At 48.7% G+C, this 67,127-nt stretch overlaps 4 protein-coding genes across 4 annotated transcripts in view; 1 reads left to right on the top strand and 3 right to left on the bottom strand.

Moving 5' to 3' along the window:
* Window positions 1-4,058: 4,058 nt before the first annotated feature.
* On the bottom strand, window positions 4,059-8,712 carry LOC111139565 (T-cell-interacting, activating receptor on myeloid cells protein 1-like). Its single transcript, XM_022491881.1, has 5 exons — window positions 8,679-8,712; window positions 6,747-6,782; window positions 6,326-6,616; window positions 5,756-6,052; window positions 4,059-4,473 (listed from the first exon to the last, which is right to left on the bottom strand). The coding sequence occupies exons 1-5, from the start codon at window positions 8,710-8,712 to the stop codon at window positions 4,331-4,333; spliced, it is 801 nt and encodes a 266-aa protein (XP_022347589.1). The 3' UTR covers window positions 4,059-4,330.
* A 5,770-nt stretch (window positions 8,713-14,482) lies between these two features.
* LOC111139569 (V-set and transmembrane domain-containing protein 1-like) lies at window positions 14,483-28,837 on the top strand. The gene is made up of 6 exons (XM_022491886.1): window positions 14,483-14,516; window positions 19,687-19,722; window positions 19,842-20,126; window positions 28,285-28,377; window positions 28,623-28,650; window positions 28,789-28,837. Exons 1-6 carry the CDS (start codon window positions 14,483-14,485, stop codon window positions 28,835-28,837), a joined length of 525 nt encoding a protein of 174 aa, XP_022347594.1.
* Window positions 28,838-46,729: 17,892 nt separating this feature from the next.
* Window positions 46,730-60,237, bottom strand: LOC111139628 (calcium voltage-gated channel auxiliary subunit gamma 6). The gene is made up of 4 exons (XM_022491958.1): window positions 59,907-60,237; window positions 55,912-55,986; window positions 53,789-53,926; window positions 46,730-47,045 (listed from the first exon to the last, which is right to left on the bottom strand). Exons 1-4 carry the CDS (start codon window positions 60,235-60,237, stop codon window positions 46,807-46,809), a joined length of 783 nt encoding a protein of 260 aa, XP_022347666.1. The 3' UTR covers window positions 46,730-46,806.
* A 6,664-nt stretch (window positions 60,238-66,901) lies between these two features.
* Window positions 66,902-67,127, bottom strand: part of LOC111139592 (calcium voltage-gated channel auxiliary subunit gamma 8) — a 20,251-nt gene continuing 20,025 nt past the window's right edge. The window contains exon 6 of the mRNA XM_022491919.1: window positions 66,902-67,127. This exon is cut by the window's right edge and continues 42 nt beyond it. Within this exon, the coding sequence (XP_022347627.1) occupies window positions 66,902-67,127 (226 nt within the window).

Below are 67,127 nucleotides of genomic sequence, written 5' to 3' on the forward strand. Positions count from 1 at the left end.
AAAAAAAAAAAAGTCACCAATTCAGTAATGAAATCACGGCATAAAAAGAAATCATTTGTGGTATCAAAAATGTACAAGAGGAGGAGGAAAAGGATGAGACTTTGAACAGGTAAATAAAGATAAACTGCTATCAGCAGAAAGGGAACTGTGTTATCTAGGAGATGTTTCATGTAAACCTCACAGTAACCATAAAGCAAAAATCTAGAGCAAAGACATGAAACACGGAAAAATGCACAGACTCAGCAAATCACAACGGAAAACCGCCAACTTACAAAGGTGGACAGAAACAAGGATACCAGATAAGGGGTTAATACCCAAAATACATAAAGAACTCAGACAACTTAGTAACAACAACAGCAGCAACAACAACAATCCAATTAAAATATGGCCAGAAGTAAGCAGACATTTTTCCAAAGAAGACATCCAGATGGCCAACAGACACATGAAAACCTCTCAACATCCCTCATCATCAGGGAAATGCCAATGCAAACCGCAACGACACGTCACCTCATCCTGTCAGAACTGACTAGCATCCAAAAGACAAGAGATAAAAATGCTGGCAAGGATGTGGTGAAAAAAACAAACCCAAACTCAAACCCAAACCCTTGTTCCCTGTAGTGGGAATGAGAATTGGTCCAACCACTATGGAAAACAATATAGAGCATGTTCAAAAAATTTAAAATAGAACTATGAAATGAACGAATAATTCCACGTCTGGGAATATACCCAATTGAAACAAAAACAGGATTTCAACGAGATCTCTGCACACCCTCGCTTATCGAAGCATTATTCACGAGAGCCAAGATACAGAAACAACCGCGATGCCCACCAGCTGATGAATGGGTAAAAAGATACAGTCCCGGGGTGCCCGGCTGCCTCAGTCCCTGCGGCGTGCGACTCCTGACCTCGGGGTTATGGGTTCCAGTCCCAGGCTGGGGATTACTTGAAAATAAAATCTTAAAAAAAAAAAATGGTAATACATATACACAACGTAATATTACAGGTAAATATCCCGCCACTCACAACAACGTGGACGGACCCTGAGCGCCCTGTGCTAAGCTGGGTAAGTCGGACGGAAAGACAGGTGCTGTGTGCTATCGTTCCCATGTGGAATCTGAGGAAGTCAAACCCGTAAAACGACAGAGGAAAGGGTGATGAGCAGGGCATGGAGGGATTAGATAACGTTTTTCAGGGCACAAAACTGTAACGAGTAGTAAAGAAACCACGGAGACCCAAGGCACGGCATAATGAATACAGACGATGATATTACACTGTAATCACACGGCGGGACCATGTCGCTGCCGCAGTCGTGTTGCATCAAAACAACAGGTGCACACCGTAACCCAACACAGCGTTACACACGAAACTCACGCAGGAATGCGAAATGTCCGGCGCGCCCTCCCTGAAGACTGGAAGGCATTAAACTGGTTACACTAAGGGAAAGCTCTGGGGAGAAAAGACCCCCTTGCGTATTCGGGGCGCCCTGTGAGATGCCACACCCAAAGCACCTGAACCTCAGGAACGCCCCGCCCCCCCCCCCCCGCTTTCCTCGGCGAGGCGGAGGCGGGGGTCCAGCGCAGGCGGGTCTACCGGGCGCACCCCAGGGCGCGGGGAGCGCTCCCCAGGGCCGGCTGAGCGGCGTCCTCCCGGGAACGCCCGCGCACCTGGCCACGCCGGGGAGCTCGCGGCCGCTACTCACCTGCCCGGGACGCCGCTCCCCCACGCGGGACGCGACAGGCCGGGTTCCCGCCGCCCGGGAGCGCGCTCTCAGGCCGCCGCCAGCGCAGACGCGCAGGACGCCGGGGCGCACGCGGCGCGCACGCTGGAACGACCGGCGGAGGGGCGGAGGGCCGAGCCCCACCCTCTGCGGCCCGGGGCGCAGGTTGGGAGCGCGCGGGGCGCAGGTGCCCTTTCCCGGTCCCGCGACCGGTGCCTGGACTGAGCAACGGTGCCCTGTGCATCCGCGGGGATGCCGAACTGCCACAGACTCTGCCCTGTGAGAGTCCCCAGCACGTCCTCCGGCGGGAGCCCCGCTCGGAGGGACAAATCTGCGTCTCTCCCCAGCCCACCTCGGGAACAGGGTTGGGCCCGCACGGGCCGCTGGGACTTGTAGTCCCCAGGACGCGGCCGACAAGGGCGGTAGTCCCCAGGACGCGGGCCTACAAGGCCGACCGCCCTTCAGGCGGACAGTAGGGCTGGGGACCGCTCCGTTTTACAGTGTGGGAGAGCGCGGTGCTTCCCTTGCGTCAGGTCCGGGTCTGTATTACTGACTGAGTGCCTGCTGTATGCTGAACGCCTTAGCTGGACTTGCGGGAGGGTCGGTGAGCTCGTGGGCACTTTAGTTTAAGCAGGAAGATGAACTTGCAAGGAAGAAGGTCAGGAACAAAAATGACAAATTCCAAGTGCTGTTGGAAATCACGCAAGGGCCAGAGACGGGGTAAAAAAAAACTTCCCGGAGGTTGTGCGGTTCCAATCAGGTTTTGAAATGTTGGATGATTGGGCACCTGGGTGGGTCCGTTGGTTAAGCCTCTGCCTTTGGCCCAGGTCATGATCCCTGGGTCCTGGGATGGAGCGCAGTGTCAGGCTCCCTGCTCAGCAGGGGAGTCGCTTTGTCCCTCCCCCTCTGATCTCTCTCAAATAAATAAAATCTTTAAAAAAAAATGCGGAATGTTCTAGATGAAGGGAGGGTGGCAAGGAGTAGAAAGGAGCGTGGCCTGGCTGTAATGAGAGGTTCATGACAGACAATGCTGAGCAAGGCTTAGGTGGGGATGTGGTCACCAGTGTCTTTGGCTCTCTCTTTCAGAAAGGCCCTCCGAGGGACACCTGCGTGGCTCAGTCAGTTAAGCGTCTGCCTTCAGCTCAGGTCATGGTCCTAGGGTCCCGGGATCGAGTCCCACATTGGGCTCCTTGCTCAGCAGAGAGTCTGATTCTCCCTCTGTCCCTGCTCTGCTTGTGCTCTCTCTCTCTAACAAATAAGTAAAAATCCTTTAAAAAGGTAAGAAAAGAAAAAGAAAGAATATCAGTTTTGAGTTTCCCTCCAAGGGAGACTATTAGTACAGACAGGGAGATGCATCTTCAGGCTTAAATGAAAGAGAACATCTCACTGCTAGTTTCCAGTTTCTGGACCTTGAGTTGCTCTAAGACTCGATACATGTATACAAATCGATCATTAACTTGTAAGTAGCAAAATAGGATTGAGTTGTGTCTGTGCTAGATATAAGCCTTCAAAAGATGCTTCCATTTTTGTAACTGTTTTGGCATTTATTCAGTTTTCATATACCAGAAGTCTCAAGGGAAGAGAACCCCAATCTTTCTTGACCTAAAGGAGCGTGTGTGCTTTGGGGCTTGGTCCTGGGAGCAAGGGATGATTTATGAGAGCAGTTTTGATGTCCTGCAATGTCTTAGACATAAACCCACGGTTCAGAAAATCCTTTTCGAGGCCACTTGTTTTTATCTTCTGATTTCCGAAACCAAGATCACACTTAAGTAAAAGATATTTATTCTCAGGTTTCTCTGATAATGGAACACCAAGAAATCATGATGCTTTTACTTTTACTAAAACACCGTGGAATGCTGTATCGCAGTTAATTAGTGTGGATGGAGTTTTTTTGGTTAAAGTCCACATTTTCCATATCCTGGTTCCAGGAAAAGTGAGCTGGTGCCATATACTTTATTAATTTTGATTTTGATACATGAACAACTTTACAACCAAGTGATTCTGTCTTAATCTCTGTTGTCCTGAGCACCAAGAAGCCTTCAATATGGGGGACAGTTCCTGGCCACTCGATCCTAGATGACACTCTCAGGGGCCACTTTGGGTCTTCCATAATGTCAGGAAATAAGTGAGGTCACATTTCATCTGCAAGCTTCCCAAACCTCCCCCAAAGATCTCACATAGGCTGTTAACTTGACGAAGGATGCCTCACTCCCCAGACAGCTGTGGAGCCTATGCATAGAAGGACAGACCTGAGATCAGGAGAGGGAGGAAGAGAAGAAATATTTCTCCTGGTCCTCAAACACAGGCTGTCCGCCAGGGGAACACCACTCACTCCCGTCCTCCACATCTAGGGGTGTTGGGAAAAGCACAATAGAACTTGTTTGCTATCTTCTTCCACGATGACTGGGGCTTCAACTGCTCTTTAATGGGAATGAGAAGTGGTGCTAAGTGTTCCCACAACAAACAGGACAGTCCCCTGTGATGAAGAACTGTCCCACCCAAAATGCCATCTGTGTCTACGTTGAGAACCACAAGAAGTCCCATGGTGGAGTCTGGTGTTGAGAGAGCCCCGTGTCGCGACACCAGCCCAAAGAAGAGACGCGCTCAGCTGTTTTATGTGGATGCACGTGGAGACTCCTTCTGGCCGCACCAGGCTTCCGCCACGAGAGCCCCCATAATCACCACAGTCACGGCAGCCAGACCCAGTCGGATGAGGTTGCCCGAGGTGTAATCCCGGGACGCGGCCCCTGGGGGAGCTGGGAGAGAGGAGAGGATGAGCAGCAGCTGGAAAGGAGCAACCCTCCTCGCGAGGACCTGCCCGGTGTGACTGTCCTGCACCCGCTGGCGCTTCCTGGTCAGTGCTCAGCTCTACCTCCCCTGACGCTGTCGTCACTCAACACAACGTGGGATTTCCAGAGAGTTGTAGTGGCCCTTCCCTGGTCTCCTTCCCAGTCTCTCTGCCTTACCGCTCCCCCTTCCTGTCCTTGATCGTCATCTCATTTCCACCCTCCTGCACTGCCCTTTCCCCTTCTCCCTCCTCCTAGTAGGAACCAGGCTTAGCAGCAACCCCAAAACCCACCGTTGCTGCACAGAGAATGGAGGTCGTTCAGGGGCTGCGTCTGCTCCCCTCCTTATTGCTCTCATAGCAAAGACTTATTCTGTGCAGCCAGTGAGCCCAAGAAAATTCCAGCTTAGTAGCTGGGCGTCGGGACCACTGTGCGTTTCATTTCAGCTTCACCCAGGAAGAGCTCGGGCTCGCCATTGGCCCTGGTTCCCAGAGGGAACCGGCATCTGACTCCTCCAGCTCACACACGCCAGGAGCGCAGAGTTCGCGTCTGAACCCATCAGCAGCAACGCTCCCCGGAGACAGAGTCCGTGGGGAGAGGCCCGTGAGGACACCGCTAGGCCCAGGATGCCCTCTGCACCTCTCGGCACTGCCCGCCCTGACCTTGCGTCCTAACTACAGAAGGTTCGCCGACCACAGTGCACACGCAAACATGCACAAGGCCGAGGACGTGGGCTCAGCCTCCCCTGAAGCAGCAAGTTTAGAAGATTCTGCAGCTGTGTCACGACAGCAGGCGGCCGGGGAGCAGCGTGTTCCAAGACTGAGAGAGGTACTGCCATGAAGTTGCCGTCAGCAGGATGGACCACAGCTCTCGGGGATGCCCGGGGTGGCAGAAGGGGCTCTGGTGGGGGCGGGATGGGTCGTTTGGAAGAACAAGCTGAGAAAGTCTCCAAGAAGGCCAAGCAACAAAGGCCAAAGACTAGAAAGTAGGAAAGGAGAGGTTTAAAAAGGAGATGACCAGGAAGGCGAAGGAGAAACAGGAATCCGAAAGTAACAGAAGAAATGCTTTCCGGTTAAAAAAAAAGAAAGAAAAAAGAAAAAAAGGATGCACACCTTAAACTAACAGTGTTATAAGTCAGTTATAGGTCAACAAAACTGGAGAAAGCCAGTAAAATAGCCCAAATAAAAACAACATAATTAAGAAATAAGTTAAATTTTTAAAAGTCCTAAGAGTCATGCACCTGTCGCCTCACCTGTCACCCGGATCTCGAGATGACTGCTAGGCTGTGAGGTCAAGAAAGGAGCCTTCATCAGAAAGTACACACAGCTGTAGTTCCCGGCGTCATTGACTGTCACAGTCCGGAGGGAAAAGTCTGTCTCCTTCCCTGCTGGACTCTGGACCCGTATGGGCCCTGCCGTTCCCGCCTTCAGTAGAGCGAACATTACAGGCACAAAAATATTGTCTGGCCTCTGGCACTGCAGGGTCACGGTGTCTCCTGCAGTCACCTCACCCCTTTGGTGGGCTTGCAGGGAAGGTTTAGGTAAATCTCCTGAAAGAGAAGTAGGGTTCCAAGGTCATGGGGAGAAGCCCTGCATCCCCCACCCATCCTTGTTTTCCTGGCAGGGGTTCCCGCCACGTGGGGGAAATGACGGATCCCTGGTCTAACCCTCTTTTCACTCTGACTGCGGGAAGGCGTTTTCCCCTTCAAGCCCTGGCTCTTTCTGTTCTGTGTCTCTCCGTCTCCCCTTGTCCCCTCCCTCCTTCGGTCCTCCCCACACCTGTCCCCGGAAGACCCTGTGTCCCTTCGAGGCACCCTCCTTACCTGTCACCAGTAGTAGGAGGATGTCACTAGGCTGTGAACGTGTGTATGGGGGCCCCCGTCTGTAGTAGTCACAGGTGTACTCTCCAGCGCTGTTGGTTTTTAGGTCAGTGAGGTGAAATTCAGCCGGCCCACCTGTGGAAATCCATGATTGCACAGACTCCAAAGGAACTTTTCCCTTTCTGAGAACAAAGTTGACATTCTTGGTAGAAGTCTGGCATTGCAGCGTCACGTTACTCCAGCGAGGCATCACCGAGCTGGGCCAGGCCCTGAGGGAGGGCTTGGGAAGGGACTCTGGAAGGAAGCAGAGATCAGGATGGGGTTTGGTGCCCTTGTCTGCTCCCGAGAAACCCCTTGAAGGAAAGAGAAGTGATACAGGGAGCTTGGAGTGAAGGAGAAGGAGGGTCTGACTGAAGGAACTCACCGTCAGTCCCCCTGCTTCCTTGGCCAGCACTCAGCCCTGCAAGAGAACCGTCCATGAGACACGAGCACCCGCCCGGAGCCCGTCCCCCGGGGCCTCCCTGGAGGTCAGGCCTCTGGGGCTTCTCATTTCCCCCACACTGGCCTGTGGCTCCAGCTCTGCTCCCGGCTCCTTCCTCACTTCTCCCAGAAGGTCTCCTGTATAGCTCGCTCCTCCCACGGCCCCAGGACCTGTCCTGGTTCCACAGATGCCCACAAACCCCTGAATTCTTAAGAGAGTTTATGTACTCATGCCCTGAGAGACACAAGGCTTTACTGTCCCGTCAATACCTGGAAGGAAGCTACTCTATTCTGTTCTCCTTAGCATCCCCCGTGTCTAAACAATCCTGGAACACAGTAAGAATCAAGAAAGCACATTGGACAATTGAAGAGATGTCCCAATTTAAGCAGGACTCAGATTTTTCAAGGCTGGTAGAAAGATTCAAACTTATAATACCGTCCTTTCTTCATTTCACCAGATAGACCAGCCTGAAGGCAACTAAAGCCCCATGGATTATCCTAGAATCTAGGGGTCAGCGATTATTGTGAAAATCAATCACATCGCTGGGACCCAACCAAGCTAAGACAATGCTGTCCCTATTTGTGGGAAGCAGGTCTTCTTAGCACCAGCTGATCGACCTCCGGAGATGCCGCCAGCTCTACTGTGCCCCTGAACATTTTGAAGCACTCATCTTTCATCTCCTTATACTTTTCCCAGCTGACATTTGCTGACTCACCCCGGGGACTTTCCCATTCTGAAGACCCACCATGCCTCATTCTTAATATCCCATTATGACCAAGTGAAAACAGCAGTGACTTTGGATCCAGACAGGCCTGGGTTTGAACTTTGAGGTTTCTGCTCATTCACTGCACAGCCCTGAGCAGGAACCCTGAACTGTCAGTCTCAGGGTCCTCGTTTATCAACATGGGTCTGATTCCCATCACGCAGGACTGTTTGCAAGGGTCAGAGTGGTATTTCCCTCGGGGTGGGATACAAACCACGGGGCCCTACAGATGGTTTCACGGGATGCAATGACACAGTATTTTATAGCATTGATCAAAGCATCAGAAAGCTGAAACCCTTTCCAGTCACTTCTACTCCTTTGATCACAACAAAGAATTCCTTAGGCTAGAGATCAGCCTTCTCACACATCTGTCTCTGGCCAACTGCCCTTTGTGACAGGAAAGTAGCTGGGCATGGGCTCAGAAATGTGATGGCCAAAAGCCCATGGCTAGACTGTCCTAACGCCTTCCTCCTTTAATTTGCATATATGTTTACACCAACCTATTTTTTGCTAAGTGACCCTGGCTTTTCATTTGAATTTTATTTTTTTAAATTTAAGCTATTGGCATTAAATTCCCATCTTCAGATGAATGTGCTTGTTCAAAGACATTGAAAAAATAAATAAAAAGAAATAAAATTAAGATATTGAGTCAATAACATTTTTTTTAAAGATTTTTTTAATTTATTTATTTGACAGACAGAGATCACAAGTAGGCAGAGAGGCAGGCAGAGGGAGAGAGAGGAGGAAGCAGGCTCCCCTGCTGAGAAGAGAGCCCGATGCGGGGCTCGATCCCAGGACTGTGGGATCATGACTTGAGCCGAAGGCAGAGGCTTTAACCCACTGAGCCACCCAGGCGCCCCTTGAGTCAATAACATTTTAAGTAAGTAGGGATGACAGAGGCAGAGGACAGGTTATGGCGTGAAATGTATTTGCCTACCGGCGAACATCTGACCGATAAGATGTGTCTCAAGACTTCCCCTGGGTTTCTGACACACCCAAAGCAATCAGTGGAGACAAGCAGACCTTACTGTTGCTCTTCCCATTTCCAGTGGTCCCATCTTTCTCCACCCACCTTCACCTCTAATCCCAGTAGACGGGCCCAAGAGACTTACCAAAGCAGAGGAGGCAGAGGAATTCAGGGATCATACTGCCCTGCAGGCTGCTCTGGGGGCCCCTCTCCGGTCTCATCCACTACAGGGAGGGAAGCTGGATGTGGTGTGGTGGCATCTTTGGCCAACCCTTCCCTTCCTTCCTCTCATGTGACCTACAGGTTTTGTTCCAACCACGTCCAGGAAACAAGAAGGAATAAAAATGCTCCGTGAGGTCATAATTTATGCAAACCCTTTATATGAACACAGTGAATTCAGGGCTCAAATTCTAACCCAGCCAGGGGCGCTGGACACCTGGGTCGAAATGATTCCACTGAGGAGATGGAAACAGGTTGGTGCAGACACCGCTGGAGATTCCCGGTCTATAGGACCCTGAATAGCTAAAGCAATTCTGAAGAAGAAAAATGAAACTGGAGACAACACTTCAAGCTGTGTTGCAAAGCTGTGATCATCAAGACAGTATGGCACTGGCACAAAAACAGGCACATACATCAATGGAACAGAACAGAGGGCCAGAAATGGACCCTCAACTCTATGGTCAACTAATCTTCAAGAAAGCAGGAAAGAATGTCCAATGGAAAAAAGACAGTGTCTTCAACAAATGGTGTTGGGAAAACTGGATGGCAACATGCAGAAGACTGAAACTGGACCACTTTCTTACACCACACACAAAAATAGACCCAAAATGGATGAAAGACCTAAATGTAAGATAATAAACTATCAAAATTCTAGAGGAGAACACAGGCAGCAACCTCTTTGACCTTAGCCACAGCAACTTCTTATTAGACATGTCACCGGAGGCAAAGAAAACAAAAGCAAAAATGAACTATTGGGACCTCATCAAGATTAAAAGCTTCTGCACAGTGAAGGAAATGAGCAACCAAACTAAAAGGCAATCTACAGGGCGCCTGGTTGGCTCAGTGGGTTAAAGCCTCTGCCTTCGGCTCAGGTCATGGTCCCGGGATCCTGGGATCGAGGCCCGCATCGGGCTCTCTGCTCGGTGGGGAGCCTGCTTCCTCCTCTCTCTGCCTGCCTCTCTGCCTACTTGTGATCTCTCTCTCTGTCAAATAAATAAATAAAATCTTTAAAATAAAATAAATAAAAGGCAATCTACAGAATGGGAGAAGATATTTTCAAATGATATATCTGATAAAGGCATAGTATTCAAAATCTATAAAGAACTGGGACACCTGGGTAGCTCAATCAATAAGTGTCTGCCTTCAGCTCACATCATGATCCCAGGGTCCCAGGGTCAAGTCCTGTGATGGGGTCCTTGCTCAGTGGGGAGTCTGCTTCTCCCTCTGCCTGCTGCTCCCCCTGCTTTTGCTCGCTCTCTGACAAATAAATAAATAAATAAAATCTTTTTTAAAAACCCAAACTCTAGGGGCACCTGGGTGGTTCAGTGGGTTAAAGCCTCTGCCTTTGGCTCAGGTCATGATTCCAGGGTCCTGGGATCGAGCCCCACGTCAGGCTCTCTGCTCAGCGGGGAGCCTGCTTCCCCCTCTCTCTCTGCCTGCCTCTCTGCCTGCTTGTGATCTCTGTCTGTCAAATAAATAAATAAAATCTTAAAAAAAAAGAAGACACACAAATGACCAACAGACACATGAAAAGATGCTCTACATCACTAACCTCAGGGAACTATAAATCAAAACCAGGAGAAGATACCACCTCGCACCTGTCAGAATGGCTAAAATTAACAACACAAGAAACAATAGGTATTGATCAAGATGTAGGGAAAAGGGAACCCTCTTACACTGTTGGTGGGAGTGCACACTGGTGCAGTCACTTGGAAAACAGTTTGGAGGTTCTTCAAAAAGTTAAAGATAGGGACACCTGAGAGGCTCAGTGGATTAATGGTCTGCCTTCAGCTCAGGTCATGATCCCAGGATCTTGGGATTGAGCCCAGCAGGGAATCTGCTTCTCCCCCTCCCTTTCGCCCTCCACCCACTCAAGCTCTCTCTCTCTCTCTCTCTCTCAAATAAATAAATAAAATCTAAAATAAAAAAGTTAAAAATAGAACTATCCAAGGATCCAACAACTGCACTACTAGGTATTTAACACAAAATTTACAAAAACACAGATTTGAAGGGGCACATTCACCTCGCTGTTTATAGCAGCAATGTTCCCAATAGCCAAACTATGGAGAGAGCCCAAATGTCCATCAAAAAGATGTGGCATATATATATATATATATATATATATATATATATATGCATGCAATGGAATATTACTCAGCCATCAAAAAAATGAAATCTTGCCATTTGTAATGGATGGAGCTAGAGCGCTAAGCGAAATAAGTCAGTCAGAGGAAGGCAAATACCATATGATCTCACTCATATGTGGAATTTAAGAAACAAAACAGGTGAACATATGGGAAGGGGAAAAAGAAAAAAGAGAGAGTGAAGGAAAGCATAAGAGACTCTTAATGATACAGAACAAATTGAGGGTTGCTGGAGGGAAGTGGTGAGGGATGGCCAGATGGGTGATGGGGATTAAGGAGGGAATTTGTTGTGATGAACACTAGGTCTTGTAGGTAAGCGATCACTGAATTCTGCTCCAGAAACCCTGAGATCATGACCTGAGCCAAAATCAAGAGTCCGAGGCATAACCAACTGAGCCACCCAGGTACCCTGAAAGCCACAATGGTTTTGAAAGCCAAGCTGGCAAAACTTTTGTCAATCTAAGCTTCAAAAAATTATACAACGACTTGAAGTTTCAACTTCCTGTGTGCAGAAAGCATGCTGAGAAAATGGGCCATCCATCAAGCGGGTCATATTCTCCAAGGTCGTCTTCAGAAGTGGACAGGAAGGTTAATAAAAGAAAGACATCTCAGAAGGAGGAACCAAGACCTCACAGGACAGTGGGCTGAGAAGCTCCTCATGAAGAACAGAAATGAAACTTTGTGAAGGAACATTTCCACCCCCAGAATTGTGGCATCTAGCAACATTTCCCAGAGTGATTTTTGAAGCTACTGCAAACCAGTGACTGCTTTATGTCACCTACACACATAAGGAGGAAGCTTTCTCAAGTGGGAGTATTGTGGTTTTCCCACTTCTGTTTTGTCATCATATGGCAGATGTATGGGGCAGCTAATTTGTGCTTTAGTTCAAGAGTCCTGGATCCAGAGGAGCCACTGATAGACTTGATAATGATCACTAGATCCTGGATTTAAAGCCTGATGCCATTACTGGATGGAAATTTGGGGGACCATGTCCTGGGGTGGGAACGAGCATATTTTGTATGTGGGATGGATATGAATAACTGCGGCCAAGAAGTCAAAGTGAAATAGATCACATCAATAGCCCTTCGACTGTGGATTCAGCCACGTTTTTTGCTTTGGTCAGCAGGATAAGGTGCAAGTAGCAACAGTTTCTCTCCAGCCCAGGTCTTCAGGGGTACTGCATATTTTGATTTGGTGCCTGTGCATCTTCCCTTTCCACGAGAAGAACACGTGACAGCTAGCACATTGTTCTCGGGGGAAGATGAAGGACATGTGAACTGGAGCCAAGTCACCCCATCTGATGGCAGAAAGAGATGGACCAGAAATAAGTGGATCTGGGAGACACGGAGGGAAAGTGTGCACAAGTGCATTCACACATACATTCCTCTTACTAGTTAGTGTGGAACGTCGGTGACTTCAAATCTTAATAAAAATCAGGACTCACTTTCCATTGGTGTTTTTTGTCGGAAACTTAACTTCTGAAGAATTGTACTGAAAAAATAATTGTAGGACAAGGTTGAGGTTGAGTCAGAAGGTGAGGAGCCTGTATGAGCTTCAAACAAGGTGTCTTTGATAGACATATAGTGGTCCAGAGTTGTAGTGGCCCAGAGTTGGGGGGTCTTCTCTTCTTGCTCTATCTTCTCTTCCAGTCTTAGTCCCTCCAATAATTTCAATCTAACCTAATAATTTCAATCTAACCTCTCTGCCCTCTCAGAGAGTGTATGAGAATCTACTTTTCGCTTTTGGCTCAGGTGTGTGTAACCTCTGCTAGGGTATTGTGTATCAGAAGTGCTGACATCTGCTTTGAGATGTAGTATAGGATTTTTCAACACTTGTAACATTGTGTATCAGTAGATGCACCTCTCATACCTCCAGGAAGGGGACCTAATAATTCTAGAAAACAGATGTATAGTGATAACATTGTGGCATCTGCATATGCTTTCAGCAATCTCATGGTTAAAGACCCATGGCTAAGGGAGAGAAGAATCATAGATTAGTCCTTGGAAGGAGAAAAGGTCTTGCCTGGGCACAGCCTGAGATGGGCAGATAAACGCACATAGTAGACAGTACTGAATTTTTGCATGTCTACCTATTCATATCCAGTGTATCCTGGAATAACTGTCTTCACTGGGACATTGACCACTTGTCACTTACTCTCTGTGTTTAAATGAAACTGATCCAGGGGCGCCTGGGTGACTCATTGGGTTAAAGCCTCTGCCTTAGGCTCAGGTAGTGATCCCAGGATCCTGGGATCGAGCCCCGCATCGGGCTCTCTGCTCAGCAGGGAGCCTGCTTCCTCCTCTCTCTCTCTGCCTGCCTCCCTGCCTACTTGTGATCTCTGTCTGTCAAATAAATAAATAAAATCTTAAAAAAAAAAAAAAGAAAGAAACTGATCCAGACTCATGGCTGCAGGTGTGCTCATACGTACCCAAAAGGCCAATTAGTGTGATCCATCTCTTTGGCTACATTTATCGATTTAGGAATGGACATATAAACCAGGATCAAAACAACATTGAGTCTGCCTTATGAGTTTCACTGCAAGTGTTAGTGCTAACACACTATTTCTCCCTGGAGATGCCATTGGATATCTTCCCACCACATGAAGAAAACCAACCTGAGTGTGAAGTCTACACAGTGGAAAGAGGCACCTAGACATGGAGAAAGACAGATTCCCAGTACCATTATTTGAGGCTTTGGATCTACCCATGCTTGAACACTGCCTTCGTGTTTTCAGTTATGTGAGGCAATCATTAACCAACAAAAGTTCTTAATGGACCCGGGAAGCAAAGCGCAGCTGGGAAGGAAAGATGAGTGTTGTACTACTAGAGAGGAATTTGCTTCCTTAATTCACCAATATTTCCTCCTTTGTTCCTGGAAAATGGGATTACCCTCTTCCCATTTGAGAAAAAAGTTGAATAGAAGCTTTTCAATTTCCCTTGATTTACTTTCTCTTCTATAACAGAAAGCACAGGAAAACTCTGATGTTGTGGGACCCATTTGTCAAGGTTTACTGAAAGATAAGTGGCTCAGCCTCAAAATTTCTGTTTTCTTGTTGACCACCCTGCTCTCAGGAGCAGTGGTTCCCATCTTTTACCAAAGACTCCTGCAGGATGTTCTGGATGTTACCACGTGCTTGCCCAGGCATCGTATTGTGCCCATGCCAACTTCCTGGCTTTCATAATATACAGCAGTTCTATTACCAATGAGAAAGCTGATTGATGGTTATGTGGGAGCTCTGTAATATTTTTTTTATTTGTAACTTTAAAATATTTTCCAAAACAAATTTTTTTAAAGAAAATGTCTTGGTCAGGACTTCAGATGAGATAGGACAGATCTCAGAGTGGGTGGAGCTGGAGGCACACACACCACATTTATGAGGGAGATGTTGTCACTGATGGTTTCCTGGCTTAGTTGTGAGGAGGAAACTGTACACCAGGCAGTGGAGAACCAACATGTCGGGGTAAGACCTCTACCCACACAACGTGGAGACAAAGTGGGCAGGAGGGACCCGCGATGGCCCAGTTCCCCTTCTTCCTTTGAACTGTAAAACTGAAGACGGGATCTCAGTCTGAGTCAAAGGGACAGTATGCTCACAGAATTCCTGTCCGTGCTTTGCCTTGGTGAGTCTCCAGGACTAGGACAGATGGGTTTGGGTGGGTGAGAAAATTCACGGTGAAGCGGGGGTTGATGTGAAATGATATCTTCTGTGTACTGGACACATGCTACCTGTCAGAGTTTCGTGGGCTGTGGTATGACACTCCTCTGTTCTGGGGACCTGAGGAAGTGAGGTTCAGAGCCATGGGGTGATACCCTCATTTACTCAGCTAAGCAATGCAGAGCTCCCATGAGGTCTGCAAACCTGCTTGGTCCAAATACCACTCTTGCCATGAATGCTTGTTGGCATAGAGGAGGGTGGGATACATAGGGTGTGGAACTATGGGTTTGGGCACAGACCAAGATTATAAAGAAGGGCTACATCTGGGGACAATGGATGAAAAGAAAAATTTCTGACCAACCCCATTCTCTACTGATTTTAACTGTCCTCAACTTGAATGTGATGTAATCTAAGGGACCTCAGCCTGTTAATAGGAAGACCTGTGATTATGACCTTGGCTTGGTCTCGTAGGAGCTCTAGACTGTGAGCCAGCAGTTCCACTGACCAAGATCCCAGTTCCTCTTTTGTGAGGTGGAGCTGAGGGGTGTGTGGAGAGGATATCAGGACTTGTCATCTGCTCCAGTTCCTTCCTCCTTCATTTGAGATACAGCCCTTCCTTTAGGTAATGCTTTGAGCCCCTGGTGTGGCTATATCCTGAGCCCCTACTGCAGGGCATAATAAGTTGGGCAGTCGAGAGACTCACCTCATCCTGCCCGTAGTCATTTCTGGAAGTGCCAAACACCAAATGGCTTAAAACAACAGAAATCTATTCTCTCACAGTTCTGGAGGCGAGATGTCCAAGGTCAAGGTGCCAGCAGGGCTGGTTCCTTCGAGGGCTCCGAGGCCCCAAGGGAGATTCTGTTCCAGGCTCTCCTCCCTTCTGGGGATGGTAGGCAGTCCTTGGGTTCCTTTCTTGCAGATGCTTTGCTGCAATCCCTCATGTCCTCACATGGCCATCTTCCCTCCGTGTCTGTCTCTCTATAGCTCCCCACCTCTTATGGGGACACCAGTCATACTGAATTATGGGACTAGCCTACTCCCAAATAATGCTATTTCCAAATAAGTTCGCATTCACAGGTGCTGGGGGTTAGGACTTGAACCTACCTTTCTGGAGGACACAATGAATCATTATTCCATGGATGGGTCTATAATGCTTAGCAAGGCAGTCCACTTCTATAGGAAGATTCTCAGACTAGCATTGGGATTCAGATAAATTTTGGTTCTCAGTGTGACCTCCCAAAGATGCCAGACTGTAGCTGCCCACAGACTTGCTTCCAGGCTCCTGGTCCTGCCGTGACAATACTCAGAGGGAATGACACATGGCAGCTGAGAGAAAAGACCCTAACAGCCCTGAATCCCTAGGTTGGGCTGCTTTGGAAGCCAGATTCACTGTTGCACTTAATGGAGGTTTCGTGCCTAAACTAACACAACTAGTCATTTCCGCTTCTTATATCAGGTGGACTTCTGATAGTTCGATCTCTATACTTTTTCAGTACAGAGGGTAAATGTACCCAACTTAACGTAAAATTTTTAAAATGTGATACAATTCACCTAAGAGTAACCGTTTAAAGTAGACAATCAAGTGGCATTTTAGACACATTTAGACATTTACACACAATGTTGTGTAACCACCGAAAATGTTTTCATCACCCGTAAAGGAAATGCTGTACCCACAAAGCAGCCACTTGCCATCCCCCTTCCCTGGGGTGGGGTGGGGGGATGCCACCCATGTACTTTCTGTCTCTCTAAATGGAGCTACTCTGCATCTATCATGTAAATGGAATCATACATGTGACTTTTCATGTCTGGATTCTTTCTCTAGGAATGATTTTTTAAAGATTTTATTTATTTATTTGTCAGACAGAGAGAGAGAGAGAGAGAGCGAGCGCACAAGCAGGCAGAGAGGCAGGCAGAGGCGGAGAGAGAAGCAGGCTCCCTGCTGAGCAGGAGCCCAATGCGGGACTCGATCCCAGAACACCGGGATCATGATCTGAGCCAAAGGCAGTGGCCCAACCGACTGAGCCACCTAGGCATCCCAGGAATGATGTTTTTAAGGTCCATCCAGGATGTGTCACCACAACATTTCTTTCTACAATAGAATAGGAGAATATTTTATATAACATAACCTGAAGAATGCTTTAGATACAATTTTTAAGCTTTCCAGACGATGCGTTCAAAGGATCTGTTAAATCGTAATTTAACAGGAATCTGGAGATCGATTCTGGTGCCCAGTTCCAATGTGTGGGGGTGGGGCCCGGAAACCACCAAGAAATTCTTGAACACCATTTGGGTGTCCTGTAATTTAACTCAGCTCTGATACTATCTACCTGGAGTCAGCATCAGATCCTGTAGGTGAGGTCTCAGTCCCGCAAGACTCCCTCCTCCCCATTTTAGATGCCAAGGGCAAGTCTGGGTCATCACCTGATCAGTCAGCTATCTATCAGGAGTTCCCATGACCCCCTCTTTGGGTTTGGCTAATGTGCTAGAGAGGCACACAGAACTCACAGAAATATTTAAGTTACTGGTTGCCAGTATACTATAAACAGCTATAACTCAGGGATAACCAAATGGAAGAGATGTGGAGAACCAGGTATGGGGAAAGGGCGCCGAGTTTCCATGTCCTCTCCAGGCACACCACTCTCCCTGCACCTCCCTCTGTTCATCAACCTGGAAGCCCTCTGAAACCATCCTCCCTTTTTTTTTTTAAGATTTTATTTTTATTTATTTGAGAGCGAGAGGATGAGAGAGAGAGAGAGAGAGAGCACAAGAGGGGGAAAGTCAGTGGGAGAAGCAGACTCCCTGCCAAGCAGAGAGCCCAATGCGGGACTCGATCCCAGGACTCCAGGATCATGACCTGAGCCGAAGGTAGTCACTTAACCAACTAAGCCACCCAGGTGCCCTGAACCCATCCTTCTGAGCATTTATAGAGGCTTCATTACATAAGCACAATTGATTAAATCATTGGCCAATGGCAATTGATTCCATCTCCAACCCCTCCCCCATTCCCAGAGGTCAAGGAGATGGAATTGAATGTTCCAAGCTTGCCATCCTATGGTTGGTTCCCCTGGCAACCAGCCCTCATCCTTAGGTGTGGTCCAGAAGTCACTTCATAACATAATGAAAGACACTTATATTGCATCCAAACATTGGAAAATTCCAAGGGTGTGTGTCTGGTTCATTCAGTTAGAAGAGCGTGGGACTCTTGATCTTGGGGTCATGAGTTTGAGCCCCATATTGGGTGTACAGATTCCTAAAATAAATAAATAAACAGTCTTAAAAAAAAAAAAACATGGTTAAGAAAATTCCAAGAGCTTTAGTAGCAGCTGTGTGCCAGAAACCAGGACAAAGACCAAATGTGTATTTTTTTTTAAAGATTTTATTTATTTGACAGAGATCACAAGTAGGCAGAGAGGCAGGCAGAGAGAGAGGGAGAGGAAGCAGGCTCCCCGCTGAGCAGAGAGCCCGATGCGGGGCTCGATCCCAGGACACTGAGATCATGACCTGAGCCGAAGGCAGAGGCTCAACCCACTGAGCCACCCAGGCGCCCCGCAAATGTGTATTTCTTATCATAAACCACAGCATCACCTAAGTTTTTAGGGAGCTGTGGCTTCTCTTATCCCCACTGCTACCTGTCTCAGTGGGAGGTGTAGCACCCAATGAGGCTGGACGTTGTTCAGAGCACATAGCTGTAAGAGGATAGATGACAGTGGCCCACCAAGGACCTGCTGAAGAGTATAAGTGTGTCAGTGGTCAGTGTCTGTAAAGAGTCCGTTGAATGACAGACACTTGGTAATTGGTGGGTTTTCATTGTATTTTTTTCCTGAGAAATGTGTTTTTTTCCAGTTATCCTGCGTTCCCATCAATGACAGTTCCTTCTGTGTGGACAGTCCTCCTTGTCTATGTCCACTGTGGTCCCTTGTTAGGAAAGAGGGACAACTTCTGAGGAATCCAACACATAGCATGGAGACCGTAGTTAATCATTCTGTGTTCTCACCCCGAACACACACGCACGCACACACAGAGGGTCACTCTAGGAGCTGATGGATGTGTTAATTGGCTTTGATTGTGGTAATTTTTCTATGTATGTGTGTGTGTATATACATATAGATCATGTTGTGTAACTTAAGTATATATAGTTTTATTTGTCAAAGAAAGAGAACCTCTCTCTCGCCTTTACACCCTATTCTCCAGTAGGGTTTCATAAGGCAAAATGAACTAAAGGCATCTGTGTGCTTATTTTAAAAAGGGGTGGTCACTGTTTGAGCAGAATATTGGGTGATACCAGAGCTGACACAACATGAGTCTAAAAACAGGTTTGTTGGGGGAGGACTAAAAAGGGAACATGAGACCTAGGACCCCCTGACGACCCAGAGGATGATTTCCTACCTATAAATCCCACCACTGTCACTGCAAGTTGGGCCTCAATGCACCTTTTTTCTTGGTGAAACTTGGGGGGTTCTGTGTTGTGAGTTAACCCCTGAGTTTAAGCAAGGGCCAGATGTTCTGAGATATTCTCACATCTAGAGAAATTCTAGCTTCACTGCTTGACAGACCCCCAAGACAGGTTTCCCATATTTTCATCCAAGGGATGACCTTCCTATCCCAGAATGAAATACACAGAACAGAACACAGGAGAGGTAGGGCCTGACGTTTGTGAAGATCAAAGTCACATGTAGAAAGAGCATTTAGGACCGTGAATGTTTTGAACTCCTTGCGAAAAGAAGAATCTTGTCAGAGAGAGCGACTTCTCTCCATTTGAATCAGGGAGGAAGCCCTCTGCTCACACTCCACAGTAAAATAACGACTGTGTTATTTAAGTGGCCAGGGTGAAAAGTGCAGTCATGGAAAGCAGGAGAAGAAAATATAGGCAAATGTGTAATGATATCTAGATGGTGAAAGAAAGACTGATCATGAAAGCAACACCATAAATGGGTAAAGGCTGCTGGAACTTTGTACGTAAACGTAACTCCTGAATGAGAAACAATGGGACATAAGCAAATGGTAAAAAAAATCAATCCAAGGAAGTGCCTCCAAGAAACAGGATAGATCTCTAACAAATTAGCCATGCGTTCTCTGCCTGATATGTACTCAAAGATGAGTATACAACCCATGTCTCATGAGGGTTTCTCTTCCAGGGCTCAGCCTGGGCTTTGAAGATGAGAAAAAGAATGGTGAGTTTTCTCACCTATCTGTTCCTGCAACCCAGATTTTCTCTTTCATGCTCTGAATTCTGGGAGGGCACTGGTGGTCATCATGATGAAGAGTCAGACTAACTCTGAATTCTTTCCAGAGACACTTCCCAAGCCCTCCCTCAGTGCCTTGTCCAGCTTAGTGGTGGGATACAGAGGCAACGTGACCCTGAGGTGCCAGTCTCACTTCCAGAATGTGACATTCGTGCTGGGGAAGCTGCAGGACTCCAGGTACAGGCAGGAGCAGAGGTCCACAGGACACAAGGCTGAGTTCCTCCTTACTCACCTGGAGCCGAAGGATGCTGGGATGTACTTTTGCGCCTACAAGACAATGGTCTCCCAGGAGTGGTCAGGGGAGAGCGAATACCTACAGCTCAAGGTCAGAGGTAAGAAAGGCTGCCTCGGGTTTGCTCTTGAGGCATATGTTCCTGTGCTGTGATGGAACCTGGCTGGGCAAGGAAAAGTCCGGGAAATGGACAGATGTAACCACTTGAATGTAAAATATGGTGGAAATAGGAAGTGAGTGTGGGGAAAGGTTCTCATCAGAGATTCTGAGTGTGGATCAACGAGGTGGAGGTGGGAGTGTTTTAGAATAGAGTTTTAGGGGACCTGGGTGGCTCAGTGGGTTAGGCATCTGCCTTCAGCTTGGATCATGGTCCTGGGGTCCTGGGATCAAGCCCCATGGCAGGCTTCCTGCTCAGTAGGAAGCACGCTTCTCCGTCTTCCTCTGCCGCTCCCCCTGCTTGTGCTCTCCTTCTCTCTGTCAAATAAATAAATAAAAATTTTAAAAAAGAATATAGGTATGAATAGAAAATTTGAGGTAGAGTATGGCCAAAGATGAAGAGATGATTGTCATTGAGAAAAAGATAGTTTGGGGGCACCTGGATGGCTTAGTTGGTTAAGTGTCTGCTTTCAGCTCAGATCGTCCTGGGGGAGCCTGCTTCTCCCTCTCACTCTGCCCCGCCCTGCCCCCTGCTTCTGCGCTCTCTCACGTTCTTGCTCTCAAATAAATAAATAAATAAGTAAAATCTTTGAGAGAGAGAGAGAAAGATAGTCTATTAGAGTTCCCAAGAAGAGGGGTATAGCCATGCCACACAGGACCACATAGAGACACACAAAGGACAGTCAAGAAACAGAGGGAGGAGGAAAACTGGGCAAGAGTCTTTACTGAGGTTTCTGTGGGAAGGAACAGACTTAAGATTGGCTCTGGTGTATAGAGGTTGTCCCTGATTGTCTGGTATCTGACAGGGAATCTCGACCCAGAGTGTGAGAGCCATAGAGGAGGTGGTTGGCAGTATGAGCTCTGGAATGGTTGGTTTGCACCTGAGGGGTGTGCTTGGGGAAGTGGATACCCTTGGTGGGGGATCAGGGTCAGCAATGTCCCAAGATATCAGGATCAGGGTCAGCAATGTCCCAAGATATCAAAGTGTCACATTCAGAAAATAAAATCTATGGTTAATAGAAAGATGGGTAAGAATATCCCCAGGTGCATTGGAAAAGAGGAATCTCTGGTCCTTCCCTTCACCCATGTTGCTTTGGCCTCTTCAGGGTCAGTCCTAAACCTCCCTCTTACTCAACATAGACCCTGAGATGACCCCGGGTCACAGTATGAGACTCTGATGTCTGATTGCACACGACAGACCAATTGTATTGTTATTGTGCTGCTGAAAACAGAACTCCCAGAGCCGCTACAAGTTGAGAAAACAAGAAAAATCCAAACTGACTATCAGGACGGCATAAGACATCCCTCGCTTTTGACCCCCCCACTTCAACAACAGAAATTTGGCATCCATCCACAAACCGAAGTGCCTTTGTGGGAGTTGTGGGATCTGGCACCACACAGCAAGGGACCCGAGAGGAGTCTCACCCGCCTGTGCATTGAGTAATAGGCAGACAGAGCTCAGTACCAGCTGTGGAACCTGAAAGAGACTGTAAATTAATTCCAGGTCCTGTTGGCCATGGCCTAGAAGCACCTGGAGACTTGGGCAATCACCTATGGGCAAGAGAATCTTTGTAGGAGTCTATAAACCAAGACTGAATCATGAAGAAATAGAAAATCCGAACAGATCAATAACAGATAAGGAGATTGCCTCAATAATCAAAAACCTCCCAATGAAGAAAAGTGACCAGATGGTTTCACTGGTGATTTCCACCAGGCATTTAAAGAAATAACGCCAATCCTTCTCAAAGTCTTACTAAAAATGGAAGATGTTGGGGTACCTGGCTGGCTCAGCCAGTAGAGCATGTGACTCTTGATCTCAGAGTCATGAGTTCAAGCCCCATGTTGGGTGTGGAGCCTACTTAAAAAAAATTGAAGGGGCACCTGGGTGGCTCAGTGGGTTAAGCCTCTGCTTTCGGCTCAGGTCGTGATCCCCGGGTCCTGGGATTGAGCCCCACATCGGGCTCTCTGCTCAGCAGGAAGCCTGCTTCCCTTCCTCTCTCTCTGCCTGCCTCTCCGCCTACTTGTGATCTCTGTCTGTCAAAAAAATAAATAAATAAATAAAATCTTTAAAAAAAAATTGAAGATGTGGGAACATTCCTACATTCATTTCATGAGACCAGCATTACCTATACCAGAGCCAGATAGTGACACTGGGAGAAACCTACAGAGCAATGTCCCTCATGGACACAGAGGCAAAAATTCTCAACAAAACCTTAGCAGCCAAATTCAACAGCACATTAAGAAGATCTTACATTATGGTTAATTGGGATTTATCCTTGGGGTGCAAGGATGGTTTGACGTACACAGTCAGTAAATGTCATAGACCATTTTAACGAATGAAAGACAAAAAAACTATAATCATCTCAATAGAGGCAGAAAAAACATTTGACAAAACACAATGTCCTTTCAAGATTAGAACCTCTCCACAAGTCAGGTATAAAAGCAATGCATCTCAACATGACAGAACATACACAGCTAGCATCGTACGCGAAGGCGAAAGGTCAAAATCTTTCCTCTGAGAACAGAAACAGGATGAGGACGTCCACTCCTACCTCTCCTAGTCAACATAGTACTAGAGGTCCTAGCCCTAGCAATCAGGCAAAACAAGGAAATAAAAGGCATCCAAACTGGAAAGGAAGAGGGACAACTGTCTTTATTTGTAGGTGATATAATGTTATACATGGAAAATCCTAAAGACTCAACCAAAAGACCTGTTAGATCCTGAATAGCCAAAGCAATACTGAGAAAGAAGAATAAAGCTGGGGCTAATGTAATACTGATTTCAAACTATACTACAAAGCTATGGGGGCGCCTGGGTGGCTCAAGAGGGTTAAGCCTCTGCCTTCAGCTCAGGTCATGATCTCAGGATCCTGGGATCATGACCTGAGCCAAAAGCAGAGGCTTTAACCCACTGAACCACCCAGGCGCCCCTAAAATCTTTTTAAAAAACTGTCATGTGATAGCAAGGATTCTAGGCTACTGAATAGCCATTATATAACCTATGAAAATAACAGAAGTGCATAAAACAATATTTTTTTTAAAAAGCTATAGTAATCCAAATGGTGTGACATTGGCATAAAAATAGACACATAGATCAATGGAATGGAATCAAGAGCCAACAAATGATGTTGGAAAACGGGATAACCACATGCAGAGGATGAACCTGGACCCTCATCTTGTGCCACTCACAAAAATTAACTCAAAATGTATTAAAGACTTAAACATAGGACCCCAAGACATAAAACCCCAAGAAGAAAATGGGAAAAGCTTCCTTACATGACCTTGGCAATGATTTTTTTTATATGACCCATAAATCACGAGAAAACGAACGCAAAAATAAACAAGTGGGATTGCTTCAGGCCAAAAGCTTCCACACAGCAAAAGAAACAGTCAGCAAGATGAGGAGACAACCTACCAAATGGGAGAAAATATTTGTAAAATGGTGGTGCTCCTTCCCGGGATAGGGAAGACTGGCAAGGAATAGGACTGGAAGGGGTAAAATTAGTGAGATCACTTATAAATGTTTTGTTATTAAACATAATATGATAAAAATAATGTGAAACTCAGGAGTACTAAAAAGAGCTGTCTGGGGGTGCCTGGGTGGCTCAGTCATTGAGGATCTGACTCTTGATTTTGTCTCAGGTCATGATCTCAGCATCATGAGATCAAGCCCCATGTCAGGCTCTGTGCTCAGCATGGAGTCTGCTTGAGGTTCTCTCCCTCCGCCTCTCCCCACCCCTCAAATAAATAAATAAATACAATCTTAAAAAAAAAAAAAAAGAGCCATCTAATGTTATGGCCCAGGTTTGGGGACCCAGTGAGCATCCCAAGGGGAAAATGGGAAATGGGAAGTGGGGAAGGGAAATAGGAAAGACATTTTCCACTTCCCAAAGGGAGCTTAGAGTCCATAAGCAGAATAAGAGGACCTATGTCCCCAAGATTTCCACTCAATCACTGACTTTGTCCCCCCTGCATCTTGTTTTCTAGATGTCCACGATGGACATGGAGCTACGGGAGTAAAAAATGGTAAGATAATCTGAGAGATATTTTTCTAATTTTTATCCACCACATGAGGCAGGCAGTCCCCTTTGGTTAAAAGGCACAGAAGAACTTTGATGCTTGGTTTCTCACTGTGATAGAGAAGATGACTGCCTTTCTGGGAAGACGACCCCCAAGCTCCTCGTGGGTTAAGGGAAGGCCGATGAGTAAAACAGTTAGAGGCGCGTCGTTTGTCTTTTTACGTAGTGAAACACCATGGCGGAGTCTTGTGAAGACTGGGGATGAGCTTGTGTGTCCGGTTTGGGCAACAGGATGGGGACCCGTGGAGCCCAGGTGCTTTGGGAATGTGTGTGATCAAGGATTTGCTAAAACTTTAGAGTTCTCAAAAACAGGTGAATATTAAGTTATTTTTCTCTGATGTTGCTTTTCCATGAGGAGTTGACTAAGAGTCTATCCTCGGAGATGCTTGCAAAAGTTAGAACTTTGGACATCTTTGCATGAAAACAGCTCATCCACATTTTAATGGCCAAATATATAATGTAAGTGGCATCTAGTTGCTTACTTAATTTCTGCAACTCGTAACCTCCCTGTAATCTACTCCAATGAACCAAAATTGTCCAAGGCTGTCATTAGAGTCTATGCGAGAACAACTTTTTTTTTTAAGGTATCTCCCAAAATGTCCTTGCAAAATAAGTAATAGCCTTTGAAAATGTTTTCATTCGGTATTAGCAGACTTGGGGAATGAGCTCTATTCCAGCCTTATGAACATAAGTCACACCAGGAATGTTTTCTGGGAGAAATCTGAAATCGGATCGAGTCAAGGACCACGGAAGTACCAGAAATAAGGCAGGAAGTCTAGCGACGGGTGAGAGGGGAAAGAGGAAGAGGAATATTCTTCCTTTTGGCTCTCGCATTACTTATTTTCTTTCTTTTGTATTGATTTGTAATTCACATCCCATAAATCCAGCCTTTTAAAGTACACGATTTGGTGGCATTTGGCACATTCACAGGGTTGTGCAACCAACGTCACTCTATCATTCCAGAACATTCTCATCCCCCCCAAACGGACTCTCCTTCCCCATCAGCAGTCTCTCCCCATTCCCTTCCCAATGATGGACATTTGGGTTGTTCATACCTCTCAGGTATCGCAATTAAGGCTACTATGACCTCTGGGGGCGGGGGGTGCGGAGCACCTGTTTGAGTTCCTGCTTCCAGTGTTCTTGGATATCTACCTAGGAGTAGAATTGCTGAGACATATGGTAACTCTATGTTTAACTTCTCGAGAAACTGCCAAATTGTTTTCCAATGTGGCCGCACCAATTTACATTCCCACCAGTAATACATGTGGGTTCCAATATCTCCACATCCTTGCCAACATTTATTTTCCTTTCATTTTATTATAGACATCCTAGTGGGTGTGTAGATCATTTCTTGAGATGTACTTTCTGAGCTCAAATTTATACCGCAGCAATCCTAAATGGAATAAAGTCTTTAAGCACAGATAGGATGCTCCCAGCCCGTACAGAGGGTCGCATATGCGCATATAAGGCCCGGCTTCCTCTCTGCTGCCTGAGGCCTCATTTATGCCCGTGGCAAGCTTTATCTCACCACTCCCTGTGATTCCTTCATGGCGACACCAGAGACCCTTGCTAATTTATTCTAGCAGTTTGTAAAGAGCGATGGGAAATTTGGCCAGGAAACATGGATGTCTCAGGGTGAACGCAGATCAGCAGGTTGTGGGGCCGTAGGAAGGGGAATGTCTTGTGAAGGTTTACTTCTCCCTTCTAGTGAGGGGCTGGGGGAGAGAAGCCCAAGGCCAGATGAACGGTAAGCAGGGCTGATGTCTGGAGCAGCTGTTCCCACCCTGCTTTCTTAGGCTCCCGGAGAGGCACTGATAGTTTGCTGCTTTGAGGGTCTCTTGGATTCAGTGCCACCAAAAGATTCAAAGAAGTATTGATGTGAAAGTGACAGTGTAGGAGGTGCCGGGGAAGGAGGGCTGAGAAGAAAAGGACTGAGCAAGAGTGCGATATCCATGTCCCTCCCTGGTGTCTTTTGCACTGTGCTGGGCTAGGGGGTTCAGGCAGTCCTGGGAAAGAGGTGTCCCTGGGATACAGAGATCCCGAGGCATTCGGGGTCCTTCCTGGCAGTCTCCCGAAAATGAGATGCAAATGTTCACATTGGAAAGTGAAAGAAACCATGATCCAGAGAACATAAAAATTGCAAAGGGAGTGGAGGAGCGCTGGCATCCTCCGTGACAGAGGGGAGACAGGTGTGGGTGGGATATGAGGGGGGAAATAATCATCATCACTACAATCTCATTCCTACACATTGAGTCAGATTTTAGACTCTGCTTTGAAGCCAGTGCTTTCCATCACTACTCAGCTCTTCAAGTTCCGTGTTCTCATCCCTCCCCTCTCCTTAACCCCCCTTCTGGAGGCATAACTGACCAAAGTGTGCACGTGATGGTCTGATCTCCAGGACTTACTCCTCTGTTCACTGGAAGCCGGTAGCCTTTTACCAGCCTCTTCCCACCTCCCCACCCGCCACCCTCCTTGGCCCCTGGCAACGACCACTCTACTCTCTGCTTCTACAAGTTCAATTGAAAGATATTTTTTTCTTTGTTTCAGATTCCTTGCATAAGTAGAATCTAAGCAGGTAGTATTTGCTTTCGTCTGGCTCGTCTCCTCAGCATAACACATCTGCACTGTCGCAGACAGCAGGATTTTCTACTTTTTTTATGGCTGAATAATACCCCAGTACATATACCATTTAACTCTTGAACTCTTGAGTGTGGATTTTCATTCCTCTGGGATGGGACTTATTGTTCTCTCTGCGGCATCACAGTGACGGGGGTAAATGTACGTCTCCCCAGAGTGTGAGGTCACGTCTCTGGTGTTTCCACACCCAGAGGCCAGCACGGAGCTACCCATCCCAGCTGTGGAGTCGGAGCAATTCCCTTAACTTCTGCATACTTTGCTCAGGTTAGAATGAAATGGGAACAGTAAAGCTACCTTGTATGTTTCTCTCTTTCTTAAATTTAATGTTATTTTGTTTAAATTCAAGTAATTAACGTGTAATGTATTATTGGTTTCAGAGGTAAAGGTCTGTGATTCATCAGTCTTATATAACACCCAGTGCTCATTCCATCACGTGCCCTCCTTAATGCCCATCACCCAGTTACCCCATCCCCCCACCGACCTCCCCTCCAGCAGCCCTCAGTTTGTTTCCTAGAGTTAAGAGTCTGTTAAGGTTTGCCTCCCTCTCTGATTTCGTCTTGTTTCATTTTTTTCTCTCTTCCCCTATGCTCCCCTATTTTGCTTCTTGAATTCCACATATCAGTGAGATCATACAATAATTGCCTTTCTCTGATTGACTTATTTGGCTCAGCATAATACCCTCTAGTTCCATCTACGTCATTGCAAATGGCAAGATTTCATTTTTTTGATGACTGAGTGATATTCCATTGTGTATATACAGACCACGTCTTCTTTATCCGTTCATCTGTCGAGGGACATCTGGGCTCCTTCCACAGTTTGGTTATTGTGGACACTGCTGTTATGAACATTGGGGTGCAGGTGCCCTTTCTTTTCACTACATCTGTATCTTTGGGGTAAATACCCTGTAGTGGAATTGCTGGGTTGTTAAGGTAGCTCTATTTTTAACTTCTTGAGGAACTTCCACACTGTTTTTCAAAGTGGCTGTACCAGCTTGCGTTCCCACCATCTCATGTGCTTCCTGTCAAGATGAGAAGAACGTGTGAAGCCCCTACACAGAGAGGCTCACCATAAATAATCAGAATTATTGATACGGCTGAAAGGTTTATTAGGGATTTCCTTTGGGCGAGGCCCTCTCTGCAAGTGCCCACCCAGTTAACCTTCTGCTATCCAGTCCAATGGCTATTGTTCTTATCCTCACTTTGAAGAGGGAAATGGAAAGTCAGAGAGATTAATGAAATTCCCATAGTCATTGGAAGTCCCAGCTCAGAAGTGGTAGCAGCAAGTTCTGGAAGCCAGAGTATCTGACTCCTCGCACCTGTGGGGCTGAATTCGATCAGGGTGTCTCAGGAGCCAAACTGATTCTATGACCTGCTGCTCCCCCATCAGCCAACAGATTGATCTTCGCTGCCACCTTCAGCTGCCTTTCCATTTCCATCCTCTTCCTCGCCATCTTCTTCATCAACAGATGCACCCAGCATGGTGAGTTCAGGGAAGCACTGGTTTGTTTGCTTGTTTAATAAATAGGCTTCACACCCAGCATGGGGCCCAATGCAGGGCTTGAACTCATGGCCCAGAGATCAAGAGCCAGACACTTAACTGACTGAGCAACTCAGGCGCTCCAGGGAGCCCTGGTTTTAAACACTGGGGAAGGGGAATGAAGTGACGGATTTTCTCATTATACAAATCCCTCCCCATTTGTTGTTGTTGTTGTTGTTGTTTTGTAGGTTCGTCACATGGAGACCCCACCAAGAGGTAGATATACTTGACGAATCTTATGTCCCTCCCTTCTCCGGAACCATGTTTGCACTTCTGTGATTCCCATGCCTCTTCTCTCCAAAGCCCTGTCCTCTCCCTCAGTCTTCAGATCCCTAATGTGTTTCTGTTTCTTAGAACCAGCCATTCCGAATTTCCCAAGCAGGAGGCTACAGGTGAGTGGTAAGGGAAGAAACCACAAGGGAATCGTGGGATGGGAAGAGTAAGTCTCACTCCTACAATACGAGACCTGATTTTTTTTTCCTTTCACTCATATGCAGATTTATCCAACCTGGAGAGGATATCTCTCTCGGTGAGTTCTCCCCACGAGGTCACTTAGCACCCTCATAGGCTGACCCTGTCTGCCTCCTGGTTTAGCCCACATTCTGGTTACTTGGATGCCCTCAGTTCACACGACTGACAAGAGGCCAATTAACATTGTGTTTAAAAAGCATGTGCCTTGACCAAACTCATCAAAACAGAGGGTAGAATAGTGGTTACCAGGGGTGGGAGAACTGGGGAGATGTTGGCCAAAGGGTACAGATTTGCAACTAGTAGATAAGTCGTGGAGATGTGACCCACAACACCGTGATTATAGCTCACAATGCTGTATTATAAACCTCAGAGTTGCTAAGAGACTAGGTCTTAATTGTTCTCACTGCAAAAAAGAAATTGTAATTATGCAGCAGGATGGAGATGTTAGCTGACATCATGTTGCAATATATAAATGTATCAAATCAACCCATGGTCCCCCTTAACCACATACAATGTTATATGTTAGTTATAGCTCAATAATTCAACAAAGAAACACCTACGTTGTATCCCACAGTAGCTGGGTTCCAACTCCCCATGGCTACTATTTACTGCCAATATGGTCTGAGACAACTCGTGAAACCCCAGTGATTCGGACGCTTTATTCCCTCCCTTATCTAATGGGGATCAAAATCCCCCATGAAAAGGCCTGTGTGAATCCAGTGACACACTAAACATAAAGGGTTTGCTGGAATTTCTGGCAAGTTTTAAAACATCAGATGGATGGCATGAAAGCATTGATTAACAAATGTTAATCGATGTACATCAATCAATTTTTTCTATTTAAAAAACTGCTTACTTGTCCTTTAACTATCATTAACTAAGTCCTTAACATAAGTCCTTACTTGTCCTTTAACTATCATTAACTATCATTAGTTAACTATCCATTAACTATCATTACCTCTAAGAACAACTATCAGATGACATTTGTACATTTTTCCATAGGACACAGAGGTTCCTTGGTCCATTCTGTATGCCAAAGCACGTGAAAAGGGGCATTAGCAAAAGGTGCAAACTGTTCGCTGTTGTACTTGAAAAATATCTACGCCCATGTTGTTCATTGAGATACATATATATTTTTTAAAAGGTATAGAAAAACATAGTTCACAGGTTCACAAATGAACCATCAATGAGCAAATCTAGTCTATGTTAAATGTTAGGTAAATGACATTGATTAGCAACTTGTTGATAATAATCATATTATAATAACATGATATTATGGTGGGGTACCTCACCATACAATGAAATTCTATTCAACAACAACAACGACAAAAAGGGAAGAAACTAGTGAAAGATCCATGTGTTAAATGAATACACTGCAAAACCATTTAGCTAAATTATGAAAAGAGCCAGATACAGGAGACTGTCCATTGTCCCATTCCTGTAAACTCTCCCGAGGTAGTAATTCAATAACCGGCTGTGGCTAGAGCCAGGAGGGCGGGTATAACCACACAGGCACAAAGGGAATTTTTTTGGTAACGAATGTCCTAAAAGTTATTCTGGCAAGGGCTACCTCATTCCACAGATCCACTCACTAAAGGTCATCAAATGGCGCACCTCTGTTAGGCGAATTTCATGGTATATGAATTATATCTCAATAAAATTGTTTTTTAAATAGCGTGATATTAACACAACCAATAGATATTCTTACGGGATGGGAGTTCTTATTCTCAACCCCATACATTTGCAATGACTGTTCTTGGTACCAGTCATCATTAGTAGTGTTGTATGATTAAAACTAGAGTCAAAACCCTCATCCTCCCCAAGACCACAGCCGTTCCCGGAATGGGGCTGTCCAGTAGGACTTGCTGCAGTAATGGACGCGTCCTAGGGCTGTGTTATCGGATACAGCAGCCCCTGGCTACCTGTGGCTATTGTACACGCAAAATGCATCTGGTATGACTGAGGACCCGCGTTTCAAGTTAAATGTAATTTTAATTCACTTAAATGTCAGTCACCCTATGTGGCTTGTAGGTACCATATTGGACAGCTAAGCTCTAAAAGCCCATCTCTTTCCCCCAAAGACTGAAAGACCCCCCCAGGGAGGGAGCCATGCTGATCTCTACCTGAGGCAGTCTCTGTCCTCCGCCGAGGAGCCCCAAGATCTTGTGAATGTGCAGTGCGACAAGTAAAGGAGGACAGCCAGAGCCCTAGAAGAGGAGAACGTGCGTTAAGATGGTGGAATGACTGGTCTCATGGAAAACAGGTCACTTCACGTCCTTGGCTCATAATCCATAGTAATAAAATTAAAGTTCTGCTTTTTTGCTTCCATGACTCTCAAGAATTACTGGCTGGGTTTTCCCAAAATCTGGAGTGTGACTTTAGTATGGATTGACTTGAAACATGTCCTGTATCTACGGGCTGATGGTACTGTTCTAGCCACTTACAGGATTCTGGATGGCACCCCAAACAAATAGAAAGATTGTTCCCCAGAAAAGCCCATTGGTTGCTGTTGGGTGAGGCCGCCATAGACAGAGGGATTTTTGAAAAGGAGCGCAAGGTGGGCACCTGGGTGACTCAGTCTGTTAAGTGTCTGACTCTTGGTTTCAGCTCAGGTCACGATCTCAGGGTCCTGGGATTGAGCCCCACGTCAGAGCCCCACGCACAGAGTCTGCTTGAGATTCTCTCTCTCATGCTCTCTCTTGCTCTCTCTCAAATAAATTAATTAAATCTTAAAAAAAAAGAAAGAAAGAAAAGGAGCACAAGATACAAGCCACAAAGATGGACACTCAACGGTGAACTAACCAAAGCAACTGTAAGAGGCGTGCACCAGGGTAAGCCCCAAGCTGTGTTTGGTTCATGATCCTTCCAAGCAGTGCTGGGCAGCCCTCTAGTCCCAAAGCCAAGACCAGTTTTCTTGTTGACATGAACAGAAGCGCTTTCTCAGTGTTGTCATATTTCTGTTCTTATTATTTCTTTAAAACCAAAGGATGCAGGGCACCTGGGTGGCTCAGTGGGTTAAAGCCTCTGCCTTCATGAGCAATGGCTCAGGTCATGATCCCAGGGTCCTGGGCTCCAGCCCCGCATTGGGCTCTCTGCGCTGCAGGGAGCCTGCTTCTCCCCCTCTCTCTCTCTGCCTGCCTCTCTGCCTACTTGTGATCTCTGTCTGTCAAATAAATAAATAATTAATAAATAAATAAAATAAAACCAAAAGATGCAATGGAGCTAGACTTACCAAGTACGTGTGGATTTTGTCAGTTAGCACCCACCCATTAACTTATGTATTATGCCGCTGTAAGGACTTTTCTGAGCGTGGACCTTTTTCTGTGGCAGTGACTCGGAATGGCCAGCTGCATGCAAACACACGTAAGTGAACTCTGCTTCCGCTTACATCACCTGATCAGGATTGAAAGTCATTTTTTTTCATCTCTGAGTGAACAAAAGTGGAAGAATTTGGGATGCGCATATAAATATTCTTAACTCACAAGCACATGCTGGGCAACTTTCCTCTTTTTAGGTTTTTAATTATGAAATAATTCGACCATAAAGGAAAACACCAAACTACAGAAATGGAAATATGCACACTATACTTACTTTCTAGATGTTTTTTGCTATGTTTCATGACGCCCGCTCCCAATCTGTTTTCCTTCCTCTCTTCCCCAGAGGTGCCTTTATGCATGTTATTATATGTTATTCTTATCCATTTTCTCATACTTTTACTACACAGACATCTACTGATTGTCAGTATATGGCAATATTCTATGTGTTAACATATACACATATATGGGATCCTCTTGTATATTATAATTCTGTGACTTTTATTGTCCCCAGTATGATGCTGTTGGAAACCCAGGTGAATTCTGTGGGTCTAGCTCATAGACCCATACAGCTCATTGCCGGCCATACAGAAGTCAGCTGTTGGTCATACCATGGAATATTGCTCAACCCCAAAAGGAATAAAGCACCATGACTTGCCACTGAACATGAACGAACCTCGAAAACATTACACTCAGTCAAAGAGCCATTCACAAAAAGCTATGTACATGCTGTAGGAGTCCATTCCTGTGAGATGCCAGAAAAGGCAGACCCTCAGACATAGAGAGCAGACCGACTCATGCCTGCCAAAGGGCTGAGGGAAAGGAGAAAGTGGATGGGGTTTCTCTTTGGAGGTGACAGAAATATTGTGGAATTAGAAGCCGGTGATGGTTGCACATCCTTGTGAATACGCTTCTTTAAAAAATGCTGAATTGGATGCTTTAGAAGTGTAGATCGTACAGTATGTGAATTGTATCTCAATAAACCAAATTTGCACAAAGAACTAGTTGGCTGCACCAATCGTGGCTTCTCTTGAGTCCTTCCTCCACGACTAGATGTTTGGGCTGTTTCCGGGGCTTTGCTATCAGCAAAATGCTGCAATAGACGTCATGTCCACAAATGTGATCTCTTGGTGGCATATTTAGGAGTAAAACCTGTCTTTTGTGCTATCTACACCTTTAATCCCACTAGGAGAGCCAGATTGAGACCTAGTAGTTTTCCCTATTTTTACTTCCACCAGGGATGTATAAGTTCCCAGTTCCCCACGTCCTTGCCAATTCAGAAATATATTAAACCTGATAATTTTTGCTGATTAAAATAGATGAACTCATAACCCACTTTAAGCTGCCTATATAAAGGTATCTCATGGTTGTTTTAATTTGCATTTTCCTGAGTATGAGTGAGGCTTATTGACCATTTGGGGTTTCTTTTCTGTAAATTGATGATTTCTATCCATTGTCCACTTTTCTGTTGGTCTTTTCCTTTCTGATTTATATATGTATACCAGGCACATCTTTCCTTTGTAAGCTGTATGCTGCAAAGACCTCCTTGAAGCCTGTGACATATTTTCATCCCTTCTGTATCTTTTAATGTTAGCTATTCAAAGTAATTCATCTTTTAATTTATATGTCAAGGGACTTCCCATTGTCTTGACTAGCTTTACATGATGCGTATACTCCCCTGTATTTTCTAAATTAACATTTTTAAATTTCATTTTTCATATGTAAAGCATCTGATATTAATTTTTGTCTAAGGTGTGAGGAAGGGATCTAATTTTTTCACTTGGAAAACCAACTACCCTAGTACCCTTTATTGAAAGACCCATTCTTTTTCCACTCAGTTTGTGTCTTTAATCTGCTGAAACACGCTCACTTCTGTTTCACCCGCTCTGCCTTCCTTCATTAGCCTACTTTAAACTCTTGGATGGAAATGACGAAAGGAGAAATTGATTTGAAAAGACTTGAAAACAATAAAGGAAAAGGTGAGATGCCTGGCTGGCTCAGTTGATAGAACATGTGACTCCTGATCTTGGGGCTGTGAGTTCAAGCCCCACCTTGGTTGTGGAGATAACATTTATCTTTTTTAAAGATTTATTTATTTATCTGAGAGAGAGAGAGAGAGAGAGAGAGAGAGCGCACACACATGCACATGGCAGGGAGGGGCAAAGGAGAGGGAGAGAGAGAATCTCAAGCCTGACAAGGGGCTTGATCTCAAGACCTGCAGATCATGATCTCAGCAGAAACCAAGAGTCAGATGGTTAACCAACTGAGCCACCACCCAGGTGCCCCTAGAGATTATGTTTAAAAAAAAAAAAAAGAGGGAGGGAGTGAAAGAAGGAAGAAATTGAGTCATGTAACCTAACCAAGGAAAAGACAGAGCTAACCATATCTCAGAAAATTGCATCCCCAGGCTCCAAAATCATTTAGACTTTTCCTGTCTGTATCTCTCATCTCCGTTTCTATTTCTGTGTTATCATTATTATTCAGACCAGCTGTCCTGAGGAGTCTGGGACTCACAGTGACAAATCTAGGCTCTCAGCCTTGCAGACTTTTAGCCAAAGAGGTAAGGGGGGCCTTTCACTTACTGGATCGATTTAGAAAAAGATATTACTGGCTACCTTTGGAACATGCTAGAAGCCCACTCACAAAAGATTTAAGCACAGAGGAAAGAAACCAAGCATTTATCTTGCCTTTCATTTATAACCTATACCTCAGCACAGAGTCAAGGAGGCCAAGCTTCTGCTCATATATTACCACAACAAATATGTAAAGAAGAAAACCTCCAAGTCTTATCTTTGGCTAATGCATGCCCACCTTATCAGGAACAATACCCGAGGGCAAGGCTTAGCGTCTTTCATCCACGTGTCTACACAGTGGATAGAAAACCCAGGCCTGCCCAGTCCTAGACCAGAGGTCAGCAAACTTTTCCTGAAAAGGACCAGAGGGGAGTATTCAGCCTTTGCGGACCAGAGGATCTCTACGTCAACTTATCTCTGCTCTGGAAGCAAGACGGCAGCAGTAACTGTTACACAAACAAGTAGGTGGGGCTGTGTTCTAATAAAACTTTATTTACAAACACAAATGATGGGCCTGTTGCCAACACCTATCCTAGACCAATGCTTTTGGAAAACTGAATCCATCACCAGAATGAGAACTGAATTAAGCCAGGAAATATGTGTTCTAGGATGCAATGGAAGGCTTTTTGTGTGTGGGGGGGGGGCTTCCTCAGTTTTCAGATCTGTAAAAGTGGAAAACAAGCAAGACAGGGTGGTTTCTGGGGTCTTCTCTGTCTTGACGTGCTAAGCTTCTGGGACCATCCTTCCTACCGCAGAGGTGCTTTACCTAAGGGAGGGGGCCCAACCCACATCTCTTCGTGCAGAGACCCAGCTGGCTCTACAACTTGGGTGGGGCGTGTTTCCCAGGAACTTGGCAGCCTGTGGCTTCCCCTGGACAGCCTGAGTCAGCTGGTAACTCACGGTCAGGCTTGGGAAGAAGGTGAAGGGGTCCTAGAGCAGAGAGGCCTTCTGAATCTTGGGGCCCTGGCCTGTCCCAGATTCTTCGACCTCCTTCAGGTGTGTCAGTCTCTCTGCTCTCACCCTGTGTGTGTTTGGGGAGGGGAAGGTACTCTGGGGAGTGAGAACAGAAAGCAGAGGAGAGTGAGGGGTCCGTAAGCTTGGAGCAAGGGAGAGAAGGGGCCTCTGCTCTACAAAGAGTGGCTGGCTCACTCTCTCTCTCTCTGTCTCACACACACTCATGCACACACACGCACACGTGCACGCGCACACACACACACTATTAGAGTTAAACAACTAGCATTTATTTATTTCCTTAGTTCTGGAGGCTGGAAGTCCAGGACAGGGTGCAGGCCAAGTCGGCTTCTGGCGAGAGCTCTCTTTCTGGCTTGCAGAGGCCATCTTCTCACTGTGTCTTCTCATGACCTCCCCTCTGTGCTCATGCAGTGGGTGGAGAGACAGATAGAGACAGAGACAGAGGGCGAACTCTCTGGTGGCTCTTCTCCTAAGGACCCTAATACAATCAGATCAGGGCCCCACTCTTTTTTTTTTTTTTAAAGATTTTATTTATTTATTTGACAGAGATCACAAGTAAGCATAGAGAGAGAGAGGAGGAAGCAGGCTCCCCGCTGAGCAGAGAGCCCGATGTGGGGCTCGATCCCAGGACCCTGAGATCATGACCTGAGCTGAAGGCAGAGGATTTAACCACTGAGCCACCCAGGCGCCACAGGGCCCCACTCTTAAACGACCTCATTTACCCTTAATAACTCCCGTAGAGGTCCATCTCCAAATCCCACTACACTGGAGTTTAGGGGGAACACAGTCTGTAACACACACACACACACACACACACACACACACACACACACATTCTACACAGACACCCAGAGGAAGAGCCGCACAGACCCTCTACGTGTCCACAGCCACACACACCAGCTCACAATCTCATAGGCTCAACTTTGCCTACCCCCAAAATTCACATGTGTAAGGCCTAACCCCCCTGCATGCTTGGAATGGTGGTCATTCCAATGGGCTCATTGCAGACCTAATTTAAAAGATGAGGTCATACTGGAGGAGGGTGGGCCCTTCGCCCAATACGACTCTGTCCTATAAGGGGGGGGGGGCCTTTGGACACAGAGATGCACACAGGGGGACACCATGGGAACATAAAAGCAGAGACTGGGGTGATGTGTCTATAAGCCGAGAAGCACCAGAAGCCAGGAGAGAGGCCTGAGACGGAAGGAACCAACCCTGCTGACCTCGGTTCCCCCAGAACCAAGAGAGAATAGATTCCTGTTGTTTAAGCCCACTGGGAGTCTGTGTTGCTTTGTGAGAGCAGCCGGGAGACCAGGAACCCAGGGAACGAGGGAGGAGGCAGGAGGCTCTAAGTCTCCAGCTTAGGCTGCACTGTCTTACAGGAATTCATCAGCAAAACACAGATCCCAAGATAAATGACTAAGAACTTCAAGATGATGAGTGCAGAGCAGGAAGCCCCAAGCTCAGGGTCCCTGAGGAACATGAGGACCCGAGGCACCAGTTGCCTGCCCTGCAGGCCCTTGGAGCTGGCCAAGTGTGTGCCCCAGCCTCTGCCAGCAGCTCCCAGGCTTGGTGCACATGAAGGAGATTCCCTTTTTCTCCCCTCGGCTCAGGCACAGCCCATGGCGGCTGACAAGGCGCTAAAGCCCCCGGGGGAGTTGCTGGGCAGGCGGGGGAGCCGTACCTCTGTTCCTCCTGTCGGGGAAGTCATTCTCTCTCAAACTCAGGAGCTCTTGGTGGCCATCTGTCCCACCATGTGGAGGAAGCCGGTCTTTAACGAGAAACCCGAAGATGACTCAGAGCATCGGTGGAGAGAGCCTGCAGCTTTTGTTTTCTTGATTCTGGCTGCTTCCAACCCTCAGCATCCCCCCTCTCCATGCAGCCCTCCTGTTCAATCATTCTGGGAACCCTCTGAGTCAAAAAATAATAATAATTAAAATAAATGACACCTGGAAAAGTTTTCGGGGTCGGAGCTAGTCCGAGAAGGGATTTTGTTATGAACAGCATCTGGACAAATACTGTTAAGATCGCTCGCTGGCCCTAACAGATACCATTTGTGGACACCCACCCTGGGATTCATCCCAAACCACAACTGTTTATTTGCTAAAATTCCAAATGCAGCATAGCAAGGGTCGTCCACTGGTGTTTTCCTAACTTGGGTCTTCCATGACCCAGGGGGCATGCTTGGGAAGAGGCTGGGGCTATGGAAAGTCTTTTGCTTTTAGATGGTGTTGGGTCTACGTCCGGGTATGTGAACCTAAGGAAGATTTCTTTAAAACTCCAGGTCTTGGGGGCGCCTGGGTGGCTCAGTGGGTTAAGCCTCTGCCTTCAGCTCAGGTCATGATCTCAGGGTCCTGGGACCAAGCCCCACTCTCTGCTGGGCTCTCTGCTCAGTGGGGTGCCTGCTTCCCCCTCTCTCTGTCTGCTGCTCTGCCTACTTGTGATCTCTCTCCCTCTGCCAAATAAATAAATAAAATCTTAATAAAAACCAAACAAACTCCAGGTCTCTACATCCTGGCCATAAAGCGGGAGAGAGATGGGATAGTGTTGTTAGCAGCAGTAGGACTTGCTGTCCCAGTTTCCCCAGGACTGGGGCTGGGGCGGGGGCTGCCCCGGGATGTGGGAAGGAGGAGTTTCACAGGACAGGGCTATTTCAGGGCTGAAACTGAGAAAGGCCTGGGCAAAGAGGACCAAGTTCGTTCCTCACCCTCACTGTAAGCGGAGGAGCCGTAAGCAGGAGTGATGAGAACATTGGCTCTCTCCTTCCGCCCCCGTTACCCTAACACACCCACGTCACAGGTCTGTGCCCTTGGGACACATCTGAGGCAAGTCTCATGACCTTCACCGTCATCTTAGGTAATAAAGGTGTCCAGTTAATCACATGCAAGGGAAAAATCGTGTCAGTTCAGCAATGGAAATATTTTTGACAGGTTGCCTGCGGCCGCAGTGGACATAATCAGCTTTTTCTTTATTTCCCCACCTGGACCTTCTGCTCCTCCCCTCCCCCTCCGCAGGCCACCGTTCTATCCTGGTGCCTGTAAGCGCATCTCCTCCACATGCTCACCCAAGGGCTGGAGCTCTGTCCTTGGGGTCAGTCCATTTCCAGCCTCTCCGCAGGGTTTGCCTTCCACCTCCAGGTGGCGCTGGTGGAAAGCACACGAGACACCGGATTCACTCATTCCGCCCCAAAAGTCCCCAGAGCTGTGAGCCACAATCCTGAGCCCTCCAGATGGTTCCATCTTGAGCCGGATCCCATTCCACTCTGAGCCGGCGCTGACCCCACACCGAATGCTCTGAGTGGTCCAGTGGACGCTTTCCCCCTCGAAGCTGGAAGTGAGAGACTGACCTGCTGCTTGCTCGCCTCCTGTGTGGGGACGCACAGCTCTTGAAAACAACACAACTCTTCTAGTTCCAACCTGGCTTTTCCACACCTTCGGGTGAACATGAACCCCACCCCGACCCCTGACCAGCACTCCTCAAGACCATCAAGGTCCTTCACATCATCAAAGTCATTCAGATCCTCAAGGTCATTCAAAACAAGGAGTCTGGGAGCTGTTGCGGTCAAGAGGAGGCACAGTCCATCAGTGTCATGTATCCTGTCACAGAAGACAGGACACTGAGCAAAAACTAAGGACATCTGAACAAAGCACAGACTCCAGTTAACAGCACTGTATCAAGGCTGGCTCATTAGTTGTGACAAATGCCATACTAATGTAGGATACCGACAATAGGGGGAATTGGTAACAGGTCATAGGATAAATGGGCCATTGTGTACTCTCTTTGCAATGTTTCTGTAAACCTAAAACCATTCGAACATTAAAAGTTTACTTGTGGGGCGTCTGGGTGGCTCAGTCAGTTAAGCATCTGCCTTTGGCTCCGGCCATGATCCCAGGGTCCTGGGATGGAGCCCTGCATTGGGCTCCCTGCTCAGCGGGAAGCCTGCTTCTCCTTCTCCCACTCCCCCTGCTTGTATCCCCTCTCGCTGTCTCTCTCTGTCAAATAAATAAATAAAATGATAAAATCTTTAAAAAGGAAAGTATCTATACCACGAGTAACTCAAAGCCAGGTGCTAAAAAGATGAAATAAAATCATACATTTTTTAAAAAATAAAGTTCACTTGTTAAAGGGTGAGAGAAAGCAGCAAGAGCGAAAGGACCGGGGAGAGGACAATTGGGCTCGATGCCCAGACCCTGCCCCCCGTGTCTCCGTCTGCCATTAAGGTCTTCTTCCCAACTGAGGCTGGGATGGTGGGGAACAGAAACCACCATCCCCGCTGTTCTCTGCCCAAATTTCCAACCTTACAGTCCATGGGCATGCCAAAACGAGGGCTGTTGTAGGTCACTTCGTTTGGGCTGGCTTGGTATAAACCGAGGCTAACCGAACAGAGGACCAGCGCTGGGAGCCGGCAGCTGTGGCCCTCAGAAGGCACGCGGTGGTGAAAACCTTCATTCCTGCGGCTCCTGCTTGCTCCCAGCTCTGCCGCTAGGTGGCGGCCCATGATTGCCTCCAGCCCAAGGAACATGGAGACGGGCAAGGCACCTGCGGTCCTCGCCCAAAGCCTAATGCCCAGCACAATGCCACTCAGAACTGTGACAGTGATTTCCTTCCAGAAGCCCAGTCCCATCCTGCGGGTGTCCACACCGATACCCTCATTTCCAGCCTCAAGCCATTTGCCCAGCCCCAGGGGGCTCCCCAAAGCGGAGCAGGAGCCACACACATGATACATGTAACATGGTAACAGTGTCCCTTTGCCCTGTTCCAAAGACCCCCGTTCTGGTTCTGCGGTTTCAGAAAGGCAGCAAAGCTGGGGAGGTCACCCTCTCTCCCCTGCTCTGTTTTCTGCCCCACAGTCGGTCTTTTGCTGACCCTTCAGGAAATAAGATCTAGTTTATTGCGACATCACACTCCCCAAAGCCACCCCCCACCGAGCTTCTCCCACTGCGAGTCCTCCCTGACGCGACAAAAACTCAGACCATGGGATTCCAACTCATAAAATAGAATTCCCGCGCGCTCCAGCCGCTCTGCTTCTGGGCACGTGCCCAAAGAATCAAAAACAGGGCACTTCAAGGTGCATATTTGTATCAGATATTTGCACACCCGTGTCCACAGCAGCACTGACGCTAGAAGCAATCCGTCAACGGGCGAACGGATAAACAAAATATGGCACATACGTGTGTATTAATCAGCTGACGAATTCGCATTAATGATTGATGGTTAATTCCGTGAGAGCCACAGCCATCACAGAATACCGCAGCAGCCGAAATTTGTTTTCTTGTAGTTCTGGAGGCTGGAAATCTAAGATCAAGGTGTAGGCGGGGCTGGTTTCTGGGGAGAGCTTTCTTTCGTGCTTGCAGAGGACTACTTTCTCAACTGTGTCCTCATGGGGCTTTGTCTCGGTATGAGGAAAGAGAGAATGTGAGCGAGCTCTGGTGTCCTTTCTAGAAAGCCACCAGCCGTATTAGATTAGGGTACCATCCTCCCAACCTCATCAAGCCTTAATTACCTCCTTAAAACCCCTGTCTTCAAATGTACTCACATTGGATGTGAGGGCTTCAACATACGAACTTGGGGCAGGCAAATTCTGTCCATAACACCCCATGATAAATATTACACAGCCTTCAAAAAGGAAGGAGCTTAGAGGTTTCCCATGCTACAACACGGAGGAGCCTCAAGGACACGATGCTCAGGGAAATAAGCCAGGACACAAAAGGACACATACTGGATGATCCCATTTCCGTGAAGTGCCTGGGGCTGTCAGATTCATAGAGACAGAAAGCAGCTGTCCGGGGCTGGAGGGAGAGGCGAGTGGCGACGGGTGATGCGTGACTGCTTCACAGATAGAGTCTCACTTGGAGAAGACAAAGTTCTGGAGGTCGACAAGCACGTGAACGGACTTCATGCCACCAAGTCCATCCGCTTTCAGGCTTTCTCTGTTCTTGGTGGGCATTGTACCTGTGGCGGTTAGACCCTGGTCCGGGAGGCAGGACACAGAAACCTGGCGCAGGCTCCCAGTCTTGAGCAAGCTCCTCCCATTTCTGGAATTGTTTATTTATCTAGCTACCTGACAAACATTTACTGAGTGCCTATGCTATACCAGCCTTTTTTTTTGGAAGGGCTATTACGATTTTTATAATCCCCACCTTCATGGAGCGTATATTCAAAGACAGGCAGAAACAAGTAAATACACATTTATAGGGCGCCTGGGTGGCTCAGTCAGTTAGGTGTCTGCCTTCAGATCAGGTCGTGATCCCAGGGTCCTGGGATCAAGTCCCACACTGGGCTCCTTGCTCAGCAGGATGCCTGCTTCTGCCTCTGCCTGCTCTTTTCCCTACTTGTGCTCACTCTCTTTCTGACAAATAAATAAATTACATCTTAAAAATAAATATTTATAGACTGTGATGAGTGTCAGGCTGGGTGTAAGTAGGGTCATACTTATAACATATAACAAATATAACATAATGGGTGTGTGGAGGAGAGGCCTTCCCTTCAGGAAGGGAGTTAGGGAAGGCTTGGAAGGAAGTGTGTTTACGAGAATTAGACTGCAAAGTTTCCAGCCATGAGGAATGTAAAGGGAATGACACTGGGACAGCCATTTCAGCAGGTACAAAGGCCCTGGGGCAGGAAAGAATTGGCATGTTCTAGTTCTAAAAACCCAGCACATGGCCACTGCTGCTGGGGCAAAGCGGGCTGGTCAGAACAAAGCCCAGGAAGGAATGTACCAAGCTAGATCACACAGAACCATGAGAAATCTGAATTTTTATCTAAGTAGGAAAGGAAGTAGAGCTTGGAAAATGTCTTCATAACACAAAAGGAAGACTTGCAAATTACTAGGCCCTCCTTATCTTATCTTTGGCTTTGCCCATCTCACACTGAGTATGTGCTCCTTCTTTATCCTCGAGGAGGCAGTGAATAAGGGTCAGAGCTGGTCTCCTCAGATTCTGCACGGTGCCCTCCTCAGACTCCCCGCAAACTTCTCTAGGCTCCTGTGAGTAGTGCTGCTGGGAACATTCATGTATAGGTCTTTGTCTGAGCTCCTGTTTTCAGTTACAGGAAACACCCCGGATTGGTCAATCCACAGAGACAGAAAGTAGATGAGTGGCTGCTGGGGACTGGGAGGAGGGGGGAAATGGGGAGTGGCTGTTTGGTGCAGACAGGGTTTCCTTTGGGGACATGAGATGCCTTGGAACCACACTGAGAATGTACTAAATGCTGCTGGATTGTTTGCTTAAAAACGGCGAATGGTTAATTTTAGATTATATGAATTTGCCCTCCATTGAATAAGTAAATAACCTTGTAAACATCGCAAAGGCTAAACAGACACCTCTGCGGGCCTCCTCTGTCCCTCCGGCCATGGGCTTGAATCTTCTTCAGGCTTTAAAAAAAGATAAAAAGACAAACATTACACAGAAAAATAGACACAGTTCGATTCTATTTACATGAAGTTCAAACGTAAGCAAAATGAAACAACACTTTCTTTAAAGAGTAGAATTATAGTTTTGCAAAACTACAAGGAAAAGGGAAGGATTTATTCAAAATCCAGGTTGTGGCTGGTAGTCTTGGAGCTGGGCACTGAGGTGGAGATGAGCTCAGTTAAGAGCCTAAGCACGGCTTCCAAGATCCGAGTTCTTTATCTCAGCCAGCGTTCTAAGAAAGCGAGTGTTTTTTTATTCTGATTCTTTAAATGGGATGTTGGGTTCTTACACACGCTTTTGCATATATGATGCATTCCACATTTAAAAATAAATGTGGGCTGAATTTCAGAAAGACACTTTCGGACATCGGGTAAAACGTTAGCAACGGGGGGACCTGAGAGAAGAGTATGTGGGTCTTCTGTGCGTTATTTTGATCCTTGCAACATCCCTGTAACTTTGAAATTACATTCAAAAAGTTGCAAAATGGATTCAGAAAGGACAGGATTGTAGATTTCAAGACGATTCTATTTTCCTTTACTGCAAAAAAAAACCCAAAAACAAAAAACAAAACACAAAACAAAAACAAGAGGAAGAGAAGCAAGTTAATGTTTCTGCAAATTATCCCACGGTATGATGTGGTTCCCATTACTGGTCTTTGGTGGGTCTCCATTCCCTGCCCCCACCTCTGAGAAGTCCACACGGACCCTGGGCAAGAAAGAGGGTGCAGAGTGCAGGCCCCACGCCATGAGCCATTCCCAAGACCGGAGGACTCTCCCTCTGCAGGCGGACATCTCTCAGAGCCTCCCTGAGCCAGCTGGGCTCAAAGTCAAGTAGAAAAAAAAAAAGAAAAAAAAAAGCGGGGGGAGGGGATTGCTGATTCCACTCCCTGGCTTTTATCTGAGTTTATAATTACACGTTCATTAGTGTGATTATGTGATTAATATCTGTTTTCATCACCAGACTGTCAGCTCTTCGGGGGGCCCCATTTTTGCTCTCCACTGTACGCGGGGCCCAAAGTGCCACTTGGTAATAAGAGCAGCAGGGCGGATGGAGGGGGGCCCAGGGGCTGAAGCTCTGCAGGGATTAGGATGGCGGGACTCTTGGCAGTGGCTCTAGAAGGTAAGCCCTGAGAGGAGCTCTCCAAAAAAGAATGCAGAAGTGGAACCCCAGCGGCCCGGCTCAGGTTTCCGTGGCCACTGCCCCACTACTCCTCTGTCCGTCCAAGGAGGATGGGAACCCCCCATCTTCAGCACGACACTGGCTTCAGTACATCAGGAAATGAAGAGAGGGTCCTGCCAAAGAGGGCCCCATGGAGCCTGAGACAGGGGTGCAGGCCCGGCAAAGCAACAGAAGGCCACCCCATGTTTCCTGGATGAAAAACAATCTCCCCAGTGAGGAGGCTGCTGGGAACCCCGTGATAATTTGCAATTATATATACGTAATTATTTATGTCCTATAACATGTCACGTTATATAAAGATTATGTTTCACGTTATGTTATAAATATTATGATATGTTTATACATTAGATATTATATTTTACCTGTGTAATGTTATGAATACTATATGTATATGATAGGCTAGTACTGTAACATTTATATAAAGATTACTATAACATATAATGATGTTACATTATATAGTTACATAATACGTAATTGTATTTATAATGTATAATCAAATATAGAAATGCATAAGAGAATATAGTAACATTTAAAGATAATACCCATAGTATTATTAATATAGTAACAAGTGACTATAAAATACTCATATGCTATATATAATACTGACATAATATATAACATTATATATATAATTGTATGTATAAATAGAGCAACATTTAAAGGAATCAATCTCTGGGTATTAACATATTTGTATTCATAAATTTGTTTAAAATTTATTTTTAGGGGCACCCGGGTGGCTCAGTGGGTTAAGTGCCTGACTTGAGCTCAGGTCATGATCCCAGAGTCCTGGGATTGAGCCCCGCAGCCTGCTTCTCCCTCTCCCTCTGCCCATCTCCCCCATCCTGACTTGTGCTAGCTCTCTCTCGCTCTCTCAAATAAAATCTTAAAAAAAAAAAAAGATTTTATTTGTAAGTAATCTCTACATTCAATGTCAGGCTCAGGCTCATAACCCTGAGATCAAGAGTTGCACGTTCTCAGGCATCCCTGCGTCCTTAAAAATCCCTAAGTATTTTTAAATGTTTAAAAGACTTTGGCTGTTGAGAAATAACAGATTGGCTTTGGCTTTTCCTGTGTAACTGAAGAATGCACTCAGGTTGTGATTCTGGGGTTGAAATACATACCTGGTCTTCACAAGGCTCAAGGTCAGCTCTTTGGCCCCACAGGATGGGAACCCTTGACCCAGGGCTTCCTTCCCCTCTGGTGCCCGCTGCTGCTGCTCCAGCTCCTACCAGCATTCTGTTCATGTGGTCACTGCATTCCCGAGAGGACAGCTCTCCGGCCTCCCTCAGAGCCCTGGGGATGTACATCCCCTCCCGCAGTCTCCTGGAGGCAATAGAGGCTTAGCCATTATGCACCTCGGCGGCCCTCAGCCTCTCCCGGACCGGTCCCAGAGCCACGAGCCCAACTTTAGGACCTGTTCCCAGGTCCTGCTGGAGCCACCCTCACAGAGTACCACAGACTGCGCTGTCCCTGCTCTGGAGGCTGGAAGCTCAGGGTCCTCACATCTCAGGGCTGGTGTTTTTTTTTTTTTTTTTTTTTTTGAGGACCGTGGCGGGAGGATCTGGGCCAGGCTCTCTCCGGGGCTCAGAGGTGACTGGCCACCTTCTCCCTGTCTCTTCCCTAGGGCCTGTCTGCATCCTGATCTCCCCTCCATACGAGGACACCAGTCCCTGGACTAGGGTCCACCCCGACAACCTCATTTTCACTTCATCACCTCTGGACAGACCCTCTCAGCAGATCAGGTCTCATGCTGAGGTCCTGAGCTTAGGACTCCAGCATAGAGGTGGAAGGAACGCAGTTCAACCTACAATATTCGTGCTCTAGATCGCTGCATTTTCTTACCACTGTCTGTGGGTTTCTTGACATGTGACTTCGGGGCTAAGTAAAATGTCACAGGTTTCTGGAGAGCACAAGGGGAGTCACTTTTCTCTACCCCAGGATGCACAATCACACCCAAACAGACTCCAAATAAAAGCTGTTAAATTTCTAAATCTTTAATCCCAAACCGACCATAGCAAGGTCAGACCCAAAGATTTCCCCTCCCCTGGTTCCCCAAGGTTTAAAATTAGGTTGAAGAGGTCTCTCCCACAAGTGAACACATCCAGATCAAGAAAACGAATCGGTCCAACTCCCTCCCAAGACACCCTGGCCTCATCCCCGCCACCCCACTCCCTCATTACCCCATCAGGTCCCCCTCCCCCCCCACCTTCCCTGGGGACCCTCATTTGCAAAAAACCTCTCCCCATCCTACCCCCAAGCATCCCAATTCAGCCACGGAGAAGAACATATTCACAGAGGGAAAAGATGAGGCAGATGCAGGTCTGTGCAAACCCCATGTGCCCCACAACAAGGCGAACACAGTCTTTCCAGGATTGGGGGGGCAGATTTTGGGGGATAAAATGGAGAAAAGGAAGGGATTAGAAGTAGCTTGCACAAGGCACAGAGGTGGTTCTAGGCGGCCCTGTGCCCCTGCTTGGGGCAGAGTGAGCCCCAGGGCCAGGGAGGTAAGGTGAGCAGGAGAAAGCAGCCGCCCCCCAGCAGCAGGACCAGGCTGGCCCCCACCCCACAGCCCAGGGACCAGGAGTATTCGTAGGTCAGGGCAGGGGCAGGGGGAGGCTCAGGACTGACTCTCCGCATGAGGGCTTGCACGGAATGCCGGAACACCTCCAGGCTGACCAGGAGCAGCAGGCCTGTGGGGAGAAGACAGGCATGGTGCTCAGGGTCCCCCGGGGGAAATCCCCCCACCTGGATCTGAGCTTTTCCCTAACATGCCCCATCTCGTGCTCTTGTCACCCCCCCATTCATCCAACCGCCCCTTACTAAACACCTACTACACAGCACCCACAGTCTGGGAAGCTGGAGATACAGAAGGAACACAACACAAACTGAGAGGGACAGAAGGACAGAGGGACAGAATGGTGGCCACCGGGGGCTGAGGGACCAGGAGAATGTATGGGGGCTGCTTCTTCACGGGGCAGAGTTTCAGCTGGGGAAACACGAAAGTGAAAAAGGGGTGGAGATGGAGAGCGGGGCTGGCTGCTCCATGGAACAGACCAGCCACAAAAATGGATGAAATGGTAAATTTCATGTTGTGTGTGTTTTATAGCTTTAAGAAAGAAAAAAGCAGGGGGCGACTGGGTGGCTCAGTCTGTTGAGCATCCTGCTTGACTTAAACTCAGGTCATGATCTCAGGGCTGTGGGATCGAGCCCTGCGTTGGACTCCACGCTAGATGTGGAGCCTGCTTCAGATTCTCTTTCCTTCTGCCCCTCCCCCTCCTTCAAACAAACAAACAAACAAACAAACAAAGCCAGCCTTGGGATCAAGAACAGCAAAAATCAAATGACAACTCCATTTTAAAATATTTTTTAAAAAAAGAAAAAGAAAAGAAAAGGGGTGTCTGGCCGGCTCAGTTGGTAGAATGTGCAACTCTTGATCTCAGGGGTTGTGAATTCAAGCCCCACATTGGGTGTAGAGTTACTTAAACCAAAACCAAAAACAAAACTCCATCAAGGCTTTTGGAAAGAGTGATGATGGAATCTGAAACAGTCCGACTCATGGGAGCCCAGAGTAGAGCGTGGTTGCCAAGGGCTGGTGGGGAGGGGAGTTGGGGAGATGTGGGGCAAAGGGCACAGAATTCAACTATGCAAGGCGAATGAGTTGTGGGGATCTGAGGTCCAGCTGGGTGACTATGGTTAGCAACACTGTATCCTACACTCGAAATCTGCTACAAGACTAGGTCCTCAGAGTTCCCACCATGCACACGAAGGCAGCCATGTGAGGTGACAGATAGAGTTAATTAGGCTGACCGTGGTTATCATTTCATGACAGGCAGGTATACCAACACATCAAGTTGGACACCTTGAAGACCTACGATTTCCACTCATCAACCATACTCCAGGAAAGCCCATTCATCATACCCTAATGAAGAAGTGGGATCATAAAATGAAAAGAAAGGCAGTCAAGTAGCAATGCAATTTGGTTAAAAACAACAACAACAAGAGAATAAGAACAAGACAGACAAAGACGCTAACCTCATGGAGCTTATGTTCTACTCGGAAGAGACAGGTGGTGAGCAAGTAAACAAAAGCTTGCAAAACTCAGCTTCCCGCAGGAGGCAACGAGGAAGCATAAATCCACGAGGCAGGTGAGTGTGGTGGGAAACATGAGAAAAAGCAGCCAAACCTCAGCTTGGGCCAATCTTCACTTCCCCTTCAGAAATAGGGACTTACATTGCCAGACCTTCTGATTTTTCAAGGATAGCTGGAATTGCTTAAATGATGACTGTTTTTATGGAAATTCGCCCAACCTTTAAACACTTGCTCAGAGACATTTTTACGCACTGCCCGCCAAAGTACGTTTCTGGGTCATTGCTGGCTGTGGGCTGCCAGGCTGTAACTTCCAAAGTAAACACATGAGGAGACAAGATAATTTCAGACAGTGATGTGTGCCGGGAAAGGAGATAAATACAGGGTGAGGGGAAGGGGAGTGGCATCCAGGGGTGGAGCAGGGACTTTAAGATGGTGCCACCAAGAAGAGCCATTTGAGCAAGACCCGAAAGATAAAAAAGAACCAGGCATACACAAAACTAAGTGAGAGCTGTTCCAAGCAGAGGGAGCAGCTGGTCGAAAGGTCCTACGGCAGAACGAGTGCAGGGTGTTTGGGGGAAAGAGAGAAGGTCAGTGTGGCTGGAGCAAAGAGAGTGGGGAGCAGAGAGTGGCGGGTGATGGAAGTAGAGAGGCCAGCAGAGGTCAGGTCATGTAGGACTCTCTGATGGTCATCCATGAGTCATGGGTCCTAGCGGTCTCCTCGCTCTGACCCTGAGTCTGGCCCCAACCTCAGTCTCAGACCCTCCTCTCTCCCGGCACTCTGCTTCCCTGTGCGGTTTTATCAGGGGACTAGAGAATGCAGCCAGGAAACTCTGTCCTATGGGTCACTGGCTCCCCGCTGAGGCCTCCTTGGCCCCACGCAGCTCAGTTTAAGGGACTGGAGTACAAGAGCACTGGGACCAGGAGGAGACGTTCTCCAGTCCCCTTTCTTCCTTGGCTAATCCACACATCCTTCACTCATTCAACAGACCTTCCCTGAGCTCTCATTGTAAACAAGACTAACGAAGACCCTGTCCTCCTGGAGCTCCATCCCAAAGGGAGAATTGGACAATAACCAGGTAGATGTATTGCTGTGGGCTGAATTGTGGCCCCAGAAGTTCGTGTGTTGGTGTCCTGACCCTGTAGTTTCTCAGAATGTGACTATATTTGAAGATAGGATCTTTAAAGCAATAATCAAATGTAAATGAGGCCAATAGGGCCCTCATCCAATATGGAGAGCAATATGACTAATGTCCTTACAAGAAGAGGTGGTGAGAACACAGACACACAGAGTGATGATCGTGTGAGGACACAGGGAGAAGACGGCCATCTACAAGCCAAGGAGAGAGGCCTTGGAGGAAGCCAGCCCAGCCCACACCTGGATATCAGACCTCCGGCCTCCAGAACTGTGAGAAAATACATTTCTGTTCTTTAAGCCCCTTCCCTCCCCTCAGTCTCTGGTATGTTGCCATGGCAGCCTGAGCAAACAAATACATACATAAATACATAATTTCGGGTATTGATCGAGTTTGCGGGGGAAGAAAAGGCAAGGTAGGGACATACCAGGTAGTGGACCTACTCTAGACAAGGTGGTCAACAGTGGTCCCTCTGAGGCGATAATATCTGGTCAGAGACTTAGATGATTCGAGGAAAGAAGACACGGAAAGATTTAGTGGAAGAACATTCCAGGCTGAGGAGACAGCAGTGCAAAATGCTCTGAGGAAATGAGCTTGGAGTATCTGAGGGGGAGTGGAGAAGCCCACATGGCCAGAGTGGAGGGAGCGAGTGGTAAGAGCTGAAGTCCCACATAGTCAGGAGCCAGGCCACATAAGACCTTGGAGCCACATTATTCTAATGGTAGTAATTTATTGTTACTCTATTGGCCTTTGAACTAGGTAGGAACCACAGTATGATTTGCAGTTTGAAAACATGACTAACCCCAAAGTCAAAAAAGGTAGGACTTGGCCATGGTCTATAGTCTGTGGACCCCTGGCCTTGACACGCTAGCTTTGTGCCAAGAATCTAACCAGATGCTGTCATGTCTCATCTCTTCCCACTAGATCTTACGAGATATGTATTATTGTCATCCCCGCTCTATAGATGGGAAGTGGAGCTTGGGTTTGAGGGAAGCCAGGTCTACTCCTTACACTATTCTGTTAGGCACATCACTCTACCTCCTCCTTGACCAAGCCTGACATCCCTTGTATGACCTAGAAGGGTCCATGTGATCTGGCCCTTGCCTACTTCTTCAGCCCCCTTTCGGCTGCTCTTTCCACCCTCTAATAGAGGGTAGAGAGTAAGATTTCTTTCAGCCTTTAGATGCACCAAATTCTTTCAAGCCTGGAGCCTCATATGCAGCTGTATTTACATTACACTTCTTCTGAGAAGACCTCCCTGATCACTGCCACTTAATTCAATATCACATCTCCTTCTTATACATTTCCTTCATACTCTGTTCATTTATAGCATTTACCACAGCTGGAATTATCAACATATATTAATTCATATTAGTACTGTCTGACCGGCCAATTTCTATCTCCCTCACTAAACTATACATGCACGAGGGCAGGAAACTTGTCTGTCTCAGAGCTCTAACACATGAACAACACGTGATGTGTATATTTTATGAAGAGAAACAATATAACCCAAATATGTCCCTTTATCTAAGGAGACCTTAGAAACACAATCTGCACAGTCCCTGATACCCGATATAACCAAAGCACCTACAGCATCAAATCCGCCCCCTCACTTTCATCTGCCTGTACAGCCTGCAGAAAATTTCATGCCTGAGACTTCCATAAAACACTTTTCTATCCACACCTCCATGGCACCCCCAGGAATAACCCGGGTATGAGTTCAGTAATAACAGCAGCACCAAATCCCTACCATGCTGTAAATTCCATGAGAACAGGGACATGTTGACCTCATTCATCATTCTATCCCCCAGTGGTTCCTAACACAGCATCGAGCACTTACAAGATATCAAAAAAATACTTGTTCACTAATTAGATGGATGAACAGATGGAAAAATAGATTAGATGGAGAGGAGGAGAGAGAAGGGGAGAATGGAAAAGGAAGAAGAGAGTGGGAGGGGAATTAATGAATTGATAGATGGATGCCTGGATGGACGGATGGGATGGATATTTGACAAATGGATGTTTGGATGAGTGAGTTTGGGGATATAAGAACACTTGGGCTCAGAGATTAAAAAAAAAAAAAGATTTACCAGATCACGTGACTCTTCAGAAATTGGGATTCCAACCCAGATCTTTTGATTCCCTGGTCCATCTTTTATACCAGGATCCGCCTCACTCTCCATGCTCCAGCCATACTGGCTTTCTTTCAAGACCTTAACTTCATCAAATTCTGTCTAGCTTGGTTACTCAGGGTAACTCTCTAACTCTCTGCTTTAAACCAAGGATTCTTATTATGCACTCTCCCAGAAATCTACTTTCCTTTTACTCTATAGCACCTAGAAGTTTATAATGGTGGGATGACCTGTGATATTTCTGTGTCCTTAACCAGATGATAATCTCCATAAGGGAAAGCACCTTTCTGTCTTGTACACTCTGATAGGACCTCTACATACATGTACAAATGTATTGTGTGTACTGTGTCTGTGTGTGCACAAAGAGTAAAATGAACACACGAATTAATGAAAGAAAGGAAGGGACATGACTGAACTCCCCCCCCCTTATTTAGGAAGATACCTAAGGCAACAAAATAATAAAAATTGGCCGTTATTATTTTCCAATCATACGTTCGTGCTCTCGAAGACTCATCATGTCTCTCTCACCTTGCATCAGGATCTACCTCTCTTCTTGTTAGAGTTACCCTGTACCTTTGTGCAAGATTTGGCCTGCTTTATGCTCTGACCTTCATTCTGTTCCTCAAACTTGTTAAGTCTTTTACAGCCTCTTGTATGTGCTAAACCTTCATCACCATCATCATCACCATCATCGCCAACATCGCCACAAACATCACCAATTTTGCCACCACCTCTGTCACCACCACACTCTGATAGGATGATTCCTATTCATTCTTCAATTGTCAGCTTAAATATCATCTTCTCTGAGTTTCTCGGACATACCCTGACTGCAATACATTCCCCTAATAGGCTTTATCCTGACTCTCGTCACAATTATGGTTGTAATATGTGTAATTACTCATTACGGTCCAATTGTTTTTTATATTTTATTTATTTATTTGACAGAGCGAGAGAGCATAAGCAGGGGGAGCAGCAGAAGGAGAGGGAGAAGCAGGCTCCCTGCTGAGCAGGGCACACAATGCAGGACTCCATCCCAGGACACTGGGATCGTGACCTGAGCTGAACGCAGACTCTTAACCAGCTGAGCCACCCAGATGTCCCTGGTTACTGTCTAATTCGGTCAGAATCTAGGCTCTGTGAGGGACAGACACCATATGTCTTGTTAGTCTTGTACCTCCAGCCCTTAGCACAGCACATGGACTATAGCAAGTGCTCAGTAAACACACAAAGCATAACTAAGTGAAGCTAATATAATTAATGACTTTTATATCTTTCTTAGAAAACATTTGATCCAATGAGGACTATATTAACAAGATGTAACATTTTTTTTGGACCATCTACTCCAAGAATACAACAGTCCTTAAAGACCCCAGCTCCAAATCTAAAAGAATGTTTGGAGACCTTCCAGTTCTCAGTGAATAATAGGGCTTAGAACCCTCACATTTGAGCCTACAATAGCCCTTGTGCTTCTCAGAATCCAACAATGCTTAGAGATGTCCTCCAACTTCCTAGTATACAACAGTGCTTGAAGACTCCAGGTTGAACCTGGAGATGCACCCTCCCACCAATTCCCAGCCAACAACAGGGCTCAGAATTCTCCTATGTTTGAGACCACTATAAACGTTGAGCTTCTCCAATCACCAGCATCCAACCCAGCATGCAATAATCCTTGGAGACCCTTGGCCCAAATTTAAAATTGATCCCCAGACAACAACAAAACTTGGAATTCTCCCATTTTGTAGCATACTATTGCCCATGGGTTTCCCTCAACTCTCAGCATGCAGGAGTGTTTGGGGACCCTTCCCCCCAGCATACAACAGTGTTCAGCACACCCTACCTCCCAGGATGCACAGTGCCTGGAGAACCAACCTCCCAGCATGCAACAGTGCCTAAAGATCCAACCTTCCAGCATGAAACATTGCCTGGAGACCCAACCTCCCAGCATGCAACAGTAGTTGGAGATCTAACCTCCCAGCATGCAACAGTGCTTGGACACCCTACTTCCCAGCATGCAACAGTACCTGGAGATCCAACCTCCCAGCATGCAATTCCCTCAGTCTCCAGGCTCCCAACCCTCACCTGAGAGGCCAAAGCAGACAGCTCCAACTCGGAGTAGGAACTCTGCACCTTTGCTGAGCACCATGATGACACAGAGGCACCCCAAGGCCATGACTGCCAAGCCTAGGACCGCTATCACTGCAGCTGCCAGATTCACCTCTGCAAGGCGAGGAAAGGGAAGAAGCAGAGAACATGGGATGTAGGAAGATCTCCCCTATAGGCACCCAGAACTAAGAAGATGGAAGATTCAGAACTAGTCAAAACTTTTCAGGTAGATCATCCAGTCCAATATTACGCTTACACTGTTGAAGGAACTAAGACTCGCAGAGGGCCAGGGATTTGCCTGAGACCCCAGAGCAAAGAGGAGATACAGCCGGGATACAAAGGGAAAAGGAACATCATTACTTATGATCTGGTCCCTGTTTGCTTACAGGTGAAGCAACTAAGACAGTGGACATGTGGGTGACAACAGAGAAGAGAGTATGTTACAGTGGAACGGTCCAAGTCTGAATTCTCCCCAGCCACTTCCTCACTGGAAGACTGTAGTAGAAATCACCAAACCTCTTTGAGCCTTGGTTTCCTCCTCTAGAAAATCAGGATCAAAATCTCTATTTGATTGGGTTGTTGTAAGGATTAGAAATCTAATGTGCCCAGTGGAGCGCCTGGCACACAGTAGGTGTTCTGAACACGGGCACACTGATGACTTCCTCTCCCAGACAGGCACAGAGACTTGCCTGAGCTCACTGAGCACAAAGACAAGACACAAAGGAGGGAGACCCACTCTACTAAGCACAGAGCAGCACACTGTCAGTTTTAGCTGCATTGTCACATTAAATCCTTACAAAGACTGGATAAGAGTCATGATACGACCAAAGTCCCTTTACTGGTGGGAGGGATACTGAGACACTGGGCTGATGGAGAGGCTGTGGTTGTAGCAGAAAGGGGAAAATTCTAAGAGTCCCATTATTCAGTATGTGTGTGGTCTATGTGCGGTCTTTTCATTTTAAGTGGATTTAAATTAAAACAAAATTTGGGGTGCCTTGGTGGCTCAGTGGGTTGAATGTCTGACTCGATTTTTTTTAAAGATCTCACCCTATTTGAGAGAGAGAACAAGTGTGGATGAGCAGGGGAGGGGGCAGAGGGAAGCAGGCTCCCTGCTGAACAGGGAGCCTGATGTGGGGCTCCATACCAGGACCCTAAGATCAGGACCTGAGCTGAAGGCAGAAGCCCAACTGACTGAGCCACCCAGGTGCCCCATGAAGGTCGGACTCTTGATCCCAGCTCAGGTCTTGATCTCAGGGTTGTGAGTTCAAGCCCCACATTGGGCTCCATGCTGGGCATGAAGCCTACTTAAAAGCAAACAAACTCCAAATTAAAAACAAAAAAACAAAAAAACCTAGTTTCTGGTGGCTCAGTTGTTAAGCCTCTGCCTTCAGCTCAGGTCATAATCCCAGGGTCCTAGGATCGAGTCCCACATTGGCCTCCCTGCTCAGTGGGGAGTCTGCTTCTCTTTCTCCCCTTGCTCCTCCCCCCTGCTCATGCTCTTTCTCTGTCAAATAAATAAATAAATTCTTAAAACACACACACACACGGAGTTTCTCCATCACACTAGCCACATTCCAAGTGCTCAGCAGCCACATGGGGCCAGTGGCTACCATACTGGTCAGCAAAGATAACATTTTCATTTCATGGAAGATTCATCAGAGATCATTGCCTAGGAGTCAGGACTATTTGGGTTTGAATTCTGCCACTGCCTCTGCCACTTCCCGGGAGAAGTAAATGTAACCATTTCTGGGCCTCCATTTTCTCATCTGGAAGATGAAGACAGAGCCGCTGCCCCATGGGGTCATACAAGGGACCAGAGTTCTTAGAAAGGAAACCTTCAGCGCTGTGCTTAGCATGTGACGAGCGCACATCACTAAGATGTTGAAGTACTTCCCACAGAAAGGGGCTGCGGCCTGCCTGAAGTCACACAGCACGTGACAAAGGCAGAGCTGGGGCAGAAGCATCAGGCACAGAGGGGCCCTCCCAAAGATGGGACCTCCCCAGGGCAAAGCAGAGAAGACAGTGTCATCAAGAACTCCTCCAGCATGGCCAGCCTATCCCCTCACCCCCACTCCCCCACCACAGGGTACAGTTCTCACCTTTCTTTGTAGTTCTCTGGAAGATGCGTGCATTTTCCCCCGTGGTAAAGAATTTAAAATAGGTACAGTTTGCTTCTGTGGGAGCAGGAGAGAAAGAGGTGGTGACATGGAAGTTGCTAGGCTAAGGTCAGGATGGACATTTAGCATCACTCACAGCAGCCCTAAAAATAGTTCATCCGCATTCCCGACAGACACAGGACACAGATGATGCTCGGAGGAGGAAAAACCACCTGCCGTCTCCTAGCTATCAAGGGCTCGGGCTCCAGTCTGCTCTGAGGCCCAGATCCGTGGCCTCGTGAGGGCCATTGACCTCTCTGGGGCCTCTGACTCTTTCTCTATAATATGAGAAAACAGTCTCGTTCCGGGCTCCACCATATGGGGTTGCTGAGGGCCACGTGGGATTAGAAACAATGATCGCTTTATTCAACAAAGGACACCAAGATATGGGGAACAGAAGGCTAACAGACTCGGAAGAGATTCTCATCTCAGAGAGAATTCACTCCTGCAGGTCAGCAAGAAAAGAGAGGGAAACCAATTGAAAAATGGGCAAAGGATAGAAATAGTCAATTCACAGAAGACGTCTGAATGACTCACAAGGATATGAAGAGATGCTCCACCTTCCCAGGGATCCCAGAAATGCAACTTAAATCAGCAGGAGAACGCCACTTTAGATCAATTAGATTGGCAAGTATTAAAAGGATAATATCAAGCAGTGGGAAGAGAAGAGGAAAGAGCTGGGAGTATACACTCGTGTTTTTTGGAAAGCACTCCGACGTCCTTCACGAAATGAAGTACATTGATAACCTAACCTATAGCCCAACAATTTCATCTCCGGGTGCGTGCCCAGGCGAACACCAGGAGCAGGAACATACATGTGCATGTTCGCTGCAACACTGTTGCTAATAACGGGGAATCAGAATCAGCCCAAGCATCCATGTCTAGGGGCTCAAGTAAGGGTGAGGGACTGGCTCTTGAGCAAATCTCTGCAGCGCACAGTAGCCAAGAATTAGAGTAACAAAGCCATGCGGGGAGACCTGAGCAAGTGTTGAGAAAAAAAAATCATAAACAGGAAAAAAATCCACGGCATGGTATCATTTATGTAAATTAAAACACAGACAGATATAAAGAACGCTCAGTATTTTCCAAGTTAACATGTATATTCGTGTGTGCGTACCCAGCCCTTTAAAGAGCCGAGTTAGAAAGGAATGGTGGGAGGACGGGGAAGAACAGCATCTAAAATAAAGCACGAGAGGGATCTTGGGAAGGCAACTGGTGACAACTGTGGTGTCAGCCGAAGAAGAACCAGATTCGTCCGACTTGGTGTACCTGAGGCCCAAGGACACCGAAGCTTTAAAAGGGTGGGAGAGGGGGCATTTTCTGAACTGCATTTCAAAACCAGCACCTCTCAGAGAGTTCGCCTGGCCCCATGCTCTCCTTCTACAGATGGGGAAACTGAGGCATGGGAAGGCAGACAGGAAGAGAGGTTCATGATGTAGGAGAGGGGGGCTGGGTGGTCTGGAGAAGGAGAAAGGAACTGACCAAATTGTGGAGTGACAAGAAATAAGGTGCTGAGTCAGGCGATTTGGGGGGAGACCCCACAGCCGTGCCCCACGGGAAGGCGAGGGGCAGGTGGGGTCCCATCCAAAGCAGTTTGACGGGAGTCCTTACCCCGCAGCGGCCGCAATCCTGCAGCAGCAAGAAGTAAAAGATGCTTCATGCAGCAGAGCAAAGGGTGAGGCTGCTTATTTTGTAGCAGTCTGTGGGGGACAAAGGGTCTTCGTCCACGAGGGAAAGGTGAAGTCCCATCTAGAGAGTAAGAAGGTGTGGTACATCTTTCTGAGACAGTGCGGGCTGCCTGGCCTCCTGTTTTGGCTACTCATGCTTGAGGACCTCTCACCTCTGACTCCGGATGGCATAGCCCATTTGGAAAAGAGCAGGATGGCTCACACACACCCTTCTCCCCACACAGCCCAGGGAAATATGAGAGCCTTTTGAAGGGTAGGGCAACGTGTGGGATAGTCCTGAGATAATGGAAGTTGTGAGTTTCTGGAGGGTCCCCTGGAGGGTCAGGAGTGTGGGAGGATGGAGACCGTCCTGGGAGGAAGCAGAAGTCCTTTTTGATCAATGGGGGTGGGGGGGGCGGGCATCAAGGGATGTGAGGAATCCTGCCTTGTGCAGTGAGCTTGGGGCAGGGGGCATCCCCTCAGGGGACAGCCAGGGCCTCTGGGACATCTTTGTGGACTGGTGAGATGCAATCCAGTGTGGTTGTTAAGAATAGAGACAACCAGCGTTCAAATCCCCTATGACTAGCCCAGGTGCAGAGATAAAGCCGCTTAACCTTCCTCACTCCTCATTCCTGGCTTCTGTAAGATGCGGATGATACCTCGTACCTATCCAGAAGGTTGCTACGAGGATATGAGGATTAATGAGTTCACACATGTGAAGTACTTCAAACAGAGCCTGGGGGCATAAGCCTCCAAGCATATTACTCAAGCATAGGATTCCCAGGGCAGCTCATTTGGTCAACTTTTGGGAACTTCCTGCCTGAGACACCACGGGGCAAACAGAAAAAACAAAAAATGAGCCCATCTGCAGAAGCGAAGCGTTTAATCCAGACCCTGAGGGGGTGGGGAACTCACACAACAAGGGGTGCTGGGCGTCTCACTTTGCTCTCAAGGACTTGGGACGTCCTATTTGGGACCCTATGGATGTAAGACAGCACATCTAGATAAGTGAGAAGGGAAATCCCATCCGGAGCCCAGAGGGGTAGAGGATCTTCTCTGAGGGGCACTGAGGTGCTGGGAGGGTAGAGTGCTGGAGATGTCATGTGGGTGATCAAGCCCGTGACAACCCGGCTGGACCGCGAGGGGTGTGGGATACAGAGCAAGAGCCCGCTGGGGCTCCCAAGGGGTATAGGATGTCCCACTGGTGTACATGCCCCGTCGGGGAGAGTGTGAGGTATGGGATAGCTCTCTGGCATCGGCAGGGGTGAAAGGGCATTCTGCAGGACAGTGAGGGTTGTGGGGTGTCTGTAAGAGAAAGTAAGAAAGGCCAGAGGGTCCAGTCTGGACACTCCGGAGTGGGAGGGATGGAGATGAAGCTGCACGTTTCCCGGAGGCATCAGATCTCCCCTGGGATGTTGCAGGGTGTCTGGCAAACCCCAACTCTCTCTCCAGGCGCACAGGCTGTGTCAGGAGTGCGGGTGCTTCTGGGGAGTGCAGGCTGCTTGCGTTGCCAGCGGTGTGCGGGGGACAGGCCGGGGCTCAGGACATGGGCTGCATGGAGAGGTACAAGATCTCTTCAGGGAGCACGGGCTCTCTCTGGGATACGGGCTGGCCTGGAGACACACAGACGTCTGGGCCTGCATGCTCTGCTGGACGTACAAGAGCTCTGGAGGTCAGAGCATGGTCTGGAGCACAGGCTGGCCTGTGGTACCAGCTGGTCTGAGGGTGCGGGCTGGCCTGGGGTTCAGGCTGATCTGGGGGTGCAGGCTGGTCTGAGCGTGCAGGCTTGTCTGGGGTGAAGGCTACTCTGTACATACAGGCTGGTCTGGGGGCACATGCTGGTCTGGGGGTGTAGACTGGTCCAGGCGCACAGGCCAGTCTGGGGGTACAGGCTGGTTTCAGGTTGGGCTAGTTTTAGGGCACAGACTAATCTGAGGGTACAGGCAGTTTGGGGCATGGGATATAACTGGGACAGGCTGCTTGGGGGGATGGGTACAGGAAGGCCAGTTACAGGCTAGTCTGAAGTCCAGTCTTTCTTCTCTCCCTCTTCTCTCTCCCTTACCCCCTACTCCCCCCCCACCCCCAATACAGTGTGCGTCTGGGGCAAAGGTTCTCCCAGGGAGCACTGGCTGATGTGGGCCTGGGCTGGTTCTGCGGCTGCAGATTTCCTTCTTGGGGCTCAGGCTCCCCCTAGGGTATGGGTTCCGCTGACCCCCGACCGCTCCCGCTCCCTTGGGGTACAATCCTCCGGCTGGGGGCGTAGCTTCTCACCTCCGGGCAGCTCCGCGGGGCCGCAGGTGTCTCTGCCCGCGGGCACATCGGTCCGCCACAGCCGCTTGGTGCACATCTTCCACAGCCCCATGTGGGCGGCCTCGCAGATGGCACTGCCATTGGTCTTGTAGGTGTTGAGCTCTACCCAGAACTCGGTGCCCACGGCCAGCACGGCTAGCGTGGCGCCCACGGCGCTCAGCAGGAGCCCCAGCTTGATCTTTCCCTCCCGCTCGGGCGTCAGCTGGTGCTGCCCCTGAGCCCGCCGGCGGCTCACAGCCTCCCGCCGCCGCCGGTCCTCCTCTTGCATGAAAAAGTTGGACCACATCATCATCCTGGAGGCGGCAGCCCTGGCGGGGCTCAGAGCAGGTGCAAAAGAGGCAGAGCCGAGGAGGAGTCCTGAGGGCGGGAGGGGGGAGGCCAGCGCCTGTGGTCCTGAAGGAGTGAGGGGCTCAGTTTCCACTGGATTCTGAGAAAGGAAGATGTGAACCTTCCCCAGAACCTCCAGTAGGGGAGTTGAGGTTTCCTCCGGAGCTTAGAAGAGGAAAAAATAGAGCCTCTGGGCGGAAACCCTCCAAGTTCAGAGGAGGGCCTGGGGAGGCCCAGAAACTCCACAAGGAAGGTGGGACCCAGAAGAAAGGCAGGGTACCCCCAGGGTGCAGAGCTGAAACCTGGATCTCTAGCAGAGGGACCTCAGGGCTCCAGAGCAAGAACTGAGCCCTGGCTGAGGCTCTGAGGGGTCACTCTGGGTCCCCACTGGGAGGAATCACCAGAGGGAAACTGGGAGTCCGGGAGCACCCCACTAAGGCTCAGAGCTCGGGGTACCCAGGGAGGGTAGCCGAGGGCCTCTTGAGTGTTTGAGAGGAGAAGCCTCGTGGTTCCTTTTGGGCTCAGAGTCTGGAGTGGGAGAAGCTGGGTCCCCTCTGGAGTTCTGAAGAGATTGGAACTCCTTCTGAGTCTCAGAAAGGCCGTAGGGCCCCCAACATTCACAGAAGGGGACAGTGGAGTCCTGACGTGGCTTCAGGAAAAGGGGGTGGGTGTCTCCCTAGCCATTCAGAGACGAGAGACCAGAGTCTCCCTGCGTCTGAGAGAGAGGACAGTGGCTCAGAGACACAGTGGGGTCCAGAGAAGGGGGCTGGCAGACGCCCCCGGGCTCAGGAGGGGGACCTGGAGTCCTATCGGGGCCAGAGGGAAGGACTGTGGTCCCCACTGAGGCTCAGGAAACGGGCACGAAATCCCCCCAGGATTCGAAGGACAACTGGGACCCGGAAGGGACTCAGCGTCCCTTTGGGATCACTCGGCTCCCCTCCCCCGGGCTCCCAGGGCCTGCCGGGCCGGGAGGGCTCCAGGCTCAGCTCCAGGCCAGCTGCCTCCCGCAGGCCTCCCACCCTGGTCTCCCCGGCAGGGCCCCCTCTCGCTCTCCTGCCTCCGCGCCGCGCCGCGCCGGCCCCAGCTCCGCGACTCCTCCGAGCCTTCGGGTCCTGCAAGTCGCCGCCCGCTCCGCCCCGACACGCCGCTCCGCTCCGTCCGGCGTCGCCCCACCCGCCTACCCCCGCGCCCTCCCGGGCTATTTCAGGCTCGACCCGTAAATAACACCCGCACCTGTCGCCCAGCGCGTTACCATAGGGACCCTGGGTATTTTAAGGGGACGCGAGGGGAGGAGGGAAGCTGCCCCGGGAGGAGGGCCTGGGGGCGGGGTCCTGACCCGGCTGGAGCCCGAGGGGACTTTAATTTCCTTAAGGGGCAAGCGCCTGAGCCGAGGATCCCATCTCCATGGTGGCAGGGAACCTGGATTTGGGGTCCGGAGCAGGCCTGGCTGGGAGCCTGAATTGCTAGGTCTGAGGGAGGAGTGACTGGGGCCCCTGACTCCTGGGTCTGAGGGAGGAGGAGGGGCTGGGGCTGCGGCTGGACTCCTGGTCGGAGGGTGGAGAGGGCTGGAGGCTTGGACTCCTCGATCTGAGGGAGGAGGGGACTGGGGAGCTGGACTCCTGGGTCTGAGGGGTAGGCTGGGGGCCTGGACTCCTGGGTCTGAGGGAGGAGGGGCTGGCCTGGGCTTCCTGGGTCTGAGGGAAGAGGAGGGGCTGGCAGCCTGGACTCCTGGGTCTGAGGGGGGAGGTTGGGGGCCTGGACTCCTGGGTCTGAGGGAGGAGGGGGCTGGGAGCCCGAACCCCTGGGACAGAAGACTGGGACTCAGACCCTTGGGTCTTGATGGATGCAAGAACTCATGCTGGTGCTGGCGTCTTCAGCTCCCCAGGGGTGAAAGGGGCAGGCCTCAGGGAGAGGTTGGGTGTCAGGGACCCTGGAACCAGAACCACAGTCCTCATCATCGAGTTTATTAGACAGAGGGCCCCCAGGGGACCTTCCATGCAGCTTCAGCTCCCCCTGGGGGCAGGGACGGGGACAGCCATGTGGAATGGCAGCAGGGCCTGATCTTCACCCCTCACCCCTCCCTCAGCCCTTGTGCAGACAGGCCGGGTGGGACCCACCTTCCACCACCTCTTCTGTCCGTCCATGGTTGGCCGCTCCGGGGTGCACCCTGGCCCTGTCTGTCTGCCCTGCTGTGGACACGTTCAGCGCCCTGTGTGGCTTGCATTGGAGCATGAGTTGCCTGGAATGTGACCGTGTGTGTGTGTGTGTGTGTGTGTGTGTGTGTGTGTGTGTGTCTCCAGCTCTCCCACCAGCCTGGGGCAGGGAAGGGTACAGGAGAGTCTCATCTTTGTCCTCAACACCGCCCAGCCCAGGACTGGACACACAGGAGGCCTTGGGAGATGTGCATCGGGTGACTTAAAAGGATGGACAGATGGATGAAATGAGATGTGACACACAGACAGGTCCTCCCACGGGAGGGGAAGGAGCCCCCGTTGGGACGCGCCTCCCTCTGCGTTCTAACCAGCCTTGCTCCCTGTCTCTCAACCAGCAGCTGGGAGATTGCCCGCTGGCTCCTGGAAGGCCTGGGACTCCTTCTTAAATGAGTGACACCTGCTCGCTCCTTTCCCGAGCCTGGCAGGACCCAGAGGGGAGCTGGAGCATTCGGAGCGCACCGTGCCCCTGCAGCACAGTGCCATGCCCTGACTCCATCGTCCCCTCCTGGCCCGGGTTGCCTACCCCCCCACCCCCGGTCTGCATCTCACCCAGCTAAGCCACTTGGGAGTGCACGGTCCTGTCCTGCCTCCCCTTGCTCTCTTTTCCCAAAAAGAGTATGAACTTTCTTTGGTATGAAAGCCCTTGTAATTTTCATGCTAAAAAGTGGCTTGTCCCTTTCCCTTCCTCTGGTTTCAACCATTGCACTGAAACGACCTCTTACCAGGCCAGACCTCGCCATCCTCTGGCTCCTGGGCTTTCTCTGCAGTTCTCAGTCCCACTGGCCACTGCCTACCCCATGGTCACCCCCTCCCCCAGGGCTTCGTTTGCTACATCCTCTTCTCCCCCGACACAGATGACCCTGAGCCTTTAGCCAGGGTCACCTCTCCCTCGGCATTCTCCCTCTAGGCACCCCCTCCCCCACTCAGGGCAGCCCCGTGGCTTTCAATGTCTCCTGTATGCTGACCTTTCCGAAACTTGTATCACCAGCCATGGCTTCTCCCTGGAGCTCACATATCCAGCAGGTTACCGGATACCCTGAATTGGGCTTCAGGCAGGTATCTGCAACCTGACGTGTCTGAAGGAGGACGCCTGGTCCGTCCCACCCAAATCCCGATTCCTTGTTCCAGGACCCCCTTCCAGGCAACACACCACAGCTCGGTGCTGTGCAAGTCCGATTAATAACTCCTCTTTCTGTCACTCAGGCTTCCTAAAATGCAAATTTCTCCCCAGGACTACAGGATGGGCACCTTGCCTATGCCCTGACCTTGCCCTACTGTGTTAATTGGCCTGCCACAAGGTCTCCTCCCAAACCTCCCGTGCCACCTTGGGTGGCCTGAATGCTTGTCCTGTCCTCTTTCCATGTGACTAGTCCCATATCTGTTCAAATGTCACCACTGCAGTGAGGCCTGAAGTCCCGTGTCCCATCACTGTCACCACACCCTGGATAGCGTTAATTCACCTCTTGGTAACTGCAGTGTCTATCGTTGGTCTCTCCTGGGGATCCCAGAGGGCAGGACCTTGACCGTCTGCCCACCACATTCCGTAGGCCTAGCCTGGGTCCAGAACAGTTTGGCACTTGATAAATACTTCTTGCATACTAATCCTGAACACAAACGAAAGAAGTGGGTCATTCCTATCCTGTCTCCACGCTTGCTTCGGGGCAGATCTCTGGATCCTTCTCTGTGGTTCCACCTCTCTGTCTCTGTTTAGTTTTGTGTACCTCTGAGACATCCATGCTCTGACATGTGCACCTCTGCCCCCCCCCTCCCCATCTGCTCACCCTCAGGGTCTTCAACTTTCCCTGGCTCTGTGACTCACCCAGTGTTCTCTTACATCCCCTCCCCCAACCCCGCTCTTCCCATCTCTCCACTCCTCCTCATCTCCCCCGTCCTTCACCTCTTTCTTGCTCTATATTTGGCCTTTGGACTCTAGAATCCACGCCCCCCAAACAGTTCTACCCCCTCCTCCACCAAGGAATCCCCCCTCCCACCCATCTTATCTCTCTGGACTCTGCTTCTCCCTGTCCTGTCTCTCCATTGAGCTTCCGTACACTCTGTCTTGTAGTCCTTCCCCCACATTTTCTACCCACTCTCCCTAAAACAGCTCCCAGGGAATTCCTCCCTGGTTCCCTGCCCTCTAGGCTCTCCCTGTTTCTAGTCCACCCATAGGGCCCCCAAGGGGAACTCCCAACACCCAGTCTGATCCCATCCCTCCCTTGGCTGCCTCCTGTCATCAGAACAGAGGCTGCTGAAGCCCTTGGCACCACCAATGACCACTTCCTCCCCCTCCATGTCCCAGGCAGTCTTCCCACCAGACTGGGAGCCCTAGAGGGCTGGGCAGTGTCTGAAGCATCTCCAGCCCCCAGTATGGCCAGGCACAGGGCACACAGGAAAAATTTACTGAGCAAATGAAGGGACATCCATGAAGCAACGTCCCTTCTGCATCCCCGGTGGCCTTTGAATCCATCCCCTCCACCCCCACAGCCCTTGCTCAGCTCACCTGTGGCCCTCTTCTCCCCTATCCCAGAGCATCAGCCTCCTGTTCACCACTTCCCCAAGTGGCTCCTTCTAACACGCAATCCAGTACTGGACTTCTGCTGCTCAAAACTCCTGTTTCTCCTCACTGCCCTCAGAATAAAGCCCAAACTTCTTCACCTGGCACTCCAGCACCTTTCAGCTCTGGCCTCTAGTACCTTCTCTGACCTGACCTCCGACCCTACCCAGGCCTGCGATGTCCCAGAACTTTGAACCCTGTCCCAAATACAGCGTGCCATGTCACTCCCCCTGGTCCATGCCTGGGTCAACACCTTCGTCACTTGACCGGTTCCTATGCATCCTTCTTCAACTTCGGCTGGGATTAGGTTCTCCGGGAAGTTTCCCAGAGTACAGCCCACTGCTGGAGCTCGGTCACTGTGTTCTCCATTCAAGGTGTCCATCATAGTCCCTGTCACAGCCCCAATCACCCTGCCCACGTTACAGTTTTTGACGACTCCACCTTGGAAGCAAGGGTACGGTCTGTTTCATCGTGGGGGACCCTGATCCCAACACACACTGCCTGGTATGTTAGCAGAGGCACAGAAATGTCAATGAGTGAATGGCTGAATTAATGCATGAATGAGACACAAACGTCTAAGTCCCACAGAGACCGGGCTTCTCCTGTACACCAGACGCCTTGCTGTGCTCTAGGATTTTGTGATTACCTGCTTCCTCCCAGGAATGGGAGTTTCAAGGAACAGGGCCTGTGTTTGATGCTGAATTTCAGCCTGCCTCTGCCTCTCATTCTCCTCTTTGATTTCTGGCCTCCCTCTTGTGTCCTATTCACATTGTGCTCCTGCTTAAAGCCATTCCATGGCTCCCTGCTGTCCTCAGAATGAAATCCAAACTCCTGACCTAACCTACAAGTCCTTGGGCAGTCAAGCTGTGTCTACCTCTCCAGCTTTGTCTTGTCCCATCTGCACCTGGCTTGCTACACCTAGGCCCTCCCTGGAAGCTCTTCCTGCCCCAGGGCCTTTGCATATGCTGCTCCCTGGCTGAGACACTTCCCCCAGCTTCACCCAGCTGGTGTCTTGTCATCCTTTCAATGTCAGCTAAAATATTCCTAACTTTTAAATTGGGTTACACCTCCCTAACAGAGCAAGTCAAAGCATTTCAGATTTCTCCTGGGTTCTAACTGTAACTTACTCTTTGTATATACAGTTCTTTGATGAATGTCTGTCTCTTGCCCAAGATGCAAACTCTATGAGAACATTGGGGAACGCTGTCTTCCTTCTGTAGGCTCAGCGGCCACCCCAATGCCTAGTGCTTAAGTATACCAATGGATTTCAGATAACGAATGAACGAGTCACACTCTGTGGCCATTATGTTCCCTCCCCAGGACCTTCCTGGTGCATAAGAAGCACTCAATAAACCCTTGTGGAATAATGAATGCAAAAGTGAATGAATGCGCGCGTCCATTCCTTGTTACCTTGCCTTTCTGCAAGCCTTCTCTTTACCTTTCTGCCCCTTCACATAGGGCATATATATAGTTTGTAGGTATAACTATATATTCGTGTGTTATGGGCCCCTCTCCAGGAGTTGGGCTGGGCTGGGAGTCCCTCCCTCCCCCCGCCCCGCCCCCACATGCACACAGCAAAACATTAAAAAGAAAACATCTCAAAACTGCAAAAAAACTCCACGGCCCTCCCCCCACCCCCCCAACCCACAAAAAAATAAAACACGACGCCCCCTCCCAACGGCCTCCGCCCTCGGGGTGGGGGTCCCCCATCGGAGCGCGGGGCGGGGGGGGGGGAAGGCCAAGCAGTCTCCAGCGCGCTCGCGGGGAGGGAGGGGCGCCCCCGCCCCCACGGCAGCCTCGTTGCACGCGCGCCCGCGCACGCGCCCCGGGCACGCCCCCTCGGCGCCCCCCGGCGCGCGCCCCTACACCGGCGTGGTTTTCCTGTTGAGCGTGTTGGTGTTGGAGGCGGCGGCCTCCTTGGCCAGGGTCCCGGGGGCGGGCGCGGCGGGCGCGGGCGCGGGCGGGGCGGGCGCGGCGGGCGGCCCGGTGACCGTTACCGTGACGCCGCCGCCCGCCTCCTTGGGGAAGGCGTTGTGCAGCGTGAGGAAGCCGGGCGCGCCCCCGCGGTCCCGCTCGGCGCCCGCCCCG

This window comes from Enhydra lutris, unplaced genomic scaffold, assembly GCF_002288905.1.
Source record: "Enhydra lutris kenyoni isolate GAN:26980312 unplaced genomic scaffold, ASM228890v2 scaffoldscaffold111, whole genome shotgun sequence".
Taxonomy (NCBI): domain Eukaryota; kingdom Metazoa; phylum Chordata; class Mammalia; order Carnivora; family Mustelidae; genus Enhydra; species Enhydra lutris.

Coding starts and splice junctions, on each gene's coding strand:
- LOC111139565 (XM_022491881.1), bottom strand. CDS start 8,712: ATGATCCCTGAATTCCTCTGCCTCCTCTGCTTTG. Junction 6,783..8,678: donor CCTCTGCCTCCTCTGCTTTG/GTAAGTCTCTTG, acceptor GTTCTCTTGCAG/GGCTGAGTGCTGGCCAAGGA. Junction 6,617..6,746: donor AGGAAGCAGGGGGACTGACG/GTGAGTTCCTTC, acceptor GCTTCCTTCCAG/AGTCCCTTCCCAAGCCCTCC.
- LOC111139569 (XM_022491886.1), top strand. CDS start 14,483: ATGCTCACAGAATTCCTGTCCGTGCTTTGCCTTG. Junction 19,723..19,841: donor TGAAGATGAGAAAAAGAATG/GTGAGTTTTCTC, acceptor AATTCTTTCCAG/AGACACTTCCCAAGCCCTCC. Junction 28,378..28,622: donor CAACAGATGCACCCAGCATG/GTGAGTTCAGGG, acceptor GTTGTTTTGTAG/GTTCGTCACATGGAGACCCC.
- LOC111139628 (XM_022491958.1), bottom strand. CDS start 60,237: ATGATGATGTGGTCCAACTTTTTCATGCAAGAGGAGGACCGGCGGCGG. Junction 55,987..59,906: donor CCCCGCGGAGCTGCCCGGAG/GTGAGAAGCTAC, acceptor CTGCTCCCACAG/AAGCAAACTGTACCTATTTT. Junction 53,927..55,911: donor CCAGAGAACTACAAAGAAAG/GTGAGAACTGTA, acceptor CTCGCCTTGCAG/AGGTGAATCTGGCAGCTGCA.